General features: G+C 43.6%; 3 protein-coding genes and 1 pseudogene across 5 annotated transcripts; 3 read left to right on the top strand and 1 right to left on the bottom strand.

Annotated features, from left to right (window-relative positions):
- Nucleotides 1–1,238: 1,238 nt before the first annotated feature.
- Nucleotides 1,239–20,645, top strand: LOC137352691 (uncharacterized). 3 transcript variants are annotated; one of them, XM_068018409.1, is made up of 7 exons: nucleotides 1,239–1,864; nucleotides 9,237–9,593; nucleotides 11,158–11,466; nucleotides 14,990–15,040; nucleotides 15,731–15,850; nucleotides 18,162–18,181; nucleotides 20,272–20,645. In XM_068018409.1, the coding sequence occupies exons 1-7, from the start codon at nucleotides 1,816–1,818 to the stop codon at nucleotides 20,380–20,382; spliced, it is 1,017 nt and encodes a 338-aa protein (XP_067874510.1). In that variant the 5' UTR covers nucleotides 1,239–1,815; the 3' UTR covers nucleotides 20,383–20,645. The 3 variants fall into 3 exon arrangements, with proteins under 3 accessions (XP_067874510.1, XP_067874511.1, XP_067874509.1); XM_068018410.1 differs by lacking the exon at nucleotides 1,239–1,864 and adding an exon at nucleotides 5,894–6,901 and having other exon boundaries at nucleotides 18,165–18,181; XM_068018408.1 differs by lacking the exon at nucleotides 1,239–1,864 and adding an exon at nucleotides 5,911–6,901.
- A 2,669-nt stretch (nucleotides 20,646–23,314) lies between these two features.
- LOC137352838 (probable G-protein coupled receptor 139) lies at nucleotides 23,315–26,731 on the top strand (annotated as a pseudogene).
- Nucleotides 26,732–27,606: 875 nt separating this feature from the next.
- On the top strand, nucleotides 27,607–33,268 carry LOC137352837 (probable G-protein coupled receptor 139). Its single transcript, XM_068018692.1, has 2 exons — nucleotides 27,607–27,676; nucleotides 32,388–33,268. Exons 1-2 carry the CDS (start codon nucleotides 27,607–27,609, stop codon nucleotides 33,266–33,268), a joined length of 951 nt encoding a protein of 316 aa, XP_067874793.1.
- An 18,744-nt stretch (nucleotides 33,269–52,012) lies between these two features.
- On the bottom strand, nucleotides 52,013–62,963 carry LOC137352910 (nectin-1-like). Its single transcript, XM_068018757.1, has 4 exons — nucleotides 62,299–62,963; nucleotides 55,372–55,713; nucleotides 53,646–53,939; nucleotides 52,013–52,253 (listed from the first exon to the last, which is right to left on the bottom strand). Exons 1-4 carry the CDS (start codon nucleotides 62,345–62,347, stop codon nucleotides 52,213–52,215), a joined length of 726 nt encoding a protein of 241 aa, XP_067874858.1. The 5' UTR covers nucleotides 62,348–62,963; the 3' UTR covers nucleotides 52,013–52,212.
- Nucleotides 62,964–71,716: the final 8,753 nt, after the last annotated feature.

Genomic DNA, 71,716 nt, shown 5'->3' with positions numbered 1-71,716 from the left:
AGTGGAATGTGGATACAATTCACCATCCACTGCAATGTATTCAATATGTGGATACACCCTTTGAAAACCAATCAGTGTGGAAAGAGAATGACTAGGGCTATAAAATGGAGGGTTAAAACGTTTCTTTTATCAATTCTACCCATTGCTAGCGTTTATGTCTGAGACCATCGCCAACTACAAGTCTGGCAAATGCCATTAACCAGTTCCCCTCTCGATTTAAAAGACTTAAGGAACAGGAGAGACTTGAAACCATAAATGCACAGAAATGCTGACAACCGGGGACCACTTAGCATCTGCAAAGAGCCGCAGACTGGATTTCTCCTTTATGCCATGTAATTCTGATTAGAACAGATGAATGGAAGTTAGGCGTTTTGTCAAATTTGGAAAGAAAAATAGAGAGAGAGAGAGAGAGAGAGAGAGGCAAGGGAGAGAAAGTAACATATACGCCAGTCACAGAGAAGTGTCAGTTCCATGACTTCCATGCAAATGGCAAATAAGATAATCAGGGAGCTTGAGACACAGGAAAAGGATGTAGTCCAACTGTGGGACTGAAAGGACAAAGAGGAGTCCCCACACCCGGAAGTGTGAGAACATAAGGAGGACCAAACAGCTAATGGGGCAGAGATAATACTATCACGTTCATGTTCATAAAATGTTTAAGCACTAAGATTTTATAAGTTGCTATTCACGAAATCCCAAATGGATCCCAACCTTCTAATAAAATGTGAGAAAATTATACGATTCTTCCTAATTTATTGCTCCTCAATTTAAAAATGTGTTTGTATCTATACGAGCCTGCTTGTTAAAGTGTTTTGTCACAGTTGTGGGTGAGACTCGCTGGAATGCCCCTCCACCACAATGGAGGTGAGCTCATCTAAAATGAAAATGAACGAAATATATGAGAGCAGGTGTCCTCTTTCCCGCCAAGCACTAACTACTGAAATAACCCAGGTCTTTGCTTTCAGGAGACTGGGGTTTATTTCCTGCTTGCTGGGTAGAGCGCAGTTCAAAGCGACTGTTGGTGTAGTTACAGTTCGTGGTTAAAAAAGGAAGCAGATGTTCTGTTGAAATAACATGGAAAGACGTTGCAGACGCAAGCAGCTCAAGATAAATATCAGCTTTACCGAACAGAAATGAGGAAGTTCAATAGATCAGTCACAAGATGAAGCATGGGGGAAAAATTCTGTTATTTTATTAAAATACAAGTTCACTTCCAGAAGCAGCTCAGTGACTTTCAACGCCTGGGTGAAAGTATCAGCTGTGTTGACATGTTGGCATATTGTGGTTGGCCCAATCATCAGTGGTGTTTGGAAATGGCGCTTTGTAAATGGACCCGGCCCTGTAAACTGACCATAATAAACAGGGCGGCAGCCAATATCTTAACACCTTTAGCATTACGTGTTGAAGGATCAGCTCATGCTGTCGTTGGTGGGGACTGCAGCCCTGCAGTGTGCTGTCTGGAGTCACCAGCATTTGGGCAGATGTCTATGTTCTTCGGCGAGATGACCTTTGTTGTGCATGGCCCACCAGTTTAGATGCGTGCAGCAGTCTTGCTATAAATGTCAGTGTCTCAGCTCTGGTGTGAAACCGCATCCTGAGTAGAAATAAAACCGCAGGGCTGTTTGAAAAACAAACATTGCTCTTGATGGACTGAGCTCTTTTTTTCTCTGCTTCCTCTCTGAAATTTGCAACGGTGCTGGTAACACTTGTGGAACGGAGCAGAATTGAATCAACTTTGCAAGGAACTATTCTCCCTGAAGTGTCACTTTTGCCTGTTCCATTGGAGAATCGAAGACCAGTTTTCTCATTTTTAATATGACTTTATTGATGTGGATTTCTTCTGCATGCATTGCTCTTCTCTCTGGTACGTTTGCACATGATTTTCTGTGTGATGTATTTATTTTAGAAGATACTACTAACTTCTTACTTCAAGCTTGAAAATGTAAGGGGTGTCTCCTGGTTTCAACAGTCCAGAGGCCCCGGTACCCCCCAAACCGCCAGGATTATGGTAGTAAAATATATTAAATAGGTGGCGGTCCCTTGCACCATTCTGCACTGTCAAGACTCATTTGTGACCTGATATGTCCCAAATAGCGAGGCAGAAATGTTGACTGGCAGCGAGAATGACCAAACACCAAATAAAGAAATGTGATTGGCAGGTATTTCACCATTTCAAACAGCTACAAATGATAAAATCATACATCATACAGCACAGAAGGAGGCCATTCAGTCCATCTGCTCTTAGTCCCAGGGTCTTGCGCTTTCGGCTTAGAAATTCAACTTTCCAAGAATTTATCCAATTCCCTTTTGCAAGTTTCTGTTAAATCTGCTTCCAATCCGCCTTCAGGCAGCACACTCCAGATCACAACAACTCACTGTGTAAATAACATTCCCATCATCTCCCCCACTGGTTCTTTTACCAATTATCTTAAAGACGATTCCTTTGGTTAGTAACCTTCCTATCACTGGAAACAGTTTCGCCTTATTTATCAAATCCTTCATAATCCCGAACACCTGTATTAAATCTCCCCTTAAACGTCATTGTTTTCGAACGAGAACTAGTGATCCACTCTCCCCACGTTTAGAAATCCGCCCGTCCCTGGTACTAACTAGTAACTTTGCACTACACCCATTCCAAGTTCATGACAGTCATCCTAAAGTCTGGTCCCCAACATGGAAACAATACTGCAGCTGAGACCTAACCCATGATTTATAAATGTTTAGAATAAAGTGTTTGCTTTTGTACTAGATGCCTGTCTTGAGAATGCTCGGGATCCCTATGCTTATTAACAGCTGAATCAACTTGACCTGTCACCATCAAGGATTTGGCTGTGTACACCTCCAGCTCTCTGTCTTCCTGTACACGCTTTAAAATTATACCATTTTGATTATTATTGACTCACCTCATTCTTCCTTCAAAATTCAACATCTCATGCTTCCCTGCATTTAAATTAATTTTTCATATGTCTGCCCATTTGACCAGTGTCATCCTGAATCTGGTACCATCCTGTTCATTGTTTACTGCATATCCGAGCTCTGTGTTAACTGCAACTTTGAAATAATGCCCTTGTGCCCAGGCCCAGGTCATTAATATATACCAAAAAGAGCGGTTGTGCTGCTACCAGTGCCTCGTGGACGCCATTATATACTTCCCTCCACTCTCATAAACAGCCATTTTCAACTTATCAGTTGTTTTAGGAACTACACCACCTCTAACAAAACGCTCCTTATTTCCTGTTTGTCAATTCAATTTGTCAATATAATGTCAATTTGATAGGGCATCCAGTCAGATAGAGAGCAAAAATAAAGACAGACCTCTGGCTCAGACTCCTGCCAGACATATATCAGCAGAGCCCAATCTAATTTACCCTGGGTGACCGTATTTCAGAAGAAAAGACTGATATTCTTCCACTGACATGGGGCACGTTCTGGATCTTGTCAAGTAATTGTTTTGAAAATTGCCCTGAGTATATGTGAGATGAATACTTGTTTATACTATAAGGTCGCTAAGTTCTTCAGTCAAAATAGTTTCCACTGTTTGATTGATAAAATGTATAAACAAGCCCGGATTTGCATACCTGCCAAAGAAATAAATCATTTGTATATATTTAGCGTGCTTCACGTTCGCCTGATGTTCTATGCGGGGACAGCTGGCGTCGTGATAATGTTACTGGGCTAGTAATTCAGAGGCCCCAACTAATGCTCGGTGGGCCCGACTTCTAATCCCACCAGGCAGTTGGGTGAATTGAATTAAATAAATCGATAAATATGTTGATTGTGAAACTACAGGATTGTTGTAAAAACACACGTTGTTCACTAATGCCCTTTCGAGAAGGAAATCAACCGTTCAGGCCTCATGTCACTTCAAACCCACAGCAATGTGTTTGACTCTGGACTGCCCTCTGCAATGGCCTAGGAACCCATTCGGTTATGCCAAACTGCGACAGAAACGTTTTAAAAGAATAAAACTGGATGGAACACCCGGCATTGACCTGGAAATGATAACTGCACACCCCGTCCACTCGACCCTGCAAAGCTTTGCAAAGGGACTTGTGCCAAAATTGGGAGAGCTGTCCAGTCAAGCAACAGCCAGCAAAAGTTATAATTACAACCTCAGAGCCAACAGCTACAACACTGACATCCACCGAACAATGTGGAAAATTGCTCAGGTGAGTCCTGTCCACAAAAAGCAGGATAAATTCAATGAAGCCAATTACTTACTGCCCACCAGTTTACAAAGTGATGGAAGCTGTTGTCGACAGTACTATCAAGTGACACTTACTCAGCAATAACCTGCTCAGCGCTGCTCAAATTGGGTTCCGCAAGAGTCGCTCCACTTCTGATCTCATTACAGTTTCGGACAAAACATCATAAAAAGAGGTGAGGTAAGAGTTTATATCTTTATTGCCCTTTATATCAAAGCAGCAACTTTAACATTCACTCTCTCCACCACCGGCACACAGTTGCAGCAGTGTACACCAGGTACAAGATACACTGCAACAACTCGCCCAGGCTCTGTCGGCAGCACCTCACGACCTCTACCACCTGGAAAGACAAGGGCAGCAGATGCATGGGAACACCACAACCAGGAAGTTCCCCTCCAAGCCACACACCATCCTGATGTGGAACTCTATCGCCGTTGCTTCACCATTACTGGGTCAAAACCCGGAACTCCCTCCTTAACAGCATTACGGGTTTACCTACGCCATATGGACCGCAGCTTTTCACGAAGGCGGCTCACCACCGCCTTCTCAAAGGCATTTATAGATGGGTAACAAATGTTGGCCTTGCCAGCGACGCCCACATGCCACGAAAGTTTAAAAAACCACTTTTTGAAGTGCAGTTGCTGTTGTAATGCAGGAAACACAGCATCAATTTGTGCACAGCAACCGTCCACAAATGGCATGTGATAAGGTCCAGATGACCTGTTTTAATGACGTTCAGTGACAGATAAAATACAATGCTGAACTAGAAGAACTCGTCTGTTCTTCTTCGAAATCATGCCCATGGGATATTTTATGTCCATCTGTGAGGACAGATGGGGCCTCAGTTTAAACTTTCATCTGTAAGATAGCTCTCCGACAGTGCAGCACATCCTCAATCTTAAACTAAGGTTTTACTTTCATTAACTGAAGTCTCTGGAGTGAGACTTGAATCCACCAACTTCTGGCACAGATATAAGAGTATTACTCATTGCTCCAAGGGTGACATTACCCTGTGACCTTTGAACATCTTTGTGGAAGAGGTTGTGTCGCTAGAAGATGATGCCAAGAAAGTTGGATGAATTTCTCCATTCCATGAATTATGTAGTTCATATTTCAACCACAGTGCTCAGGTGGTAACATATTGGCATGGATAGATGATTAGTTAGTAGACAGGAAGCAGAGAGTAGGGATAAATGGGTCATTTTCTGGTTGGCCAGTTTTTAGTTGTGGAGTGCCACAAGGATCCGTGCTGGGGCCTCAACTGTTTAAAATCTATATCAATGACTTGGATCAAGGGACCGAATGTATGTAGCTAATGTTGCTGATGACACAAAGATAGGTAGGAAAATAAGCTGCCAAGAGGGCATAAAGAGTCTACAAAGGGACTTAGATAGGTTAAGTGAGTGCAAAGTTTGGCAGATGGAATACAATGTGGGAACATGTGAACTTGTCCACTTTGGCAGGAACGATAGAAAAGCAGCATATTATTTTAATGGAGAGGGACTACAGAACTGTACTTTACAGAGGGATTTGGGTGTCCTCGTATATGAATTACAACAAGCTAGTATGCAGGTCCAGCAAGTGATTCGGAAGGTAAATGGAATGTTAGCATTCATTCCAAGGGTGATGGAGTATAAAAGTAAGGAAGAATTGCTACAGCTGTACAGGGCGTTGGTTAGACCGCATCTGGAGTACTGTGTACAATTCTAGTCTCCTTACTTAAGAAAGGATATCACTGCATTAGAAGCAGTTCAGAGACGGTTCAGTCGACTGATTCCTGGGATGAAGCGGTGATCTTATGAAGAAAGGCTAAGCAGCTTGGTCCTTTACCCATTGTAATTTAGAAGAATGAGCGGTGATCTTATTGAAACATATGAGTTCCTGAGGGACATGACGGAGTGGATGTGAGAGGATGTTTCCCCTTGTGGGGGAGTCTAGAACTAGGGGATACAGTTTAAAATTAACGGTCTCCCATTTAAAACTTAAATGAGGATTTTTTTTTTCTCAGAGGATCGTTAATCTTTGCAATTCTCTTCCCCAGAGAGCAGTGAAGACTGAGTCATTGAATCCATTCAAGGCTGAATTAGATAGAGTTTTAATCGGCAAGGCAGTCAAGGGTTCTGGGGAGCAGACAGGAAAGTGGAGTTGAGGCCACAACCAGATCAGCCATGATCTTATCCAATGGTGGAGCAGGCTCTAGTGGCCGAATGGTCTACTCCTGTTCTTAATTCTTGTGTTCTTATGGTAGAGAACAAAGGCTCCAGCCGCAGGTTCTCGGATAAAACGGCCTTTTGAGTTTATTCTTCTTATTCCTGTTGAAGATTGTCATAGCCGAGGAATTATTCGGTGTGAATTTTTCCCACTCCACCTGATGTCAAAGCCAAGCGTTGGGAAGTAAATTTCGGCTCAGGTGGGAATGAAAAATGCGTGACATCGCATCGGGTGCCCCAGTTAAATTTCAGCCTTTGGATGTGGAAATTACTGCCTCTGGATTTTACCGAGTCACTGAGGAAATTCTAACCAATAATCACATGGTCAAGTCTGTTTAATTTCCCAGAAACGGAAACGAGAACAGCTACTTGTTTTGCTAACTGATACACTTGGCTATTTTTCTGCGTTTAGTCCACACTCAACAGCCAACAGTATGAAGTGTCTCATTCTCGGCGTTTTCGTTTTTCTCCGCGTTCTAAATTCAGGTACCCTTTATAACTAATTTGATAGTTATTTTGATTTATATGGTGGCACCCAATGGGGGTGAAATTCGATTTGAGTGGCTAATTTCTATTGAAATCAGAGGGTGCAATACTGGACTGGTGCCGAATACAATACCGCCCGTTTTGCCTCCCCGCCTTTGTCAAATTTCATCCCCATCATCTCTTTTCGGCCAGTTCTGTATATATCTCTGTCCTTATCGATGTAGATTCATCATGCCCTGTGTTTACATTCAGTTCAGTATTAAAATGTGTCATACGATGGATGGAATTCCTCTATTTGCTACTTCAAACTCAAATAAGAGTGAAAATGTGAGTTTGATAATACTGTGGGGCTGTGCAGATGGTGTCCTTTAATACACCGAGAGGCAAATACCTTTCACCACCCCACTTCACCCAGATTCCTCGATTGCTAGTTTTAGTTCATTAAGTACATTATCAATGAAAATGCTGCCAACTAATTTGAGGATGGATTGAATCAAAGGGAACTGGATAATTATTTGAAGAGAATAAATTTGCAGGGCTATGGAGAAAAGGCAGGGGAGTTAGACTAGATCAATTGTTCTTGCACAGAGCTGGCATGGACACAACGGGTTGAATGGCCTCCTTCTGTGCTGTAACCATTCTATGATTCTATTCCCCCTAGTAATGGTCATCAGTCCCCATCATGGATTTCATAAGCAGCACACTGGGCGAAGCGACTCAAGTCCAGGAGGCTTTGCAATATTTACTGAAAAAGAAACCGATTGTGTCAAGTTAGTGGAACGTCTGGGATTGCTTTAATTTCATTGTAAGTCTTAGGTCAATCAGAATTACACTTTAAGTTGGGAAATCAGATCTAAAAGGGACTTACCATTCAGACCAGCTAGAAAACCACACGGGTACGAGGGTGCTCACAAGCTTCACAGGCTTTATTGCGTTTTCCACAAATAAGCACAAAATCGTGATACTAAGCAAAGGGCAGTTGTCAATATTTGTATTCACGATTGAACACCGATCCTCACCCTCTGGTTAACTGTAGCATTTTGTGTCTTGATTGAAGTCTATCTTCTGTCTTATTCTGGATGATGATGCACACTTTTGGGGTCTTACAATTTCTTAATTTATGTACCTTTCCCAGCTTGGTTCTGTGCCATATTTAGTAAAACCTGTTTCTTTTCATCCGATTAGTCAGTCATTACTTAAATTCCCTTCCATGATGGTACGTTTAAGCCATGTTTAGGTCATTGTCACTCAGGGGCTGCAACTCCGTGTGTCCTTGCTGTGAATTCATCCACAGTGACGACTCCATGAGATTGATATGTGCTTGCCCAGTTTCACAGCGATTTCGCTGGACATATTTACAGTCTTTTCTGGTTGAAACGCTAACAGGATCCCTGGGGTAATCCACAGTCTAACGACGTTTAAATAAACGGTCTTTGCATTGTCCGAATTAACACTTCCCATTGCTTCTCCACATGTCATGAATTGTCCAGAACTTTAGCTGACATCATGCTTTGTGGTTGTGTTACATATGAAATACAATTTTAACGGTTATACTTTGGGATATGACAACAAGTTCTAACAGTCCAACAATAAAATCAGCTCAATCCTTACAGTAGTTTTACAGAAGTAAATGTCGAATTTGCTCTGGGAATTTGGATCTTTCCAGAAAAAGGGCAGCACTTTGCAGGCGGGTCTGCGCATTGATCCAAACATGTGGGAGTAAAAAAAAATCAAAGGCCTCCCCCTGGAAGGCAGAGTCGGTGTCAGGCTTACAGTGAAAAATTTGAAAGCAGGCAATTATCGTGTCAAGTTTAACCAGTCACGTTTACTCCTATTTGTTCGACATTTTTTCACTCACTAATTTAACTAAATTTTCAATTGTTTTCTAAGTTTTTAATAGTTTAATGATTCAGTTTCGTTATTGGAACAGAGCAATGTCACATCAATGGGCTGAACGCAGCTGCTATAACATTGGTTGCTGTTAAAGAAAATTGAGAGTTGCTGGCAGGCCAGGGGAGCTTTAGAATAGTCCAGTCAGGAGATAACAAATGCATGGATGAGTTTTTTAGTAGCTGTTAAGCTAAGGCTGGAGCACGGTCAGGCGATGTTGCTGTGGTGGACGTTAATAGACTTGTTGATGGTGATGATATTAGCTCGGAAGCTCGGCTTGGAGTTAAGTAGGGCGCCATGATTGTGAATGGTCTGATTCAGCCTGTGGCGGTGGCGGTGGGACAGAGATAGAGCCGTTCGTTTGGGAATGGATTTAAGGAGTAAAGCTGAATATTTATCCAGGCGTCTCCAGTCCTGTTTAGTAACACACTTTGTTCCTGCACAGCTGCCACTGAGGATGGAAGTGGAGTAGATAGTACAGAACTGGCTCTTTCCAACGGGTCAAGCCTGGTTTTACTGCCTTGTTCCGGCTCGCTTCCCCGTGGAATTAAAGAGATCCAGTGGACATTTGAACCTGCCTCGGGAAACAATAGGACTAGACTTTGCACAATCGATAATGGCAACGATCAGTGTAACTCCACGACATACTCGCATATAAAACTGGCAGAGCCAAAGGGTTTCACCATGAGGAATTATTCTCTTTACTTCAACGCGACAATGGAATATGCTGGACATTATAACTGTTTCTTGTATCCAGAAGACGTAAACCAGAGGATGGAAATTCGTCTGATAGTGATTATTGGTAAGTTACTGAACAATGTCATTGTCCAGTTATATCTCTGACACAAACTGTTCCATCATTTTTCCTATTTACGCCAACGTTCTGTTAAACTCCAATTTATTACATACCAGAAATTTGATCATTACTTTTGTGGAAAACAGTAGCATTAAAACAGTGCCACTGGCCAGAGTTATTACAGGCATCTAAAACCCTTTCTAAACCCTAAATGTAAACACTAAATTTTGTGGAAATACCTTTATAAAACTTTGTTTAGACCCCAACTGGAATATTGTGTCCAGTTCTTGTCACCACATCTCAGGAAGGATGTGAGGGCCTTTGAGAGAGTGAAGAGGAGATTTAACAGAATGATTCCAGGGATCAGGGATTTTCTGCAAGGTTAGGTTGAAAAAGTTGGCTTTGTTCCCCTTAGAACCAAGCAGATTGAAGGGCGATTTAATAAACGTGTACATGATGATGACAGTCTTAGATATGCTGGATAAGGAAGAACTGTCCCCATTAACTAATGGTACAAGGACTAGGGGACACAGATTGGATGTTATGGCAAAAGATGCACGGTGGATATGAGAAAGCACATTATTACACAACGGGTGGTAATGACCTGGAACCGGCTGCCCACAAGGGTGGTGGAAGTAGGGACAATCACTGATTTCAAGAGGAAGTTGGATGGTCACCTGAGAGAAATAGACTTGCAGGGCTACTGGGATCAAACTGGAGAATAGGACTGACAGCTGAGCTTCGTGGAGAGACTGCATGGACTGCATAGGCGAATGACCTACTTCCGTGCTCTAAATGACTCTGTACTTCCATGCGAAATATTTTTTTTTTATTTAGAGATACAGCACTGAAACAGGCCCTTCGGCCCACCGAGTCTGTGCCGACCAACAACCACCCATTTATACTAACCCTACACTAACCCCATATTCTCTACCACATCCCCACTATTCCCCTACCACCTACCTACACTAGGGGCAATTTACAATGGCCAATTTACCTATCAACCTGCAAGTCTTTTGGAGGTGGGAGGAAACCGGAGCACCCGGAGGAAACCCACGCAGACACAGGGAGAACTTGCAAACTCCACACAGGCAGTACCCAGAATCGAACCCGGGTCGCTGGAGCTGTGAGGCTCCGGTGCTAACCACTGCGCCACTGTGCCACCCACAGTGCATTTCTGGAACGTTCCACTCAGCACTTCTGCTCAAAACTCACTAGGGTAGAAATTGACTTCGAGGGGATTGCGTCTTGGGTGGCGAGCATGTCAGCAGGCCACAAATCACATACCATTGAAGAGATGCAAATGCTCTTTCAGGTCGTCAGCGATTTTGTTTCTCTCTCCAACCCAAAACACAGGCAATACCGCTGAACAGCGGGGCAGGGAGGGGTTACAGTGCATGAACGTGAATCATTCGAATGAGGTTGAGCATACATTTAATGTGGAGCTTTGGACCATAAGGTGTGGCAGGCCCAGCAGCTGCACCGGCCCCCTGTGCGTGAACAAATCTCCAGGCCGCAGTTTAATCCATGGAGCATTCTATCAGCTTAACTGTTTCTCCTCTTCCCACAGTGTCTGTGTCTCCGGCAGGTGCGATTCCCCTGGAGAGCTCCGTGTTCCTGACTTGTGAGATTTCTGACCTGTCTTATTTTAACAGTATTGATTGGAGCACTGACAACAACGTAATAACTGGGAAAGAGATTGAAATTCAGTGGAAATTGAACAAGCAGCTGATTCATCAAGACCAGCGGCGGAAGTTTGATTTCAGGAGTTTAAATATCAGCAATTTTCAACGAGGTGATGCCGGACGTTACACGTATACTGTCAGATACAAGAATGGAAAGTCATTTTGCTCTTATAACTCTCTCTTGGAGATATCAGGTAAGCCCGCATCTTAAACTTCCATTTGCGTGTGATGATTGATATCAATATGCTCTCAAAATCAAAGAATCATAGAAATGTTATAGCACAGGAGACCATTAGGCACACCGTGTCTGTGCCAGCTCTCAGCAAGAGCAACTCAACTAGTCCCATTTCCCCACTTTTTTTTGTTCCCATAGTCCTGCATTTTCTTTTCTCCTTTCATTGGATGTAGGCTTCGTTGGCTAGGCCAGCATTTATTGCGCATCCCTATTTTCCCTTGAGAAGGTGGGGATGAACTGCCTTCCTGAACCACTGCAGTCCATGTAGCGTAGGTACACCCACAGTCTATTAGGAAGAGAGTTCCAGGATTTTGACCCAGTAACGGAGAAGGAAGGGTGTTATCGTTCCAAGTCAGGATGGTGTGTGGCTTGGAAGGGAACTTGCAAGTGGTGGTGTTCGCACTAAAATCCTGCTCAGTTCAGGAAAATAAAACGAAACAAACCCGACAAAACCACATTGGACTCGAGCCCAACTCGGCCGGAGTCCTACCATTTTCTCCCCCGCCTGACCCGACCCGACCCGAGCCGGCCAGTGAAATATTCACTTTACCTACCTTTCGATTTTCACTTTTTCACTTTGTGCAAATAAGCAACAAAAACTGTAACTGGGCTTGACAGGTTGTTTGAAAAGATGAAGATTGGAGCCACGAAGTCAGTGATTGTTTGGTTATGAGTTAAACAGAAACCCATGGAATTGTGTCCAGACAGGCTGTGCTGTACTGTATGTTTATAGACTAGAGTCTAGACAGTGATCATTTTATATTTTTTCATATAAATGCTGTATTAGCTATAATAATTCATCACTCTTGACCTTCCTGCTCTCTGAATCTCAGCTGCTCACTGGATAAACTTGCAGAAAGTATTTCAACCTGTAAAGCATGAGGTTAGGTAATGTATAATGACATTTTCTGAGCCTTCTGGCAATTGCTGTGTTTATTTTAAGCAATACTGGGTACAGTGTGGCACAACCTGTCTGGGCACCAACTCTAAGGGCTTCTGTTTAACTCATGACCAAACAATCATGGCTCCAATCTTCATCTTTTGAAGCAACCTTTCAAGTCCAATTACAGTTTTTGTTGCTTATCTGCACAAACTGAAAAAGTGAAAAAAGGAAAGTAGGCAAAGTGAACATTCTGTTGGTCAGGTTGGGCGCGGGAAGAAAAATGAAAGAACTCGGGTTGCGTCAGGCTTGGGTCAGGAAGGGATCAGGAAAAAATGAAAGGACTCGGGTCGGGTCGGGTCGGGTCGGGCTTTGGTCGGATGCAGTTCTGTCGGGATCGGGTCGGGTTTCCTTTGTGGACACGAGCAGGCCTTTACTGCAAGTGCAGATCTGCAGTACTGTTTGATTAAAGACTTCTGCCTGTTGACCAGCATACACACCAGCAGCACCTCGCACGCATCTGCTTCCCTCCTCCTTCTGGGTGATAGAGGTCACAGGTTCAGAAGGTGCTGCCGAAGCTGGCTTGGTGAGTTGCTGCAGTGCATCTTGTGGATGGTTCACACTGCTGCCACTGTGCATCAGTGGTGGTAGAGGGAATGAATGTTGATGCTGGTAGATGGGGTGCTGATCAATTATCGCTTCAGATAATGATCCAATATCCTTTTGAAGGCAGGATCGAATCTGCCTCCAACGCACTCTGGTGCAGTGCATCCCATCTCCTAACCAGTCGTTGCATAAAACAGCCGATTGTTGCCGTTGTTTTTTTTGTCATTGGCCTTAAATCGGTGTCCTCTGGTTAATGACCATTCCACCAATGTGAACAGTTCCTCCTGATCTACTGTGTCCAGATCCCGCATGTTTCTGAACACTTCTATCAAATCTCCTCTCAACCTTCTCTCCTCTGTTGAGAACAGCCTCCGCTTCTCTATAAAACCCTCTCACCATGTATGACTAACCTTGTGCAGAGATGAAAATAATAATTTGCTCCTATCAAGTTTCTTTGGGGCTGATCTTTTTAAATAACATCTGACAAAGGTCAGTCTGGTAAAGTGGTCACCAAAATTGGTGAAAACCTTGAAGATAGGTTTCAAGGGCACGTTTTTAAAAAATAATTTTCTGTTGCCACCCACAAAAGTCATTTTGAGCAATCTGCTCTTACTGGTCCAGGCGTGGTAAACCCGAGGAAGTGCATTTGCAGTGAAAAATTTGATCTTTCTTACTGTGGTCAATAAATGGACGCGGGAGGAGGGATAGAGTATGCCCTGCGTGTTGTACAACTAGATGGTCAAAGCTTTGAAATCAACTTGTTTATCACAAAACGCCAAGGCGATTATAGATGAGAAAAATCATTCACTCCGTCTGACTTAAGCTATTGAATATGTTACAAAGCCCCACTACCTCCCATTTAGCATATTTAAATGAATCTCAATTTTTAAAAGTTTGCTCTGTCTTGCTGTAGTGACCATAGTGTTCACAGCACCAGCCTAGTTCTGTTTCCAGGCAAATGTGATCCACGAGTTGTTAGTTGTGGGAAGACCCTACAGGGATGTCGCCACTAAAGAGAAAGGGTCAAGGGTAGATGGATGGTCTTCGTCTTGCTCGAGATGGTCTTCTTGGGCTATGTGACGTGAAAGCTACGTTGCATTTGTCTGATCAAGTCCTGATGTTGTTCAGACTGTTGCAGGCAGACACGGATTGTTTCATTATTGGAGCTAAATACTGTAAAATCGACAGTGAAAACGCCCACTCCTGACTGAATTACAGAGTGAAAATAATTAATGAAGTGGCTGCAAATAGACCACGGAGATTGCTTTGAGAAATCCCCGTACTGATATCTCGGGCTGTGATGATTGACCTTTGACAGATTCCATCAACCTGCTGTGTGTCTGGTGGAATTCCAACCACTGGACCAATTCCTGTTGATTCCCATTGGGATTCTTTTTGCTGGATACATTTGTGCCATTCTCAGTCCAATGTTGCCTTGTTCTAAAGGGCAGGTCCTGTCACCAGTTTCAGCGTGCTCACCATAACCAGTCTGTAGGTAACATTGGTAACATCAGATCGTCTGTCCCACAGCTGTGAAATCCGTTTCCTCAGAGACATTGAAAACACCAACAGGAAGATAAATTGACATAAATTGCAACCCACAATGACCACAGCAGATTGCAGTAACTCATCCCATCAGACCCCACAATTGTCCACCTTTCTGTGGTATGAGCTATCTTGGAACCAGATAGTGAGATTCGGGTTCACTCTTTCAAAGCAAAATGGAATAATAACAAATAAATTCATCTTTCGATTCTTCAGATGTAGAATGCACAATTATGGCCTATCCACAGTCATCCAGAGAGTAATAGTAGTCAGCCACGCAGTTTATCACTGGAAGCTAATGTGGACAAAGTCCTCTCTAAATGACACGCTACAACTATGTTGCCGGTTATGCCACACAGATAGCTTCAATCAGTATAGTGCCAATTTTCATCACGGGTGCCTATTTTGCTGAAATTCCTTTCCTCCTCTTAATGTTTTGTTTTTCCTGCAGAACTTACACCGACGTACGTTATCACTGGGAATTCACCAACTGGAACATCAGGTGAATTCCATGTTTTCTCTTTGTTTTACTTTGCCTTGTGGCTAATTATACCTGGCAGCGAAAATCCTGATGGACTTTGCAGTCAACAGCAGGTGGCATTCACTGCTGGTGGGTGGGGAGGTGGGGGTGGGGATGGGGGGGGGAGATGCGGGGGGTGGGGGGCATTAACCGTGATAGATGGTGCAGAACGAGCAATATTGAATTCACTTAATTTTTGCAACCCGCCTAGAGTCCACTTTTAGTGACTTTAATAGTAAAGAAAATCAAGAGTTGTGCACAATGGGCAGCTAATTCCGTATATTCCGTTTTACGCTGTCGCCCACACTGAAAGTTATCTCCAACACGCCTTGAATAATTATATGACTGAGGCCAAATTCAGACTGACAACAGGCCGCTCTGTTTGGGTATGTGCCACTCGTCCAGAGCTAGATCTGGGCCCAGAAGTGGCGGAGACTAACTTCTACCCCAGTGACTTCTCATTTAATCGGTCACAGAGACATCGTCAATGTTCAATTTGAACGGAAAAAGCAGCACCAAAACCCGAACAAAACAATAAAGTTAACAGACATGAAGTGTGCTCACATACCTGTAAAAATGAACTAGTACACGCATTATATCTATTTAATGTGAGATAGGAACAGTTAATTGTAACTTCAGCATTACTTTATCACTGAGTGTGTATTTTCACAGTTCCACCTGAGAATATGAAGAGGAACATAGCCATCACAGGTGCGGTAGTTGGAGTGACAGTGCTTGCTCTTGCCATGGTTCTAATAGGTTTGCTGATCAAGAGTAAATACAAATTATCAGGTAAATGTTGCAAACCTCACATACAGATACAATAGCTGCATAACATTATCGATATTTTAACTCAGTGCTGGCACTCAAGCTTCTGGCTGTTCACACTTCGGGACTTCCCGTTCACTTGGATCAGACATTTAATATAAGGTGAAAAGTTTTCTCTTTCCTGTCAACCATTTGTTTCTCACTCATCCCCAGCTCTACACGGAGCTCAGACAATCCAGCTGCTAAATAAGTGTCTCAATTCAGAGGAGCGTCTCCTGTTAGTTAAGTGGATTTGCTGGACATTATGCCAGAATGATAGTTTCCATCATCCCGAGGTAAAGGTTGTTCTGTGCAAATCTTGTGAAATGGGCTCGTAGAGAATCGACCGACACTTTCACAGTCCGACGATTTTCTTTTTCCAGTCACTTCAATTTGTAAGGGGCTTGTAAATCTCTTCTGCACCCTCTCCAAGGCCTTAACATCCTTACCATAGTTGTGATCCCCAATGTTGGACACAATTCTCCAGCTGTGGCTTAACTAATGTTTTTTTTATAAAGGTTTATCAGAACATGCTTGGCTTGCTAGTCAAGTCTTCTACGCAAAAAGGCAAAACCGCATCTGCTTTTTTAACATTTTTTCTCAGCTTGACCTGCCACTTCAAAGATTTGTGTACATATACTCCCAGGTCTCCCTGTCCATGCACCTCCTATATAATTTTGCACATCTTGGCTCTCCTCATTCTTCCTACCAAAATGCATCTCTCACAGTTCTTTACCCTAAATTCCGTCTGCCATCTGACTGCCCATTCTATCTCCTCTCTCTTCGATATTTCAAATTTATTGTTAGTTTTTGCCAGAAGCCGAAGAGTTTATGGTGGGGTTCTGTATAATAAAGAAATTGAGTTCAGTTTATTTTTGAAAAGCACAAAAAAGACCAAAACAAGTAAACACATCATACATTGAATTTGAGATGAGTTAGCATGATGTTTATTCACATTGAGGATTCTGTTTCCTCTTTTCCCTGCTCCTCAGCTGGATGTTACGATGAGCAACATCGCGGCGGTCAGTTTGCTTTGGATGATACCATATTCGCCGCCCATTTTATGATCTGCATAGTTCGATATCACCATTTCAGACTACCACCCAATGTTAAAATTACTCACTTTTCCAGATCTCTGCACATCCTGTTGATCAAGAGGGAGACGAGACAATAACCACGATGATGTCCCATTCCCTATGTTTCACCCCTTTGGTTGAAGTGATTCAATGCTTTCCCCCGTTGACAAGGATGAGAACATGAACTCACACATTGATTACATCAACCACTGCGCTTGACTGTGATCTTACTTGCACCAGAGCGTAATCGGGCTCTTCTTTCTGAAACACAAAGAGATCTTTTTCATTGTATCTGCTGTCAATGTGGATGATGCTTCTCTGTCTTTCAATCCTTAAACATTTGGATTGCAGCCAACAAGAAACAGGGTTGTACTTGGCATTATAAAAGAGGAACAGCAATGTTTCAAGATTTATGTGACTGTCAGTCCCTTGGTGCAGTTATTTTATGTAAAACATTATAATATTATTCCAATATTTAAACAAATGAAATTGGACTGAAAGTTTTCAGGATATTGATAATATTACATAGAATTTACAACCCTAAAACAGGCCATTTGGACAAATGATCTATTCCACCTTACTACCTCTCTCTCTCTCAATAGCAGATCCCAATGTAACTCTTTCCCTCGTGTGCGTATCTAGATTCCCATTGAATACATCGATACCGTTCCCCTCAGCTACTCTCTGTGCTCGGGATTTCCACATGCTCAGCAGTCTATAGCTGAAGAAATTTCTCCTGCGTTCCCCATTGAATTTGTTGTTGACAACTTCATGTAGATGGCCTGCCTTTGCAAACTTCCTTACAGATGAAGCAGCTGTGAAAGCATTTTATAATATTGAAGAGATCAATTGGGTCACTTCTCAGCCTTCTCTATCCGAAGAAAAATATCTAATGCCGTTCTGTCTTTTCTGATCGGTTCATGCTCTCGGTTCTGGTATCATCATTTTCAATTCTTTTCTACATTCTCCAGTGCTTCCATGATTTTATATTTCAAATTGGAGACTATAACCGTGCACATTGCGATCTAACCAAGCTCCTAAACAAATTTTACATAGCATTTCTGCTTTTCAATTCCATTTCACCACAAATGAACCCAATGCCTTCTATGCAGAATATTGGTTTAGAGTTAGACAAGGTGCAATGTCTAAATTTGCTTTTGTTCTGTATCCTGTCACAGTATATTTCCAATACTTATTTCTTTCTTTTCCTTTTACGGCAGCAGATCAAAATTCGGCTCAGGTGAGTTTTATGTTTTTATGACCGATCTATCAATCGTGCAAGTGGGGGTGCAGCGAGAATGAAAGGCAATGAAAAGAATTGATCTTGGAAATAAGGCATATAGGGGAATGTTGGGTAGATCGAACCACCCATCCACCTCCTAAAACAAGGATTAACTCCACCAAGAATGTAAGACAGCACAAAATGGTTATGATTTTTAACTAAAGAAGTCATGATAATATCCCAGCAACCACTCGCCACTCAGAACACATAAAATTCGCAATACAAATTCTCAACCTGAATATGTTATACCAGCACAGCACATCAGTGCAAAAGGTAAGGCTGAAGCGTTTGAAATAACCTTCAGACAGAGGTACCAAGTGAATGATCTGTCTTGGTTTCTTTCTGGATATCAGTATGTTTCCGTTCGGCCAATTCAATTCACTCTAAGAGATATCAGGAAACCTCTGAGTGCATTGGATACAGCAAAGGCTAAGCACTGAGATAATATTCCAGCTGCAGTGTTGGAGACTCGAGCTCCAGAACAAACTATGTCTCTAGCCAAGCTGTCCCAATACTGTCATCTACCTGACAATAGGGAATATTATCAAGGTATGCCCTCTCCGCAAAAATCAGGACAAATCCAATCAGCCAATTACAGCCCCATTATTCTACTCTTGATCACCAGCACAACAAGGCAGCTTTTGAACCAGCGTGGCATCAAGGAACCCGAGTAAAATGGAAGTCTATGGGAATTGGGTGGGAAACTCTCCATTGGCTGGTGTCATGCCCAGCACAAAGGATGATGGTTCTAGTCGTTGTAAGCCAATTATCTTAGCACAGAGCATCGTTGCAAGAGTTCTTTGGCAGTGTCCGACCATCTTCAGCTGCTCTATCAGTTATCTTTCCTCCATCGTATGCTTCAGAGTGAGATGTTCACTGCTTACCACACAGTACTCAGTTCCATTCACAACTCCTCTGATAATGAAGCAGTCAGTGCCCACATACAGCAAGACATACACAACATTCATGCTTGGGCTGAGAAGTGGCAAGTAACATTAGTACCACGTAAGTTCCAGGCAATGACCAACTCCAATAGGAGAGAACTTAACCATTTCCTCTGGACATTCAGCAGCATTACCTCAGCATTGCTGAGTCCCCACTATCAAAATCCTGGGGTTACCATTGACCAGAAACCTAACTGGGTCAGCCACATAAATGCTGTGGCTACAAGAGCTGGTCAGAGGGTGGGGATTCTGTGGCAATTGACTCACATCCTGACTCCCCAAAGCCTGTCCACCTTCTAAAAGATACAAGTCAGGAATATGGTGGAATCCACTCCACTTTCCTGGCTGAATGCAGCTCCAACAACAGTCGAGAAGCTCAATACCATCCAGGACAAAGTGACCCACTTGATTGGCACCACTTCCACCACATTAAGCATTCACTCCCTCCACACTTGTGCACAATGGCAGCAGTAGTTAACATCTACAAGATGCACTACAGCAACTCATCAAGTCCCCTTAGACAACACCTTCATCCCACAGTGTTTACCAACTATAAGGGCAGCAGTTGCATGAACACCACCAACTACACGCTCCCGTCAAGTCGCCCACCATCTTGACTTGGAAATATAGCACCGTTCCTTCACTGTTGGCCAAATTCCTGGAACTCTGTCCCAACAGCACTGTGCATGTACCGATACCGCATGGCACAGTTCAAAAAGGTAGCTCACCACAAGCTGCTAAAGGGCAATTAGGGATGGAGGTGACGCTACATCCCATGTATGAATAAACATTAAACCTTTGGAAAGAGAATAGGATAAATATTTGAAGGCAAATTTGCAGCTGATACAGACACATTTGGCCGAATGACATCCGACTATTCTGTATTATTCCGTGATTCAATGATATTAAGTTGCTGTTTGGTTTCCAGAAAGATATGTCAGTACATCAGTGTCTTCGACATACTTTGATTGACTTGTTGATTTTCCATTTGCAATATGATAATAATTTAGCTAAAATGTTGAAACAAAAAATAAATCCCAGTAAACGAGAAAGTGTCGCCAAATTGATGAATATTTAATTCAATTTCCTGTTCCTTCGGTGCAGATTAATGAGGAAAGTTATGCAACAATTAATCTGGATGCACTGGGAAAAGCCGGGAAAAATGTTAAGCGATCAGAAGAAACTGTCCTCTACGCCGAGATTAAAACAAATTAGCCGAATGTTGCACTGGATTACTGTCTGACATTGCTTGCAGGCCTTTGGATCGGACATCTCTCAGAGTTGTGGCCAATTAGAATTAACTCTGTTTCATTGTAAAATAGGCGGAGTCATTGCTGATTGGGCGCTGAATTTTGCAAAGTGGGAACTTGTCTCTAAAGAAGCCGTTGCGATTTTGCTGCTGTCAGGGAGAAATCTCCATCTGCTTCCTCTGCTTTGTGTTGTTTATACTGTACAATAAACAGAAGGCTTCCTATGATCATGATTTGTAGTGAAATTGTAAAAATGTCCTCAAACCAATAGATTTGAAGTCTGCTACAATTAATCTTCTTTCCTGCAGAGTTCGCAAATGTAGGGAAACCAGCAATTTACTTCAGTTTCACTTTCCTCACTTTAATTCCTTTTCGCTTTTCCTTTCACCTGTAGGTTGCTGCACAGACTATTATATCAGGGCAGTCATCGCAATAACTAGGTGAAGGACAGTGTGGAAATAGCAAACGCTGCTTTCTATCTCAACTGGCGTCGTCTGGTAGCCTGCAAATGCAGACGGGATAATTAATGTTATGTTTCTACTGGTTTTCTGGCGCCCACAGTGTGGTTAATGGCCTTTAGATGAGCGGGCAAAGCGGCCGTCTGTTTCCTGAAAGACAACATCTCTAAAACTTTCGGGTAATAGAGTGAACATGAGAGAGGAGGTTCAGCTCAAGCGGAAAGGCTCAAAAAAGTATTTGTGTAGGTGTATTCTTAGTCGCAGAGCAGAGAAGGTAAAGGGGAGCATTAATGGAGGCATTTAAATGCTAAGGGCCTTTGTTATAATAAATAAGGAGAAATTGTTAAGACAGGCAGGAAAATCCAGTACCGGAGGAAACAGATTTCAGATAATTTTGCAGAGGACCAGAGGAGAGATGAGGGAATAAATAAGCAGCGACTTGTTATGAAATGGTATGTATGGTCTGAAAAGAATCAGATTCAATGGTAGCTTTCAAAAAGGAATTGGTTAGATATTTAAACAAGAAAATACTTGCAGGACTATGTGATAAGGCAAAGGAAATGGGACGAATTGAAATATCCTTTTCAAATGCATCATGGGCCGAATGGGCTCGCTCTGTGCTGTAAGTTTGTAAGGAGACATTTGTCTTTATAATGTAGCAATGTTAGCTTTTAGCTTTTGTTGGTTATATCGGGAAGTATAGTCCTTAAATTGTAACATCTTAAATGACTAGAGGTCACAGACACAGAACATGCAGATTTAGTCCCTTTGTTCTTCATACGAAAAGAGGCCTGTAATCTAAACTCCTGCCTGAGAAAGACTGTAGATCTATCCAATTATGGAAGACAGTCAGGTTAGTGAGTTACACATCTATGGAACCAAAAATAGCACACTTAAATTAGTGTTGAATAATAACTATGCAATGTGGCTAAGAAGCATAGAAATCCGCACCAGGAAGGAGAGAGGAAAAGTTTCTTCAGAATTCGAATAGTGCCCATTTTGCATATCGAACTGGGAACTGTAATGTGTTTGAATTCCTCGGCTAAAACTCGCAATGTTTTCTCGTAACTATTGCTTGTAAGTGTATGTGGAATTATATTAATGGATAATAAAACCGTGATACCAGATTCAATGCTGCAATCCCAATTAATTTGAGAAGTAAATTATGAGTAAACACAGCCAATCCACAGTCTGCACTCTAAACGCGTGCAATATGCCCGTGTCTCATAATGTAAGGGTCGGAGCCTGATTTGTATGATTGCGAGGAGCTTATTGAGGAATAGAAAGAGTTCGGCAATGAGAACTCTGAGTATGGTCGAGATCGACAATGGGATTTCATTGAGTGAAGCGGAGAGTTGAACAACGTGAGTGCATTGAGTGATTCACAGTGTTGGACAACGGGAGCCCATTGAATGATGCAGAGATATGGAAAATACGAGTTCAAAGAGTGATGTATCATGTTGGATTAGGCTTAATGGACCGAATGGCCTACTCTTACTTCTAATTCGTATGTTCATATGTAGTGCTGAACACTGGGATCTGACCAGGATTACAATGAGGCAGACCACGGTTTGAATGACCACATCATGAGTGGCCAGATGGTGACTGATCACAGGGGAATGGCCATAAAGAGACTGTGCATAGAGACTGATCACAGTGGGGGTTGGTGGGTGTGAGCTGGTGGTCTGGGGGAGGGGGGAAGGGGAAAGGGGGGTGGGGGAGAGGGGGAAACTGGTCACTCTGAGAGAGACGCACTGCAGAATCACTGGCAGAAGAGGATGACTGACCAGGGTATTTATCTGTTACATGGGATATTGTTTCTTGGTGCGTTCTGAGGGTTCAGCTCAGAGAAACAATTCCAGATAGTATTCCAGATTGAAGTTGTGCCCAATATTATTCCCCAACCAACATCAGGAAAACAGGTGAATTCGTCGTCATCACTTTGCTGTGGGAACTTGTGTGGAAATTGGATGCAGTGTTTCGTACATTACAACTATTTTTCCGTGATGATTATTTAAAATATTGCATCGTCTGTAAACCCCGTCCTGAGGGCATGATAAGTTCTTCTGTAAAGCAAGCCGTTGCTTTCCTGTATCTCTTGCACCGAGAGCGTATCCTGGAAGTCAGCTTGCGTTAACAAGGAACAGAGAATGAAATATGAAATAAATATAGCCCCTTTCCGAATAGAACTCAGCCAAGCAGTGTTAGTGCAAAGTGTATTTGTGGTTTTTACACGTTGTGAACTGAATTTAAGATCACCCTCTGGATCCTAGTCTGGCTGCTGCGTTGGCTGCAGCTAGTACGAGATCCCTGAGCTCTCTGCCTCACTGGGGGATTCTCCTGGGTATCTTGTAAAAGCTGCTTCAAACTCCCTACCTCTGTGTTTCAGTGTATGCAGCTGTCTCCAGCTCCAGTACACGTCACTGTCTCTCTCCGAGGATGGGAGGTTTGGCATTCTTACTGGTACAGAGCATGTTGTAACATTCTCCAGCAGTGATCGGTGTGGCTGGTATGTGAGTAGGAGATAGTCACTAAATGAGTGAATTTCTCTTTAAACATTAGTTGCCTGGGAATGTGTTGGCGTGTGTGTATGTCTGGGTGTGACAGTGCACGTGTGTGTGAGCTTGTGTGCCTGTAAGTCTGACTATTTGTGTGGACATGCTATTGTTTGGGCGAGTAAATGTATATGTCCAGTTGTGGTCATGAATGTAGGCTAGTGAGTGTGAGTGCGTGCTTTAGTGTCGATGTGTGTATTAATGTGTCTGGGAATTATGTGTGCTTCTGTGTCTTTTTGCTTTGTTTGTGTTCCTGCCTTTGTTTTACGTATACGTTCATGGGATGTGGGCATCGTTGGCTAGGCCAGAATTTACTGCCCATCCCTAATTGCCCATGTGTGTGAGGGGAGGGGCAGTCTCTGTCTGCGGACAAACAGATGGAACTGTTGAAGGAGAAGAAAATACAGGAATTACACAAGCTGACTAAGTTCACTGCATTGAAAGCAATAGAAGCTCCAATATTAATTGAAATAATAGGTGAGTAGGATCTTGTTGAGCGAGGTGGAGAGTTAGGCACTGTGAACTCATTGATGGAGGGGGAGAATTTTGGCTATAAAAACAGAAAGTATTGGGAATACCAAGCAGGCCAACAACATCTGTCGAGAGAGATAGATAGAATTAATGTTTTCAGCAGATGATCTTTCATCAGAACTAGGAAATGTTAGCGAGCTGATAGGTTTTAAGCAAGTATTGAGGGAGGAACATGGAGAGGAGGAAGAACAAAAGGGAAGGTCTCTGAGGGTGAAGACCAGAGAGCACTGGTCAATGGGAGGACACTTGAATGAGGGGGGAGACGATGGCAACTCATTACGTGGAGTAGAAAGTTGGTTAATGGGAGATCATTGGCTGATGGAGTGTGTTGGTTAATGGGTGCTCATTGAACAGTGAGTTAAGATGACAATTCGAGCTCATTGATGAAGAGACAATTGAACAATGCGAACGCTGTGAGAAATAAAAAGAATTGTCCAATGAAAGCTCATTGAGTAATGGAGAGTGTTGAGCAATGGGAACTCTCTGAAGGAGACAGTTGAACAATGGGAACTTATTGACTGATGGGTGAGTTCGCCAATGAGTTCATTGAATGGGAGAGTTAAGAAATGTAAGTTATTTTAGTCATGGAGATGGAGATAATAATACGAACTCATTGAGTGACTAGTCGATAAGTAGACAGTAGAAATTTAATGTGAGATAGAGTGTTAAACAAATGGGAAATTATTGAGTGACGGAGAGTGTTGGAAAACTGGACCTCAATGAGGGATAGAAAGCGTTCGTCCATGAGAGCTCTGAGTAAGGGAGAGATCGACAAAGGAATTTCATTGGGTGATGCAGAGAGTTGGGCAACATGAGTTCATTGCGTGATCTACAGCGTTCGACAATAGGAGCCTATTGAATGACGCAGAGATTTGGAAAATGAGAACTCAGTGATGTATCATGTTGGATAATATGAACTCAATAAGTCAGGGAGGTTATTGACCCAAGGCAGCTTATTGAGCGATGAAGATAGTTGGAAAATAACTTCTCATTAAGCGACAGAGTTGGAAAATTGGAAGTGAGTGAGTGGGAGGAGGTTGGACAGTGGGAGCTCATTGAGTGAGTGTTGGGCAATGTACAATGGAGAGGATGCGACAATACTAAAGGGCACGTTGAGCGACTGACTGTGTGATGGACACTGGGTGTTCATTCAGTGAAGGAGAGAATTTTAAAAAAAAGAGAGCTCGTTGAGTAAAGTAGGGAATTAGTTAATAGGAGATCATTGAGTGATAGAGAAAGTCTGATAATGGACCCCACTGATCAAAGGGTGAGTTTTACAATACAAGCTCATACATTGATGGCGTGATTTGGGCAATGGCAGTTCACTGGTGATTGTCAGAACTGGTTAATGGATGCACATTGAGTGAGAGAGTTGGGAATGGTAAACTATTTAGGTGATGTGGAGCGAGTTGAACAATGGGAGCATGTTGAATAAGTGATCGAGATTCTAGACAATAGGAGTCCATTGAGTGATGTAGAATGTTGGTCAATGGGAGATCAATGACTGATGCAGAGTATTGAACAACTGGAACTCATTGCTTGTTGGTGACAGTTGCACAGTGGAAGCTCATTCAGTGACCCAGACAGTTAAACAATGGGAAATCGTTGAGTGACTGGGTGAACTTTTGATAATGGGGGCTCATTGATTAAGGGGTAGAGTTAGACCACTGGAGCTCAGTTAGTGATGCAGAGAGTTGGACAATAGGAACTCAGTGAGTAACTGGAGAAGAATGGATAATGTAAACTCATTGAGTGAGTGGAGAGATGATCAATGGTATCGCATGTGGCTTTTCCTCGCCAGCATCCATGGATTCCGGTGCCTCTTCTCTTACTCTTTCTAAGTTTGGTGCCATCCTATTCCACATGATGTGACTGTAATTAGTAACCATCATCTCTCTCTCCTTCTCTGGCAGCTAACATAATGACCATAGTGATTCTGTCCTGAGGGAGCTGCGGCCTGTCCAGATGTCCAGGTCGGTACCTGGTGGTCATCATCTTCTGTGTGATATTGAAATACCTGGGAATTCACTACTTCCCTTTCTTATTCCATAACCATTACTATGTGTGTTACCTCAACATCATTATGAATGCCGCGTTGGTGGATTGCTCGGTCTGGCTCACTGAGACCTTCACCCTCGATCGCCTTATGGCTATTTGTTGCCAGAGGCTGAAAGCGAGATACTGCACGGAGAGAACGGAAGCACGACTAATAATGACAGTCTGCATGGTAAGCCACTTGAGAAATATCCCACGCTATTTCACCTATGAACCCATTCACACACGTGGTCCTTACCGTGGGTGCAGACTTCGCAATGTGTGTACAAAATCACTTTGGGCCGCATACATGTGGTCTGGCACAGTCTTATCCCCTCTCATTCCCTATATTTGTTACTTGCTGCTCAATGCTCTGACCGTCAGGCACATTCTCATGGCTAGTCGGGTCTGCAAGGCATTCCGAGGTCAAGGGAATGATGGGAAGCAAGTTTCCCTGGAGATGGAGAACCGGAGAAGGTCCATCATCCTGCTCTTCACCATATCGGGCAGCTTTGTCGTGCTGTGGATTATCAGAGTGGTGGACTTCGTGTTTCAGGAAATATTGCTGGACATGAGTCCGAATGTAATAGTCACACAGGTCGGGGGCATGTTGATGTATCTGAACTCCTGCACCAACACCTGCATTTATGCTCTCCCCCAGGCTAAATTCTGGGGGGAGATGAAGAGTGTTGTAGGACATCCCATTTATCTGTTACTGAAGTTCAGCAGAGACTGAAAGCTGACTTGGTTAACTCATCGGCTCCACTCCAGGCACTGCCCAGGTGTCTGGGGTTGGGGTCAGAGCAGTCATAAACAGCCTGGATGCAGCCAAACTCATTCCACTTAAATACTGTGTTTATTATTAAAAAACAGTTGTGGAAAAGTGAGTCGGTATATGAAAGGGGAATGTCGAGTTATCAGAGAGGGGAGGAGAGCAGGTAAAGCTGGGATATTCAGAGCGAATCTTTACTGGAGCAATTCTACTCCCTTTAATTCTTGTTAATGTCTTATTACCATCTGCATCATCCAACACTTCCATCTTTACAAATGAAAGTATTTCTTTGTTTTTCCAAATTGTGGTGCCAAGAATAGTGCAGAATACCACAAGCCAAAACAATATTTTGTATGAGGTCAGCATAACTATCTTATCTTTGAATTCAATGCGCTTCTTTACAAAGCCAAACATCCCATACACATTCTGAACAGCCTGATCACATTGCCCTGCTACCTTCAAGCGTTTGTTAATATTCATCCCAAGTCCCACAGCTCTTTCACTGCCCTCAATACAGTACCAGTTAGATCCTTACCCTCCCTGGATATCACTGGGTGACGTTGTGCCATTACAGTGTGTGTGTGTTTGTATTTTTGGTTAAAATAACAACTCTGCAATCTGCGTGTCAGTGCTCCCCCTGGGGCAGGATAGTCAAGGCCACTTGCCTAGTCTGTTTGATGCATTAATTTCAGCTGGTACTAGATTCCCTGAGCTCAGTTTCTCACTGGGGGATTCTCCTGGGCATATATTAGGGGCTGCTTCGCCCGTTCTTCTGTCTCCGTGTTTCAGTAGGTGCAGCTGTCTCCACGTCTAACACATGTCACTGACTCACTACGAGGATGGGAGGTATGGGATTACTACTGGTGCAGGACATGTTCTACCATTGTCTGGCAGTCATCGGTGTGGCCGGTATGTGATAGTCAACAAATGAGCAAATTCCTCTTCAATCTGGCTGTCTGGGAATATATGGGCCTATGTGTGTGTCGGGGCATGTGGGTGCGTGCGTTTGTATACAAGAGTGTATTTATGTGTGTCTGTGTATGCATGGCTATGTGTGTGCATGCTAGTGTGTCTGTGTGTGTCTATGTGTCATCGTGTTTGTATCTATGTGTGTGCTTTTGTGCATGTCTGTGTGTGTTTAAACATGAGAGCTCATTGATTGATGTAGGAAGTTGGATAATAGGAGCTCGATGATGGAACGAGTTGGACAATGGAAACTCAATGATTGATGGAGAGAACTGGACAATGGTAGCTCAATGATAGAGAGAGTTGGACAATGGAAACTCAATGATTGATGGAGAGAACTGGACAATGGTCGCTCAATGATAGAGAGAGTTGGACAATGGAAACTCAATGATTGATGAAGAGAACTGGACAATGGTAGCTCAATGATCGAGAGAGTTGGACAATGGGAGTTCAATGATTGATGGAGAAAACTGGACAATGGTAGCTCAATGATAGAGAGAGTTGGACAATGGAAACTCAATGATTGATGGAGAGAGCTGGACAATAGAAACCCAACGAGTGGCTGAAAGCGTTCCAAAATTTCAGCACACTGAGTGAAGGGGAGCGTTGGGCAAAAGGGAGTTCATTGACTGACTGAGAGATATGGAGAATTAAGAGACAGTTGGACAACGAAAGCTCACTGAGTGACGGAGACATTTTATGAATGATTGCTGAATATGCACCCCGTGTCCCTCAACTTTTGCACCCCCTCAAAATAGTACAATTTAGGTTGTATTGCTTCTCCACTCTCTGAATATTACTCGGTAACGTTGTACTATTACAGTTTGTGTTGTATTGTTAAACACTGTAATTTTTTTGTAAGCTCACCATTTGGATCAGGATACATTAATGTCCCTTGCTTAGTCTGCCTGCTTCACTGCCTGCAATTAGTACCAGGTCCCTGAGCTTTCTGTCTCACTGCAGGATTCTCCAGGGTATATATTAGAGGCAGCTTTGAAAGCTCTGCCTTGGTGTTTAAATGTCTGCAGCAGTCTCCATTTCTATTACACGTCACAGACTGTCTCTGAAGGTGGGAGGTTCGACATTCTTACTGGTGCAGGACTTGTTCTACCGTTCCCTGGCAGTCAAGTGAACGAATTCCTCTCTAAATCTCTGAAGAAATGGCTGTCTGGGAATGTGTGAGTGACAGTGTGTATTAAGACATATGTGTGGGTGTGTGAGTGTATGCGTGGGTGTTTGACTTTGCATTTGTATATGTATATAAGAATGTGAATATGTGTTTGTGCGTGTATGATTGTATGTGTGCATGCAAGTGTGTACGTGTGCCACACCGTGTTTGAGAACAATCGGAGCTCATTGCTTGATGGAGAGAGTTGGACAATGGGAGCTCATTGAGTGATGGCGCGATTTAGATAGAGGAAGCCTATTGAAGGATTGGACAGTTGCTAACCTTGTTTGTGACTGAACGCGTCTTTATATTTCTTTGTTTTTCTATGCGTTGCAGCGAGTTGGAAAATGGGAACACATTGAGTGATAGAACGAATTAAACAGTGGAAGTTATGACATTGATGGTGAGAGTTGGACAACAGGAGGTGACTGAGGCATTGGCAGAGAGTTGGACAATGGCAACATATGGAGGCACTGGTGGAGAGTTGGACATTGGGAGGTCATTGAGGACTGGTGGAGAGATGGACAATGGGAGGACATTGATGGGGTGTGTTGGACAATGGGAGCTCAATGAGTGCATTTCTTTGTGCCTTTACGTGTATTTCTGCATGGCATTGTCTACATTGTATGATGAAAACTCATTGGTTAATAGAGAGAGTTGGAGAATCCGAGCTCATTGATCGAGTGATATTTGGGCAATGTGATTTCACTGATTGGAGAGTGTTGGACTACTACAGCTAACTGAGTTATGGTGACGTTGCCTCATGGAATAGCACAGAGTTCTGTCTAAATAGTAGCCGATTGAATGATGCAGAGATTGGGACAATGGGAATTTATTTAGTGATGGACAGAAAGTTGGAACAGGGGTTTTGATTGATGATGAGAGTTCGAAAATGGGAGGTCACTGAGTGACTAAGGGAGCTCATTACAGGAGTTAAATAGAAGGGTAATGGGAGGGAATATGTCCTGATATTTGCGTTTTTTCTGTATATTTGTGTGCGTTTCGGTGTATTATGTGTGTGTTTATCTTTATTTCATTTTCTGTCGTTGTGTCTGTGTGTTTATCTTTATTTCATTTTGTGTCGTTGTGTGTGTGTCTGTGCTCAGCAGTGAGAGCTCATTGTGGGATGTTGAGAGATGGTCAATGGGAGCTGATGATGGAGAGTTGGACAATGGGAATTCAGTGAGTGACTTTGTGCATGTCTGCCTGGGTGTTTATGTGCCTGTGTGTGTTAGACACTGAAAGATCACGCTTTGTTGCAGAGTTGGAAATTCAGTGCTCATTGAGTTAGGGAGAGAGTTGTACAACGGGAGCTCATTGAGTGAAGGAGAGAGTTGGAAAATTTGGAAGATGCAGTATAATGCGGGAAAAAATGAACTTGTCCACTTTGATAGGAAGAATAGAAAAGCAGTATATTATTTAAATGGCGAGAGATTGCAGAACTCTGAGATACAGAGGAATCAGAGTGTATCAGAGCACATAAACCGGAAAATGTTACTATGGAGGTACATCAATGATTAGGAAAGCAAATGGAATGTTCTCATTTATTGCAGGGGAAATTGAATACAAAAGTAGGGAAGTTATGCTACAGTTGTACAGGGCATTGGTGAGACCACATCTGGAGTACTGTGTACGTTTTGGTCACCCTACTTAAGAAAGGGTATAATTGCCTTAGTAACTGTTCAGAAATGGTTCACTCGACTGATTCCTAGGATGAGAGGGTTATGTTGTGAGAAAACGTTGAATAGGTTGGGCTTGTATCCATTGGAGTTTAGAAGAATGAGAGGTGATCGTATTGAAACAAAGGATCTTGAGCGGACTTGACAGGGTGGGTTCAGAGAGGATGTTCCCCCTTATGAGAGACAGTAGAGCCAAGGAACACAGATTATAAATAAGGGATCTCTCATTTAAGATGGAGATGAAGATATTGTGCTTTCTCTCAGAGGGTCGTTCAGAATTCTCTTCCCCACAGAGTATTGGAGACAAGGTCATTGAATATTTTAAGGCCTATTTAGATAGATTCTAGACAGACAAAGGAGTTAAAGGCTATGGGAATAGACAAGAAAGTAGAGTTGAGGCCACACTCAGATCAGCCATGATCTAATCAAGGGGCTAAATGGTCTACCCCTGCTCCTAATTCATGTGTCTGCTTGTATGTAACAAACTCGCTCGCTAAAGATCAAGTACAGGCAGCTACTTGCTGAGCAATGTGGGGTGTATACTTCCCTTGTCGGATCTGGACGGCACAACGCATTTCCTCTTCTTCCAGTCTTCAATCTTCTGCTTCTGTCTTCTCTCTTCGTTTCTTGTTCTTTCTCTTGCCGTACTGAACCTGGTCGTAGGGTCCGTTCTTGTGCTGGCTCTTCTCCAGTTGACTCCCTTAAAGTTCCCAATTAGAATTGTTCCAATACATTCCACCACACAACCATACAGTTCTTCTCCAATCATATATGAGTAAATGTGAGCAACATTCCGCAGTGCAAAAACACAATGACACTCTTCTATAATAGTTTGCAACTCTTGCAATTTCCATTGTTTCACCTTACTCATCATCCTGTTTTTACCGTCGCGTTACATTTCTGGTTCACCTGTCTTCCTTCACAATTGTGCCTTTCTATACATACACTTTTCATACGAGGAAACACCTTCCATGGGAATCCTTTATTCTTCAGTCTCTTTTGGTTTTGTGGTTTCACTGCCTGGCCTGTCAGTCACTCATAGTGACAGTTATCAGCATAATTTAGCAGTATAAGCAATAGCAGCTGTTTATGCAGTTCAAATGAACCATGGATTGCCAGCACCTTCATGAAAATCACCAAAGTGTCTGCACACAGTGGGTGTTGTAATAGTTTTGTGTCCACACATGCGGTTTATATTCTTAAAAAAGGTCCCTCAGTCAGGTGCACTTCTAAAATCATGCAGTTCAGATATTGATGAAAAAGAATCAATTGTAAGCTAATTAATTATGGTAGCCTTACAGATAAACATAAAAGGAGCTCATTGAGTGATCAGCAGAACTGGACAAATGGGAGTGCTTTAAGTCTACGGTGAGCCTTGAATAACATGAGTTATCAGTGAAATAGAATTTGTACATTTTATGCTGATATCTAATAGCTGCCTATTATTATTAGACAGTCCTTCTCTCATTTCTGTTCTCCAGCCTGTCTCGAACGAAACTTATAAAGTAGCTCTCTTCTGCCAAATTTCCACATTCTCTCTTTGCTCACTCTAATGAAACCAGGTTTTATTGGCTCCTACTTTAATTTCTTTGATGTTAGGAGATCTTAACCGCTGTACTTGTCATCTCCCTGTTATTCTCCCCTCCTCTATAATCTACATGCTTCTAAACCCAGAGATTGGCATCTGCTAGTCCTCATCCCCTGGATTCCCACACCTCCTCTCCTCCTCTTTCAAAGTTGGTGCCGTCCTATAACACATGATGTGGGTATAATTAGTAACCGTCGTCTCTCTCTCTTTCTCTGGCAGCTAACATAATGACCATAGTGATTCTGTCCCGAGGGAGCTGCGGTCTGTCCAGATGTACAGGTCGGTACCTGGTGTCCATGGCAGTGACAGACTTGCTGGTCATCATCTTCTGTGTGCTATTGAAATACCTGGGAACCCTCTACTTCCCCTTCTCGTTCCTCAACTATTATCACGTCTGCAGCCTGAACAGCATCATGAATGCTGCGGTGGTGGATAGTTCTGTCTGGCTCACTGTGGCCTTCACATTCGATCGCTTTATGGCTATTTGTTGCCAGAGGTTGAAAGCGAGATACTGCACAGAGAGAAGAGCAGTGGGGGTGATAACGACCGTGTGCACGGTGAGCTACTTGCGAAATATCCCACGCTACTTCACCTATGAGCCTGATCACACACGCGGTCCATTCCCGGTCTGTAGGCTTCGCAATCTGTGTACCAAAACACCCTGGGCAGTGTATCTGTGGTTTGGCACAATCTTAACCCCTCTCATTCCCTATGCGTGCATCTTGCTGCTCAATGCTCTGACCGTCAGGCACATTCTCATGGCCAGTCAGGTCCGTAAAGCATTCCGAGGTCCACGTAATGATGGGAGGCAAGTTGACCTGGAGATGCAGAACCGGAGAAGGTCCATCATCCTGCTCTTCGCCATATCGGGCAACTTCATTGTGCTGTGGATGACGAAAGTCGTGATCTTTGTGTTTCAGGAGATGCTGTTGGACATGAGCCCCATGATCATAGTCATTCACGTTGGGGACATGTTGATGTATCTGAGCTCCTGCACCAACACCTGCATTTATGCTCTCACCCAGGCTAAGTTCAGGGAGGAGATGAGGCGAGTTGTGACACATCCCATTCACCTGTTACTGAAGTTCATCAAAGACTGAAAATGGACACAGAGCTGGTTAACTCATTGGCCTCACCACACACTGCCCACAGGGAGTAGAGGTGGGAGTGGGGCGGGGGTCTGCTAGACATTGGTAACCAGCCAGGATTCCGCCAGTTAGGACGTCGACACTGTACTAAAACAGTCACTTGTGCAAAAGTGAGTGGGCATGTGAAAGGGGAAGGTCCAGTTAACGTGGACGGGGGTGGGAGGTGCGGGGAGAGCAGATGAAGCTGCAATGTTCAGGGCTAACTATCACTGAGGGAGTTCCAGACCCCATTTAGTCTTTCGAATGTCTTCTTGCCAAAGGCTGGATGGCCTCCGCCTGTCCCTGTCCCAACCAATGCCTGTCTGTGTGTATGTCTGTGTGTGTGTGTAAACGTGTGTGTGTGTGGTCCATCTGGTCTCTATGCAGGGGGGCTTGATTTTCTGATGTCGAGGGGGTGGGAGAACAGGCGAAACACATTTCTGCAGGAAGGGCTGTGCCTGGGGCTGGGATCATCCTGTGCGTGAACGTTCAGCATGCTAGTTAGCCTCTATTGGACCTTGATTTATGTCCAACCCTGCATGTGTCTGGAGATCAGTTGAAGGTGATGGGGCTGGGAGGCATTTTATAGAGTTCCAGCTGTTTATCTGGACAAGAAGTGAAGTGAATCAAAGACCGTTGTGAGATGGACCCACGACAGGAAAGTCATGTACACAAGGTGCAGGAGAGTGCGGCCGGGTTTATCTATGGTGGATGGTGCAGGAGGTTGACAGAGTATGAAATGCACAAGGGGTTGTTCACTGGTATGGAAGTTACCCGGAGGCTGGGGGGGGCGGGCAGTTTTGTGGGAGCAGTTCAAGGGGGATATTATACAGGATGGGAATTAGTATTGAGGGAGCTTTTAAAGGTAAGGGAGAGCATTTAGGAAGGGGGTGGTTACAGTGGGGGTCGGGGAGAATTATAGGGCTGTATTCGCAGAGAGAATTAGTTCATGTTTAAAATGGGAGGGGGTGGGGGGCGGTTTCTCCAGGTTTCAAATGGGAGGGGGTGCTTTTTCAGATAAAGGGCGGTTCAAATGGAGAAGGATATTAGATGGGACCTCTGCTAAGGGAGAGGGGTCATTTCATTGAGGGCTTGTCTACTGTGGGGCATTTAAACGAGGGTCTTTTCGGGGGGTTAATTAGATGGGAGTCTATCCACGGGTGGAGTAAGTAGATGGGCGTCTGCTCACAGAGGTGCTTAGATGAGGGTCTGTTCACTGAGGGTATTTAGATGAGGTTTGTCCACAGTAGGTAATTAGAAAACAGTGTGTTGAAGGGCGCACTTAGATGTGGGTCCGTTTATGGGGTGGGGAGCAATTAAATGAAGGTATGTTCACAGGACTGGTAATTAGATCATGGGCTGTTCACAGGTGGGGGGGGTTAATAGATGTGAGGGGGGAGTTGTTCACAACGAGTATCTGGATGGTGATCTGTTCACAGGGGCATTTAAATGGGGATCTGTTCACAGGGGTATTTAGATGGGGAGGTCTGTTCATAGGGGTATAATTAGCTGAGGATCTGTTCACAGGGGTATTTAAATGGGGAGGTCTGTCCACAGGGGTCTTTAAATGGGGAGGTCTGTTCACAGGGGTATTTAATGGGGAGGTCTGTTCACTGGGCTATTTAAAGGGAGATCTGTTCACAGGGGTATTTAAATGGGGAGGTCTGTTCACAGGGGTATTTAGATGGGGAGGTCTGTTCACAGGGGTATTTAAATGGGGAGGTCTGTTCACACGGGTATTTAGATGAGGATCTGTTCACAGGGGTGTTCAGTTGGGGAGGTCTGTTCACAGGGGTATTTAAATGGGGAGGTCTGTTCACAGGGGTATATAGATGGGGATCTGTTCACAGGGGTGTTTAGATGGGGAGGTCTGTTCACAGGGGTATTTAGATGGGGAGGTCTGTTCACAGGGGTATTTAAATGGGGAGGTCTGTTCACAGGGGTATTTAGATGGGGATCTGTTCACAGGGGTGTTTAGACGGGGAGCTCTGTTCACTGGTATATTTAGATGGGGATGTCTGTTCACTGGCGTATTTAGATGGGGAGGTCTGTTCATTGGGATATTTAGATGGGGATCTGTTTACAGGGGTATTTAGATGGGTAAGTCTGTTCACAGGGGTATTTAGAGGGGGAGGTCTGTTCACAGGGTTATTTAGATGGGGAGGTCTCTTCACAGGGGTACTTAGATGGGGAGGTCTGTTCACAGGGGTGTTTGGATGGGGAGGTCTGCTCACAGGGTTATTTAGATGGGGAGGTCTGTTCACAGGGGTACTTAGATGGGGAGGTCTGTTCACATGGGCGTTTGGATGGGGAGGTCTGTTCACAGGGGTATTTAAATGGGGAGGTCTGTTCACAGGGGTGTTTAGATGGGGAGGTCTGTTCACAGGGGTATTTAGATGGGGAGGTCTGTTCACAAGGGGTATTTAGATGGGGAGGTCTGTTCACTGGAGTATTTAGATGGGGAGGTCTGTTCACAGGGGTATTTAGATGGGGCGGTCTGTTCACAGGGGTATTTAGATGGGGAGGTCTGTTCACTGGGGTATTTAGATGGGGAGGTCTGTTCACAGGGGTATTTAGATGGGGTGGTCTGTTCACAAGGGTATTTAGATGGGGTGGTCTGTTCACTGGGGTATTTGGAGGGGGAGGTCTGTTCACAGGGGTATTTAGATGGGGAGATCTGTTCACAGGGGTATTTAGATGGGGCGGTCTGTTCACAGGGGTATTTAGATGGGGAGGTCTGTTCACTGGGGTATTTAGATGGGGAGGTCTGTTCACAGGGGTATTTAGATGGGGTGGTCTGTTCACAAGGGTATTTAGATGGGGTGGTCTGTTCACTGGGGTATTTGGAGGGGGAGGTCTGTTCACAGGGGTATTTAGATGGGGAGATCTGTTCACAGGGGTATTTAGATGGGGAGGTCTGTTCACAGGGGTATTTAGATGGGGTGGTCTGTTCACAAGGGTATTTAGATGGGGTGGTCTGTTCACTGGGGTATTTGGAGGGGGAGGTCTGTTCACAGGGGTATTTAGATGGGGAGATCTGTTCACAGGGGTATTTAGATGGGGAGGTCTGTTCACTGGGAATAACTAGATGAGCGGCTGTACAGAGGTGGTAATTAAATGGGGGTCTACTCACTCAGAGTAATTATACGAGGTTGCATTCACTGTTTCTCCAGGTTTAAAATGAGTGTCGGTTATCTAGGGCATTTTAAGAATCAACCACATTGCTGTGGGTCTGGAGTCACATGTCGGCCAGACCAGGTGAGGACGGCAGATTTCCTTCCCTAAAGGACATTAGTGAACCAGATTTTTTTTTAAACAATCGACAAAGTTTTCATGGTCACTATTAAACTAGCTTTTATTTTAATTTGCAGAACAATTTAATTCAAATGTCACCAACTGCCATGTGGGATTCGAACGCATGTCCCTAGAGCAGTAGCCTGGATCTCTGAGTTACTAGCCCCGTGACGTTGGCACTAGCCACCGTCTCTCCTTAAAATGCTGGGCAAGGGGTGAATTAGCTGGGGGTGAATTTATGGGGGAGGGGAATTAGCAGAGGCGAAATTTGCAGGGGGTGGGGGCGGCCAAAATTCGGGGCGGGGAAGGGTCCTAAAATAATTGAAAAGAAAAAGCAGAGAAGGAGAGAGACAAAGAAAGTGAAAGAAAGCCAGAGAAAAAGAGAAAAGAAAAAAAAGCCAGAGAGAGAAAGAGGCAAAGAGGAATTCAGGGAGAGAGAGAAACAGCTGAAGAGAAAGGGACAGAGAGACAGAGAGAGACGAAGAGAAGGTCAGAGAAAGAGGGAAGGAGCATAAGAAATAGTGAGAGTGAAAGAAAGCCGGAGAAAGGTAGAGATAAAAATCCAGAGACAGAGAGAAACGGAGAAGGAAAGCAAAAGAGGGAAAACTCATAGAGAAAGGAAGAAAGAGAGAGAGCCAAAGAGAAAGGCAGAGAAAGAGAGAAGGATCCAAATAAATAGAGAAATAGAATGCAAGATAGTAGGTGAGAGATGAAGAAAACCAAAGAGAGAGAGAGAAAAGAAAGCCAGAGAGAGAGAGAGAGACTGAGAGATTGAGGGGAAAAGGAAAAGAGAAAGTCCCCCAAAAACACAGTTCATCCAACCATCTCTCAGCTTCCTCCACCTGCACACTTCCTCCCAGGTATGGGACAATACAAGGTGAGTCTCTGTGTAAACAGGGAATGGGGGAGTGGAGGGATACTCCAGCCATGTCCCAAATGGTTCATTCCAGGACGTTGTTTCTAATTCTCTTCCTCCTCCCCTCAAAAACCTCATTAACAACTGAGAGCAGAAAGCTACAATTTTAAACCTGGAGGGGACTGTTTGCTGCAGCCTGAGGAACAGCCCATTTTTATTAGGATTATCAATTCCACTGTGTGACAGTCCCTGAAACTGTAGCCAGGTAATGATGCAGTCTAGAGAACTTTTACAACTGGTGACATTTCACACCACAATTCTGACCCATATTGACAGTTATATCTATAAATGATTGTTTGTACTTTATTTGATGCTGATGTATGTAAGCATTAGCCCGTAATCGTTCAAATAGTTTTCCGAATGTTTACCAGTTTCACGTCGCAAGGGATCACAAAGCTGGAAAACGGCCATTTGACACACATTGTATGAAAGGTCTTTTACTATTCACCTCCACTTTACAGAAAGTTCAGCAATAACTACCTCAAAATTCCGGCAAAGAGTTTTTGCTGCTGCAATAAAATGTCACTTGTTTCACGTTCCATCTTGTTTGTTCTTTCCTCTGTTTTCCTGTGGGATGCAGAGGGAGTTTGTCAGTTCTTCATCACTGTCCAAATTCAGGAGCTACCAGATACTCAACAGCTGCCCTGGTGAAGGAAATTGCATTCAAAGTGTTTCACTCAGTTTGGATAAATGAGGAGAGACTCTTTCCAGTGGCAGAGGGGTCAGGAACCAAACAGCACAGATTGAAGGTGATTGACAACATCTGAACTGGAGGCAACATGAGGAGAGAAACAAATAGACATTGAGTTGTTCTGATCTGGAATGCACTGTTTGAAATGGTAAGGAAAGCAGATTGAATATTAACCCTGTCTCGACATCTCCATCTGCTGGTGGCCATGTGTCACTACATTCACTTACTGCCCCTGCTCACCATCCCCATCAACTGGTGGCCCTGTGCCACTACATTCAGTTACTGCCCCTGCTCACCATCTCTATCTGCTGGTGGCCCTGTGCCACTACATTCAGTTACTGCCCCCGCTCACCATCTCTATCTGCTGGGGGCCCTGTGCCACTACATTCAGTAACTGCCTCGCTCATCATTTCCATCTGCTGGTGCCCCTGTCTCACTGAACTCCGTTGCAGTCCCCTCTCACCATCTCCATCTGCTGGTGTCCCTGTCTCACTGAACTCCGTTGCAGTCCCCTCTCAACATCTCCATCTGCTGGTATCCCTGTCTCACTGAATTCCGTTACAGTCCCCTCTCAACATTTCCATCTGCTGGTGTCCCTGTCTCACTGAACTCAGTTACAGTCCCCTCTCAATATCTCCATCTGCTGGTGTCCCTGTCTCATTGCACTCAGTTACTCCCCCCTCTCACCATCTCCATCTGCTGGTGTCCCTGTCTCACTGCACTCAGTTACTCCCCCCTCTCACCATCTCCATCTGCTGGTGTCCCTGTCTCATTGCACTCAGTTACTCCCCCCTCTCACCATCCGCATCTTCTGGTGTCCCTGTCTCACAGCACTCAGTTACTCCCTCCTCTCACCATCTCCATCCCCTGGTGTCCCTGTGGCACTGAGCACTGTTGCAGTCCTATCTCAACATCTCCATCTGCTGGTGGACCTGTCTCACTGCACTCAGTTACTCCCCCCTCTCACCATCTCCATCTGCTGGTGTCCCTGTCTCACGCCATTCAGTTACTCCCCCTTCTCACCATCTCCATCTGCTGGTGTCCCTGTCTCACTGCACTTAGTTACTCCCCCCTCTCACCATCTCCATCTGCTGGTGTCCCTGTCTCACTGCACTCTTTTACTCCCCCTGCCTCTCACCATCGCCATCTGCTGGTGTCCCTGTGTCACTGAACTGTGTTGCAGTCCTATCTCAACATCTCCATCTGCTGGTGGCCCTGTCTCACTGCACTCAGTTACTCCCCCCTCTCAACATCTCCATCTGCTGGTGTCCCTGTCCCACTGCACTCAGTTACTCCCCACTCTCACCATCCAGATCTCCTGGTGTCCCTGTATCACTGAACTCTGTGGCAGTCCTATCTCAACATCTCCATCTGCTGGTGGCCCTGTCTCACTGCACTCAGTTACTCCCCCCTCTCAACATCTCCATCTGCTGGCGTCCCTGTCTCATGCCACTCAGTTACTCCCCCTTCTCACCATCTCCATGTGCTGCTGTCCCTGTCTCACTGCACTCAGTTACTCCCCCCTCTCACCATCTCCATCTGCTGGTGTCCCTGTGTCACTGAACTCTGTTGCAGTTCTATCTCAACATCGCCATCTGCTGGTGTCCCTGTCTCACTGCACTCTTTTACTCCCCCTGCCTCTCACCATCGCCATCTGCTGGTGTCCCTGTGTCACTGAACTGTGTTGCAGTCCTATCTCAACATCTCCATCTGCTGGTGGCCCTGTCTCACTGCACTCAGTTACTCCCCCCTCTCAGCATCTCCATCTGCTGGTGTCCCTGTCCCACTGCACTCAGTTACTCCCCACTCTCACCATCCAGATCTCCTGGTGTCCCTGTATCACTGAACTCTGTGGCAGTCCTATCTCAACATCTCCATCTGCTGGTGGCCCTGTCTCACTGCACTCAGTTACTCCCCCCTCTCAACATCTCCATCTGCTGGTGGCCCTGTCTCACTGCACTCAGTTACTCCCCCTCTCACCATCTACTCTTAGGCGTTAGTGCAAATCGGACAGTATTGGAACGAGCACGCATTATACACCCCATGTGTTAGTCAATGACATTGACTGCAAAGTTCAATCTCAGACGCAATGGACGGCGGATTTAATTCTGCTCGTTTGTTCGTTTAAACCAAGACAAATTTACAACGTTTGTTCTTCACATGATTGTGCTATGGACACTGCTGCAAATGGTGTCAGGTACAGAAGCACCTATTCGAGGTACTTTGTTGATTACGTGGTCAAGTAGGTCCTTCCCTTATGTTGCTTTGCTCAGCAATTATCCACAACCCAGTCTAGGAGCCAGGCAGATCTGTCCTTCCGGCCTGGGTCAACTCTGTCAGTGGTGATACTGCCCAAACACTCTAGGTGATGGATAATGAACACAGAATACATGCTGTACCTTTGCTAACATTATTGCTTCTACCAAGTGGTGATCAACATGGAGGAGTTCTGAGTCATCAGATCATGACATGCAGTCGGGTGTAATCAGAAGGAGGTTATCTTGACAGTTTTTGAACACTGGGTTTTAGACCTGATGGAGACCAGAGTCAAAGTTGGAGATATACAGGACCAATCCCTCAGGATGGTTTGCTAGCCGGCCCCTAACTCTGTTGAATTTTGCCAGCATTCTATCAGCTTCATGGCCGGTTTTACACATAGCTCAGGAGGGTTTCAAACTAAGTCACGCAATGCATAGTGAGATTTGAATATTTTTTTCCTGGTCTATTAGCCCAGTTATATGAATGTTTATCGAATACCAAAGTCACGACGCTATTGTTCCGTAGCGCCCATATCCCCGATCTATATCCACATCATCCTATCACCATATTCCCCGTCTGTCTCCTCGCCACCACCTCCCCTGCCCGTCTCCCCGCCGCCACCTCCCCTGCCCATCTCCCAGCCGCCACCTCCCCTTCCCGTCTCCCAGCTGCCACCTCCCCTGCCCGTCTCCCCGCCGCCACTTCTCCTGCCCGTCTCTCTACCACCACCTCCCCTGCCCGTCTCTCTACCACCACCTCCTCTGCCTGTCTCCCCACCACCCCCTCCCCTGCCTGTCTCTCTACCAAAACCTCCCCTGCCCGTCTCTCTACCACCACCTCCCCTGCCTGTCTCTCTACCACCACCTCCCCTGCCCATCTCTCTACCGCCACCTCCCCTGCCGTCTCTCTACCACCACCTCCTCTGCCCGTCTCTCTACCACCACCTCCCCTGCCTGTCTCTCTACCGCCACCTCCTCTGCCCGTCTCTCTACCGCCACCTCCCCTGTCCGTCTCTCTACAGCCACCTCCCCTGCCCGTCTCTCTACCCCCACCTCCCCTGCCCGTCTCTCTACCGCCACCTCCCCTGCCCATCTCTCCACCACCAGCTCCCCTGCCTGTCTCTCTACCGCCACCTCCCCTGCCCATCTCTCTACCGCCACCTCCCCTGCCCTTCTCTCTACCGCCACCTCCCCTGCCCGTCTCTCTACCGCCACCTCCCCTGTCCGTCTCTAGTGGTGATCAACCATTTAGTTCAGCAGGCACCGTGGTTCTAATACATTTTCCCCAGTTATTACATTATAGTGAGACTGAGCCTGGGGGCTGGGATTCCGAGACGGGAGGGAGGGTGGGTGGTGATGGGGAGAGTTTGGGGGGGTGGTAATGGGTGTACAGGGAGGGGTAATGGATAGGGTAGAGGAATGGGTGGGGAATGGGAAGGGAGCATTGGGGAGGGGTTAATGGGTGGGGGAGGGGAGGGTGAAGAGGGAGCAGGGATGGCCGACACGTGTGATTCTCTTTTTCACTCAGTGTCTGGTTCCTACCGGGTGTGTCAGTTGAGGAGGCTCCTGCAAGCGAACGGGGTTGGGGATTGACCGGACCGGCCGAATGGCTATACCTGGAGTGCTGTGTGAACCTCTGGGTGACGGACCACATCAAGGTATTGGAAATCCAGAGGAATACTCACACACGTATTTGTATGCCACAGAAGCAGGCCACTCGGCCCATCCGACCTGTGTCAGCATTTAACCTTGACACACGAGCAACTTGTTCCACTTACACTTACCCTCCTTGGCCGCTTATCCTTTTAGTCCCTGTTCCTTCATTCACTCATCCAATTTATATCAATCACTGAAAGCAGAATCAATAGGAACTTTCAAAAGACAATTGGACATGTACTTGAAGAGGATTCATTTACAGGATCATGGGGAAAAAGCTAGGCTGAGCGGGACTAATCTGGACATGTCACAATGCTGCCTGATTGTGTTAGCTGTGGCTCAGTTGGTAGCACTCCCGCCATTGAGCTCGGGTTCAAATCCCACTCCAGAGCTGGAGCTCCAAAATCGAGGCTAACGCTCCAGTGCAGAAGTGAGGGAGTGCTGCAGTGGCGGAGGGTCAGTACTGAGAGTTCTGCACTGTCGGAGGGTCAGTACTGAGGAGGCACTGTACTGTCAGAGGGCCAGTGCCAAGGGAGTGCTGCAATGCCGGAGGGTCAGTACTGAGGGAGTGCTGCAATGTCAAGGGTCCATACTGAGGGAGTGCTGCACTGTCAGAGAATCAGTACTGAGGGAGTGTGGCACTGTTGGAGGGCCAGTGCCAAGGGAGTGCTGCAATGTCGGAGGGTCAGTACTGAGGGAGTGCTACACTTTCGGAGGGTCAGTACTGAGGGAGTGCTACACTGTCGGAGCCACCGTCTTTCAGATAATATGTAAAACTGAGGACACGTCTACTTGCTCAGCTGGATGTAAAAGATCCCTTTTAACCTTTTTGAAGAAGAGCAAAGAGTTGTCCCTGGTGCCCGGGTTAATAGTTGTCCGTCAATCAACATCACAAAAACAGGTTATCTGGTCAATATCACAATGCCCTTTGTGGGATCTTGCTTTGCATGTACTGGCTGCTATGTTTCCGACAACAATAGCTACACATCAAAACGTACTTCATTGGCTCCAAAGCACTTTTTAGACGTCTGGTGGTTGTGATGATAAGGGACTTGATCTTATGAATAAACGGAGCTCACCGTGACATGACCACTAGAAGCAGTTACACGATTGAAATGGTGGGGGAGAAACTGCAGACTGCCAGCTTTCAGGTGCAGCTCATTGCTGTGTACACAGTGCCAAATTGGTCCCTGTGCCTATTTGGTTGTGTTCGTTCATGGGATGTGAGGATCCCTGGCAAGGCCAGCATTTATTGTCCATCCCTGAAATTAGCATGCCAGCTCTCATTGATAATTCATTGGTTACTAACACTTTAAGGGCGGTAATATTGGGAGGCCCTCTGGCACAGACAGAAATCGTGTGCCTCTTAAAGGGGACACTGCTGGGCACTGACAGATGCCACATGCTTCTTAAAGGGAACACTGTTGGCACAGGTAATGGCTGCAGAGACCTGAACAATGCCAGGAACCGCTGCTGCTGATAGAGCCCTCAGCTCATCAGACACTGCTCTGTTTGCCCTGCTGGAAATGTCCCACAGGATGAGTGAGATGCTTTTCACACCCAACTCAGCAGGAGAAATGATCAGTTTACAGGGTGTAATACTGACGTGAACCACACCAGTTTAACTGTGGAGCAATTACAGCTTCACTTAAGCTTCTGGGATGGTGCCACAAGCAGATGTTCATCCCTTTATTTGTAGAAATCTTCCTGTTAAACCCCAGAAACGGGACCTAACTAGTTTTCATATGCACGGTCGGCAGAAAGAGCCTGAGCAATGTCTCCATTAAGGTATCACTAACTTCCGATGGGCTATTAATAGGGCACATGCATTTCTTAAGGTTTCATCAGGTAGTTACACTATAGAAATATTATAGTATAGGAATAGAATGATAAGACAGATGCATGTATGGCTGGAAAGATGGTGCGGGGGGGGGGGTGGGTGGGGGCTTTAGTTTATTGGGCAATTGGGACCAGCTCTGGGGGAGATGGGACCTGCACTTGAACCGAGCTGGGACTGAGTTCCTTGAGGCACGTTTTGCTAGTGCTGTTAGGAAGGGTTTAAACTAGTTTGGCAGGGAGATGGGGACCTGAGGGTAGACTCAGTTGGGACAAAATCAGAAATGAAAATGGAAGACAGAAAATTAGTGGGTGAGTCTGGAAGACAGAGGGAACAAAGGTTGGAAAATAAAGAGTTTGGCAGAGCTCAAAGGTATCTACTTCAATGCAAGGGGTATAGCAAACAAAGCAGATCATTTAAGAGAACAGAGAGGCACGTGGCAGCATGATATTACAGCTATTACAGAAACGTGGCTAAACGAGGACAGGAATGGCGGCTCAACATTTCTGGTTACAGGATTTTCAGTCTTGATAGGGGGATAAGAAAGGAGGGGGAGTGGCAATTTTGGTCAAAGAAACACAGACCGATATGAGGATGGTGATGTGTTGGAAGGTTCATCAAATGAGGCCATATGGGTCAACCTAAGGAACAAAAAAAGGGGAACTCACACTGCTGGGTGTGTACTATAGACCTCCAAAAACAGTCAGAGGGAGAATGAAGAGGAGAAATGTAGACAAACCTCTGAAAAGTGCATAAACAATCGGTCAGTAATTGGAGGGTTTTCACTACCTCGGTATTAACTTGGATAGTTTCAGTGTGAAAAGAATTGAGGAAGCGGAATTCTTGAGGTGCATTCAGGAAAACTTTCTTGCCCAGTATGTAGCAAGTCCAACAAGAGAGGGTGCAGTTTTAGATTTAGTTTTAGGAAATGAAGCTGGGCAGGTGGAAGTGGGAGAGCATTTTGGTGGTAGTGATCATAATTCAGTCAGTTTTAACATAATTATGGAAAAGGACAGAGATAGAACAGGAGTTAGAGTTCTCAATTGGGGCAAAGCCAAGTTTACTAAGCAGAGGAGTGATTCAGCGAAAGTGGAGTGGGAACAGCTACGTGAAGGTACATCAGTGTCTGAGCAGTGAGAGGTTTTCAATGGAGAGATTCAAGGGGTTCAGAGTCAACATGTTCCCATAAAGAAAACGGGTGAGATGGCAAACTCTAGAGCCCTATTGATGTCAAGGGGCTCACAGGGCAAGATAAGGCAGAAAGGGAAAGCTTTTGTCTGACACCGGGAACTCAATACTACAGGAAGCCGAGAGAAATATAGAAACTGCATTGGTGAAATCAAAAAGGAAATGAGGAAAGCAAAGAGGGAGCATGAAAGAATATTAGCAACCAAAATCACGGTGAACCCAAAAATGTTTTATCAATACATTAAGAGTAACAGGATAACAAAGGAGAGTGTAGGGTTCATAAAAGACCCAAAAGGTAACCAATGTGCCGGGGCAGAAGATGTTTACTTGGCTCTTAATGAATACTTTGCGTCCGTCTTCATTAAAGAGGAGGAGGGTGCAGATATTGTAGTCAAGGAAGAGGGGTGTGAAGTATTGGTTGTAATAAGCATCGGGGGAGAGGAAATATTTTGAAAGTGGGTAAATCGCCAGGGACAGATGAAATGTACCGCATGCTGTTAGAAGAAGCCAGAGAGAAAATAGCAGAAGGTCCGTCCATCATTTTTCACATCTCGTTGGATGCAGGTTTGGTGCCGGAGGACTGGAGAACTGCTAACGTTGTACCTTTGATCAAAAATGGGGCGAGGGATACACCGAATAATTACAGGTTAAACTGTCACATAGAAGAGCACGGATTGATCAAGGATAGTCATCATGGATTTGTTAAGGGAAGAACTTGACTGACTAACTTGATTGAATTTTTGAAGAAGTAACAAAGAAGACTGACGAGGGCAGTGAAGTTGATGTGGTCTACATGGATTTTAGCAAGGCTTTTGACAGGTCGATAATTTGGTTAAGAATGTATATGGAATCCTTTCCTTTATTAGCCAAGGTATAGAATGTCAAAGCAGGGAGGTTATTCTGGAACTGCATAAGTCATTGGTCAGGCCACAACTTGATTGCTGTGTGCAGTTCTGGTTACCTCATTACAGAAAGGATGTAATTGCACTAGAGAGGGGACAGAGGAGACTTACGAGGATGTTGCTGGGACTGGAAAAATACAGCTATGGGGAAAGATTGGATGGGCTGAGGTTGTTCTCCGTGGAACAGAGAAGTCGAGGGGCGATTTGATTGAAATGCACAAAATAGTGAGGAAACAGGATAGAGCGGATGTGAAGGGCCTATTAACCTTAGCAGTGAGGTCAGTGACTAGGCAGCACAGATTAAAAGTGATTGGTAGAAAGATTAGAGGGGAGATGAGGAAATATCTATTCACATGGGAGTCTGGAACTCATTGCCTGAAAGGATAGTTGAGGCAGAAACACTCAACTTATTTAAAAGGTGTCTGGATACGCACCTCAAGTGCGATAACCTTCAGGGCTACGGACCAAATGCTGGAAGGTGGGATGAGGCTGGGTGGCTCGTTTTACGGCTGGCACAGACATGATTGGCCAAGTGGCCTCTTTCTGTACTGTAAATATTTTATGATTCTATGATCCTATGATCTCCACCTGCTGCTGTCCCTCTCTCACTGCAATTACACAAAAATAAATCGCAGTGACAACATTGATCCTGGGAACCAGACATTTGGTATTTGATACTCGTTGCTGAAAATGTTAATGCAGCTGCCAGCATCATTATTACATTCACAAAATAAAACTGGCTTCTTGACATCGAACAACTGCATTTCAGCAAAGGTATCGGACACCTATCAAAACAGGACCAGGTAATATTGCTTGCCCCTTTGGTGTGTGATCTATTATCAGACTCACCAGACTACAAGTAACAGCCAAAGAAAACGTTGTTGTATTCAGCTTAACTGGAACATATATTATATATACACGTATATATATAAAACAGTTACTGCACCAATCAATCTAAACATATCTCACTCTGTCAGTTGATACCAACAAATCCCTGGTCATGTGTGACACGACATCACTTCCTCCGGTGACCTTCACTTACAGCTTTTTAATGTGGTCTGCTCTTAAGGTCATCTCACAACAGACCAAAGCAAAAGCGTTCTTTTATTTTCAATAAGCGTCTTTTGGATAAAAAAAGTTATTTAGCTGAAATTCCTCTTGCGCTGTAGCCAATTCAACGGGAAGTAGTAATGGGAAGAGTGTTGACTGCTGTGCCTTCACTAGCAACTGTTTTTGGAGACCCCTTCCCCCCCTCCCCCCACCTTAGCAATGTGAGAATATAAAGAGCGCTCTAGAATTTGTGAAAATCCATCATTTATTTTACATTTTGTTCAGCAGCTTCATATAGCAAGCAGCAAAACCAATGCCTGAGGTTTAGATTGCAATATGGGAGCGGATGCAAGGCACAGCTTTTATTTATTGAGATCACATTAACCCACATGTAGTGGGCATATTCTTGCTCATGTGCTTGTCCCTGGGACTATATTATTGTGACCTGACAATAGCTGGAGTTGAGGACAAACACCAAGTGAATTCGGACTGATTTCTTGTCCGTGGTTTGCGAGGTCATGAGGCGATTCGCTCAGACTCGCCCTATTTCCCTGTATTTTTCGCAGGCGATCCAGTAGCCAGAGGCACAGGATTCGGAATGAACAAGGCGAGTTGATATTAGATATTTCGCATGCTCCAGTATTACAATGAAAACGTATGGTACATTTGACCTTACTGCGCAAGTGTTGCACACCATTTTCAAGTCTATTCCATTTGAGGAAATGAAGCAAAATTAATTCGGGTTGTACTTGACATCTGTGTATACCATACTCTCCTCTTCCCTTTGGGCAGAACGTGCTTCGCCGGTACACTAAAATCGAGCAACGCATAAACAATCCTTTGTTCTTCATGTGGGGGGAGATAGTATGATTTCAAACTTCCATTTCAGACTAGTAAGGGCAGACGTCAGTTGAAATAATAGGGGGAAAATGTCAGAAACCCACAGGACATCGGTCAACTGCTTGAAATTGACAAATAACCGGCTAGAATTTCATCTTGGCGCCAGTTCAAAACGGGCGCAATCTCCCGTGAGCGCCCGATATTCCGTTCATTGGACAGATGCACAGTCCATGTAATTGGTTTGTTATGGACTGAATTTTCTGAAAGTCGCGTGTCTTGTCAGAAAACCGCTGTCAGTGACTTTCAATCCATTGACATAAATGGACTCAGTTTTCCAACAAGCCTTTCGTTGAGAAAGTCCCGACCTTTGGTTTCCGACTGGAGGGGCTGAAATTTAATAACTCAGCGACCTGCTCGGCGGCCAACGTGAAATGTGCACGGCACATGTGGGAGAGGTGCGCTGTGGAGCCGCCGCGATATTTCCCCAGAGGCTCATTAACATGGAGCGGGAGGAGCACCCACCCTGGATGACGCCCAGGGAGTGGGCGCACCAACCCCGGCAAGGCCTCCGGCCCCACGACACAAGAGCCAGCGCTATTTTAAAGGGCTTCAATCCCTTTAGTTGCATTTCAATTTTTAAAATGGCATGTTTGCAAATAAATCAAAATAAAATGTTATGCACACTTCCAAACCCCTTCCCCCCCATTAATAATCCATTTATTATTTGTCCTATCACCCCAAAAAATATTAATTTTCACTCACCACCTTCCCCCCACCCCCCGCCCTCCAGAACATTTAATCCATTAACCATCAACCCCTTCCCAGCAGCCACTCAAACAACTGTGGTCGTTTTTGTCTCTCTCCACCCACTTCGCCTTGAAACATTAACTCCTCACCCCCTCCCCATCATAGTCCGCCTCGGAGCTCCCAGCGGAGATCCGAAGGTGCGGGACTTCAGGCCACCAACGGCAATATCGGTGTGGGAAGACCGTCGGGTTTATTCATTGATTTAAATTCATTTAAATATCTAAATGAAGTTCGGCCACTGAGTAGCTGGGGCGGCGGGAAAGGGGGTTGGCGGGTTGCTCGAGGCTTCGCCACTGCCAGTAAAATGGGACGGGACCTTCCCGGCATCGAGGACCCTAGTGGGCCTCTCGCGGAAGTATTTTCCGCCCTCCCCCTCTCCCCCCACCCCACTCCCTGCCAGACCACCGACATCAGAGAGTTGGCAAAATTCATCCCGAGATCTAACTGTAGGAACCCAAGGGCGAACAAGAGAAATGGGAAATCATACTACCTTTCCTATCAGAATCAATCAATTCATATTTTCCCTCAGCACAAAGCTTGAGCAACATAATAAATCATTTCTCATCCCTTATAATTAAAAAAAGTCACGTTCTAACCCGAGAAGGTGCATCTGTATGAAATGTTATGCTTAAACGGGGTATATTTTGGACGTCTGCACTTGTGTGTGAAGCATTGCCTGTATTAAACCACTGAGGAAATACTGTTTGGGCTCATGATAAGCCTGTAGCAGAAAATTCTGCTATTCCTTCCATTGAATTGAGGCTAAAGAAAATCTTTTTCTGTGAAATTGGAAGAATAGCATGCCTTAAAGTGATTTATCTATAATTGTTCGACCGATACAGTCAAAATATTTGCATTTCATATGGTTGTGCTTTGTGTCGATACTTGTGTCGAGGTTTACTTAACAACTGTTGATTTTTTGTGAAGGAATACCATTCATTCCCTGTCAAAGTCACCAAGGCTTCACAAACCTGCGGATATACAGTGTAAACATTCACCTCAGGCATGCTGCAAGCTAGGGGTATCGGATTGACCAGGCACTACACACCCTGCCTCATAATTAATTCCATTGAAACAAAGGGAACACTTGCATTTATGTAGCGCCTTTCATGATCACTGAACATCTCAAAGTGCTTTACAGTACTTTATTTTAATGTGTAGCCACTGTTATAAAGCTGGACAGGCGGCAGCCAGCGTGTACACAGCAAGAACATAAGAACATAAGAACTAGGAGCAGGCGTAGGGAATTCAGCCCCCCGAGCCTGCTCCGCCATTCAATATGATCATGGCTGATCTCACCTCGGCCTCAACTCCACTTTCCTGCCCGTTCTGCATAACCCTTCAACCCATTTCTGATTAAAAATCTGTCTATCTCCTCCTTAAATTTACCCAATGTCCCGGCATCTACCGCACTGTGGGTTAGTGAATTGCACAGATTCAAGACCCTCTGAGGGAACTAATTTCTCCTCAACTCTGCTTTAAAGCTGCTCTCCCTGGCCCTGATAATTAGGCCAGCTAGATCAGCATGATATAATCCATGTGATTCGATTGCCTTGTCTGAAGGGATGCAGGCAAATCCTTACAGTGTGCTTTAAAAATGGCCCAGTGACCGAGTACTCGCTAGGCCCAAGCAACTCTGTAATGTAAGATATGTGAGCAGAAAGATCTGCCTTCTACTCCCATTTGGCAAAATATAGGGCCTTCGGAAAAAGGCCTTCACATTGTTACATACTAAATTATTCAGGCTGACCAAGAGTTACAGCAACAAATGAAGCAACTGCATCCAGACCAATTGAAGTGTAAATATGGAGAAATAGTAGATGAAGGAAATGAAGGTAGCCTACCGTTCCAGTCTGAGACTCGTTCACCATTGGAATTTATATGGCACCTTTCGTGATCTCCAGACGTTCCAAGGTGAATGCATTAACCAAATGAACCAATTTTTTGACTAATCCTTCATCAAATGCCGTCACATGTGCTTTAATTCACAAGATGGAATGAATCTGGCGCTTTCACTGCAGTTCATTAACATGTATCTGCATTGCTGCCTTCTTTTATTATTATCTCCACTTCACCCTTTCCTGTCCCAACGGAATTGGTCGCTTCACAGGTCCAGTTTTCATTCATGAGACTGTTCACTTTCTTTATGTATATATTTGCATTTTCAGTCTGTTGTCCTTCTACTAATCTTGGAAACAGGGAATTGCATAGGAAGATAATATTAGTAAATCCACATTTTGGAAATGTCCCAGTGACTATCTAAAGGACGGTAGTTTTAATTTTGGCCTTTATGGAGTTAGCCATCCATTATAGGCTCCTGCGGATTGCACCTTCCACTGACTGCATTGGTAAGGATTATCAGGCGTGCTGTATAATGGGGGACCAGTTCTGTATTGATCGTTTCAAACAATCACCCCATACCACCCCACCTACTCCCCATCGCCACCCGCCCCCCACCACAAATAAGTGTTAAAATTATCCTGGCTGTTTGGTCCAAACTCTGTGTGCTACCTGTAAGGAAATGCTAGAACAGTTTTAACCTAATCATAGGGCAGCAAACTGGCGGGCTCAGATCCCACTCTATTTTACTCTCCATAGTTTTGAATAGTGATCACTCAGACAGGGTGTAAAACCTGTGTTCAACCCAAACACTTTCGTTTCCTGCCGAGCCAGATAAATTAAAATTACCCCCAATGTCTCGTTCAAAAAAAAGTGCATGCATGATTATCTTACACACACGAAATCTTCCTTCATTCATTCGTGCTATGTTGAGTAGCAGAGAAGATTCATTCATAACACAGTTTCCCTTGACTTGAAAGGCTCGCTTTGCTTAACATGTCCTTAATTGGCAACGGTCAAGGGAAATCTATCCCCAACATACAGCTGGTTATTTAGGTTTAGTTGTATTTTGTAGACCACACATTTCGCTGCGGTGAAAATGACTGTTCAGGTTTTTGCCATTTCATTTTTTCAGAAATCCAAACAGTGGGCCATAAAAATCTTAATTCAATTGACATTGCGATATCTTAATGCACCAGTGTATTTCGATATTAATTTAACAAATGACCTCTCTCTGATCTGTCAATCTATATATCCATCAGTATATTTGTTCACATGTCACAGTTTCTCAATGTGGGTTTCCTAAAGATCATTGGAATATGCATCCAGTGCCGGTCAGTGAAGATTCATCTCAATTTCGCAGTGTTTCCAGGACATATTCACAAACATTGCCCTTAACAACTGTGATATGTAAACAATAACAGTTTTGATAGCTCTTTTTTCAGTTAAACAATCATATCACAAAGGGGATGAAATTATACAATTATCTGAGCCATCCATTATCTGTACCCTTTTTGGAAATGTATACAATGAAATCCTTAATAAATCCAACACTTATTTAACCTTGCCAAGAGTAAATTGTTGCTGGTGGATTGGCATTCGCGTCGCTTTCGAGAGAAACATCGCTTGTATTTTCATTTCAATTCCCATCATACCCTTTTATAGTCACTTCCGGTGGATCTATGGAAGAAATGGTTGGGCTCATGTAGTCAGTGCATCCAACATATCAGATAATCCAGTTTAAATCAACTTAAATTTAAAGCAAATGAACACAATGGCAGTTATCAGATACCAACTATGGGCCACCCACATACTGAAAACATCGTTTATCTTTAACGTTGGATGGGCCTTACATGTATACATCAAAGAAAATAACAAAGAAATATGCGACAGTTCTATTTGTACCAAGGATTCTGCTGGATATTCTGTGAACTGAAGTCAGCAATGGGGTCATGTAACTTCTATGAGAATAATTAACAAACACTAAGCGAATGGAGAACCATTCACTAAAGTCCTGAGATATTTCTATAACTGTGTTAATGGCTTTAATATTTTTTAACTTCATATCAGTAGCCCTGGGTGGCTGTAATAGAGTGCCCATTGGGTAATTAAGCCATGGGAACCAGGAAAATGCCAGTTGATTCCTGGTTTGCATACACTGAGTCTTTTTTTTTAACGATCTCAGCACTATAGGAACATTACAATTGACATTAACTCTCCCAGATAATGGACAGTCACGTCTACCATCAGGTTGCTGTTCCTGATCACTATCCGGTCACCCTGCATGTGGAATGAGAACAGCATCCTGTTTTCCTGTTTTGCTGCCCCTTTCTTGCAAACACTCAGTGGAAGGCTGTTACCTTAAGGGAGCAGTAACACATTATTTGCATGACGTTAACACCTCTGTTCAAATAATAGGTGAAAGTAATACCGAGATAAGAGGTTTTCCAGAACTACGATTGTGCAGATTTCACCCTATCACTGTGAAGCCACACACACGCCTATTGAGGTGGTGCCTCAACAAAGACCATATGGTGACAAGACGTGCATCAGGCTGTCATACAAACTTGGGAAATTGTCAGCTTATTGTTACCCGCTGCGCAATTTGCCATATCCAGTGACTTCACTCGAAAGCAACATTGGACAGGACGCACAATGGGCGGCTCATGCGTCCATATTGCAAGATAACAATAGCTTGCATTTATATAGCAACTTTCACATGCCAAGCCGGGTTATCGTTCAAAGTGAAAATGACCCAGTGTTACCATACACAAGTCATTTAATCGTCACATTGTAAAAATAATGCAAGCTTCATTGAATCTGGACCCCTGAAGAATATATTGATTTCGGGCTTATTACATGTATTCAGTTGGAGTTTACAAATAGAGGGCTGGCAATGAAAAACAGTCTCAGTAAATCGCCGAGAACTAATGTAATCATAGATATCTAGAACATGTCAACTCACTCAATGAGCTAATTTCGATGCTTGTCCTGTTTGGCTACCTTGTTGTTCAACTATATTATGCTTAGAATTGGATCACATTATTATTTGTGTTTGTCTTCTGCACTTACAGAGGATTGATAATTGCACAGTGAGATTCTCTGTGGTGCTTAATGCTGAGAGGGATATAACACACGCCAGTTTACGACCATTGTCAGAGCTACTAGGTGCCATTTTGTATTGGCTGGGAACAGTGATTGTTCCATTGTCGTTTTCCATCTGGACTGATGTATAGTTGCCAGGCAGATTAGAAATCCATGTGATGTTGGCTGCTGCATTCCCATTACCTGAGGTACAAATAGCCACTGGCATCAACAAAGCACCAGTATTTGTGGGAATGGGTATCGCTCTGTTTGGGGGATTTGCTTGAGAGGAAGACAAATAATTTTTAAAAATCAGTCACTTTTTCAACTATGTTAACGACGTTTAATTAAACTAAAACATTAATCCATTGGTCCAACCGCATAATGGATAACATTATAGAAAGACAGCGAAGATGGAAGTAAGAAATAATGCGGAAAAGGAAGGAAAATGGGATGAAGGCAATAGGGAAGCAAGGAATGAGCAGGAATAATATGATGAAAGTGATTTGTTTTCAAATCAAAAACGTTTTTGCTTTTAGTAAGATGCACCTCGAACTTATGCACTGCAGATAGTGCAAGAAGTCAAATCTCTTCACAAGATGGGCGTGTCGATGGGCTTGAAGGGAAAGGACCAAACATCGGAGAAATCGGTTCGAAGCAGTTTGTAACGGTGATTAGAAATGTAGCTGCGAATTGAAAGCTGAGTTAGCTGAAGATTCTGCCACCTGAGATGGACTTTGTCGAGATATTCAGTAGTAATAAACGAAAGAGCAGCTATACTATACAACTGTGACTGAGAAATCCCATAATTGAAACTGGCTGTTTTGATAACCCGTTTAGAAAGAGCCATGAGGAGCTGCACCGTTAGTGTTGGCCTGAGCCACTTAGTAGGAGGTGTAACCTGGGCCTAGTGTTTGGCTGAAGAAGGAGCTTTGGGCCTTACTGGAGGTAAGAGATGACACTGTTGGCCAGGAAGGGAAATTCAATTTATTTGATCTGCAGGTTACACTCGGACACAGTGGAGTAAAACTGTGAAAAGATGTTGCCACCAAGGCGAGCGATTGAGGACAGATAGTGGATGGGGAATAAAGTGACCAAGTGTACCCAAGATCTATAATAGGTTGAACAATACAAGGAGGAATACCACATCTGTGTGATAGAGTATATGAGTAATTTGAGACACAGCATGGGATAAGTGTACCATGATCGGGATGAACAGCTGGTTTTGGACATATGGTTCCGCACATCGCTACAACACTGAGGGGTTTCCTCACCTTATGCTGGGTCTGATGTAGACCAATTGATAGAGATTGATTGCTATGATTAGTCAACAACGCAATAAACATTGTAACATTTTACACAATAGAGGACGAGCACACAATACCAATACAGGGGAACCTAATGATGATGGAGGGTTTATATGATACACCTTAGTTCCAATGAATATATGTTTATCTTGAAACTGCAAAGCAAATAATAATGGATAATCCAATTAATAACTATCCACTGTGTGTTTCAAATAAAAGTTAGGATGTGCCTACAATAAATAATTGAAAATATGCATCAATTGTTTTTGATGGCAAATGGCAATTTCAGAGGAAATGATTTCGTACGCGGGTGCACAATACCAAGATTCATCACAACTCCTTCTGAACTTAGATATTGCATTGCAGAGAAATCTTCACATGAGCTCTGCTCCATGGATAATGCATACCTAGAATCCTTAAATGAACTCTTTTAGCGATTATTCCCTGAGGGTATAATGTGAGATGGCATGAGTAATTTCCCTCATCCTGTATATCCAAAGCCTTTATTATGATTAATGCATCCTGCAGAGAATGATTTCTGAAAACTATGCGGCTGTAATAGTTTTCATTTGTGAACTTTATCCCAAACCGAGGGTTATATGCCATCAATGGCGTCTCCTCAGTAGATTTTTCCCAGGACAGTTGCACCAACTTTGTGTTGTTGTTTGGTATCTGACACGGAAGCAGCACCTCATTCCCAACAATAGCAGTGAGGGACTCATTAACTGCGACACTTCTACTGGCCGGAACTGCAAGAACAACAAGCGTCGTAGACATAAAAAACAAGAAATGCTGGAAATAATCAGCAGGTCTGGCAGCATCTGTGGAGAGAGAAACAGAGTTAACCTTTCAGGTCATGGACCCGTCTTCAGATGATTAGGCCACAAAAAGGAAGTTGAAATATTTCCAATCCAAATCAAAGGCACCTAGTATTAATAGCACATAAAGTCCTGAGCAGACATATGTAACTACCATGGAAGTGCAGATGCACTTTCGCGATTACCTGCCCATTGTGCACAAGGCACTGCCCTGGGTAAAAGCTGGCCACTGGCTTAAATAGCGCGGTACTGTATTGGGCGCCCATTATACTCTCTGCCCGATATTCTGCTCCATTGACGTCAACAGAACGGAATACCATTTGGCACACATATGAAATTGTCGATGCAACACCGTAGACTTAGCCCGAGGGACTGAGATGGCGTTGCACTCATGTATGCCAGCACCCTGGATAATTCTAGATTTGTAACCAATGGAAATCGATACACTTTGGTTGAATCAGGGGATAAAGGCGGATTGATGGAGATAAACTACAGATCAACTATGATCTAAATAAATGCCGGAAGAGGCGAGAAGGGATGAATTGCCTCCTCCTATTCCTGTGTTCCTCCGTTGCCAAAGAAAGAACCCACTTTTCGTTGGGTGAATTTGTTTTCAATTTTTTGTTTGTGAACTAAGTTCTACTGTTTCAAAATGCTTATCTGTCTTTGTAGGATAAACATTCTAATTTTACTTTACTCGAGTTTTTCTTAGCTGGCTCCGATGACTTTTTGTCATGGCCCTTTCGTATCTCTTAGATTTTAGGTTGCATTTTATTTCTATTAAGTTGTAACCAAAGTAACGCTCTATTTTTCATTAGCTTTGGTCTGTACCAAAGAACAAGCTGAAACAAACGGCTTACATAATTGCCAACAAGTGAAAGTCCAGCACAATGGACCAACTATAAATCAAACAACAAAATGATGCAAATAAAGAGGACTCTGGAGAGACGATGAGCAAATAGTTGAAAGGGGCACCAACACTAACAGTACTCGTTTTAATAAATATATGAAGAAACTAATGGGGGGAAACAGAACCATTAAAATCATTGACAGGATAAACTCTACTGGACAATACAGAAATTTCAGACTAGTTAAGTGCCTACTTTGTAACGTTTTTTCACAATAGAGGAAGAATACTCCATACTTCTTCAGGAGAACCTAAAATCTCAGTTCAGGGGACAAACGAAGAACTGGAATGGACTTGCTGGGCCAAATTTTCTCCTTCTGCATGGTAACAATTCTGTGATTCTGTGCTGTACATGACTGTGTGACTCTAACTTCGTGGGCTTAATATACCTTTAAAATGGAACAGGGGCAAATAAAGGGTCGTTAGGTTGGGAAACCTCGAGGGCTGATAGGACCAACCATTAGATATTAATTAAAAGAGGCGGGGAAATTGAAAATATGCTTGTAATCATTTTATGAAGTCCTTCAATTTTAGCCCGGCACCCCCTGGATAATTTCATGTGTAATTCCATTTTGAAGACAGCAAGAAGCAAGATGCCAGAAAACTCCGGATCTGTCAGGTTAATTTCAATTGTTGGGAAGTTACTGGAATTTATCATTAGGGACGGAGTGGATGAGCATCTGAACAAGTACAGGCTGATAATGAGAGTCGGTATGGATGGATGCCCATGCCTGACTAAGATTTTATTTTGAAACGGTCACTAACAAAAAGGTCAGGGGAATGTCTGTAAACGTTATCTCTATCTACTTCCAAAACAGATTAAATAAGGTTCTGCACAAGAGTGTTTGGGATATTTAGCAAGAATGAGAGCTCATGGAATTGGAGATAACCTTCGGGCGTGGGTTCATAATTGGTTGGGATATTCCAAACAGACAGTAGGGATAAAGGGGAAGTACTCTGATTGGGTGATATGACAAGAGGCGTTCCCGGGGATCCGGACTGGGGTCTCAGCTTTTTAGCATATACAACAAAGAGTTGAATAAAGGAATAGAGAAGAGGTGTCGCTCCCCGTTTGCAGGTGACAATAAGTTAGTTGGATCATCAGAACGTGTAGATTGAAGCAAAAAGATTCCAATGCGGTAAAGCCTGTTTAAGGAAGCTGCCAAAACCGAAACAGACGGAGTGCTTTGTGGGGAAGTGTGAGATAATCCACACTGCATTCAAGAAAAACAGAAATAGCGAGAGACTGGAAACCGTGGAGGAGCTGAGGGAATTGGGTCTCCAACTACATAAATCACTAGAAACAGATGCGAATGTTTAAAATGCAATCAAAAAGGCCAATGAAATGTTGCGCTTTTATCTGAAGAACGATGGAATGCCAAAGGGGCAAAAGATATGCTTTAGTCAGATTGCAGAATTCCATTCTATTCTGGACACCACACGTCACGAAGGAAACACTGGCCTTGGAGGGGTTGGGGGGAAGTGCAAGCATAGATTTATTGAAGTGCCACCGGTGCTTCAAGGGTTGAATTACGAGGGCATGATGCGTAAATCTGCCTTGTACTCCATTGAATGCAAAAGGCGAACCAGTGGTCCAACGGGGATGTTTCAGGACATATTGGAATTCGGTGGTCCAGATGCAGGCAAATCTATTTTCTGTGCTGTGGGAATCTGCAATATCAGGGCACTGTCTTAAAATTAGAACTTGGCCATTCAGGATTGAGATCCCGAATCGCCTGTTCAGCCAAAGTATGTTGTGTTAGTCCCTAACTTAAAAGGAAACCAGCAACTTCAGGGTTCAGGGGAGACAGAACTGGATAGAACCAGATAAATCAGACTCAGAGCTGTCCAAGCTCAGATAACAAGATTGCAGTGTGCAGGCGGAGTGAAGGTAGTGGAAGCTGAATCCAAGAGCTGGTCATATACGAGTGGCTGCAGCTGTTTCAGTTACTACAGGTAACTCTGTTGGATCCATGCCATCAAGACTGCCCTGAGCAGAGCTGAGGAGGTTCTGGAGTAGTGCGCTGTTTTTGGTGAAGATCATACCCGAGTAGTTTGAGTTGAAGGGGAACTGCTGTCGGATGAGATTCAGTGGCTGAATCTTGAAAGGCAGAAGCTGCAGATCTTCTTGAGGAAGCTCAGAGCTTTGAAGAACTTTGTGGCTGTAACTGGTGCATAAATGCAGAGTGGACTACCCACTAAATCCATGAGATCGACCTTTGTTGTGTCGAATAGTTAGGTGTAATTTGTAATTATATATATAAACTGTGATTTGTCTGTTAATTCCTCATTGATTTTTTTGATTTTGGTTTGTTTGTTAAAATAAATGTTATTGAATTGAATCTTGTCGCTTGTTTTTTTTTCTATTGATAACTCCGATAAATTCTGCTCTTTTGTGCTGTTAATCGCCACGGGATCATAACAATATGGATAGATAGATTGAGTGATTGATCGGGAAATGGCACACGTACAGACACATGAGATAGACTGAAAAACAACATTGTGAAGTGCGCTCCTTAAGCAAAGTAGATTAATTCGTGCTGAAAACATTTCTAGTGGTTTTCGTGGATTGAATAGCTGCCAATCACATTTCTGAGGTGATCCAACACTTTAGCTGCTAATCAAATACAACCCCCTCATTCGCAACATCTATCAGTCGCGAGTAAGAATTGACAGCATGGAATGATGTTGGGAATTGCCATCTATTTAAAGTAAATATTTTCTGATTGCATATTCACAGCGTGTTCCGAGGGACTGACTCCGGATTGCTCAAGATCAGAGATGCTCCTTAAACTGACATACAGGAAGAATGGAAGCAGGGACATTTGCATGCAGCACCTCAAATACAATAGGGTATTTGGAACATGGGACGATATTGGTTCAGAAGCCGAATGCAGACAGCGGTGGTGAACCGTAGCTTTTCAGTGTGGCGGGAATTGTACAAAGGGGTCGCCCAGGGGTTCATTAGAATCACTGCTCCTTTTGAAATATGTTAATGACCTGGACGTAGATGCAGAGGCATATTTTCAAAGTTTGCAGCTGACACAAAACTCGGACAAGGAATAAATAGTGATCAGGATAGCAGCAGACTTCAAGTTGAAATTGGCACATGGGTGAAATGGGCAGAAACATGGCTGGTACAATTTAGTGCAGAGAGGTGTTCGATGTTTAATTGTCAAAGGCAGAAGGAGGAGAGGAGATACAAACTATATGGTGCAATTTTGAATGACCCGGAGGTTCTCATAAACAGACCTTGTAAGGTGGCTCGAAAAGCTGAGAAGGCTGACTTAAAAGCATACGGGATCATTTGCTTTATGAGTGGAAATATACGGTGTACAAAAGCCAACAACGTGCACTGCAATTTCATAATTCACTGGTTCAGACTGGGCACCAAATTTTGGGAAGGATGCTGAGGAGATTTACGAGGGTAATACAAGGGTTAAGTAACTTCAGTTCATGTGGAAAGACCAGAGAAGCTGGGGTTGTTCGACTTCCAGCAGAGAAATTTAAGTGGAAACTGAATAGCATTTTATAAAACTGAAGGTTTTTATCAGAGTAGATCGGGAGAAGCTGTTTGCAGTGGAGGGGTGTTCGATAATGAAAGGAGACAGATTTAACCCATAATTGGCAAAAGAACCAGTAAGTGAGGTGTGGAGAATCCCTTTCATGCAGTGTCTTGTTAAGGTCCGTAATGCACTACCTGAAGGGTGGCGAAAGTAGCCTCAATCTGAACTAAATGGATATATCCTTGAAAAGGAAAACATTACTTGACCAGGGTGAAAGTGAATTGAAAACTTTGTCTAAGATCTAGTACAGGCACAATGCGCTGAATGGCCTACTAATGTGCTATATGATGCTAATATTTTATGATAGATAGAGATAGATAGATAGATAGATAGATAGATAGATAGATAGATAGATAGATAGATAGATAGATAGTTGAATGAACGGGCTGTGCTATTAAATAATGTATCTTAAGTAAGGAAGATTAATTCGGGCTGAAAACATTTCGGGTTGTTTCAAATTATGACCACGCTTCTCGACTTGGGATTGGGCACTTTAGCTGCCGGTCAATAACTCTGCCTCGTTACTGGCAACATCTATCAGTCACCGTGGACAGGACAGAATGATGCTGAGAACTGCCATCCATCGAAAGCATGTATATTCACATTATTTTGTAAGGGACCCGAATCTGAACTGCTCAGTATATGAGATGCCCCTTACATTGACAAAAATGAAATAAGGAACGCTTTTTTAGAGGTGGTGTGATTCCTAAAATAACTGATCAGTTGAAAAGCATTGTTTATTAGAGTGGAGGGTTGTATATAATGGTCTCAGTGAGGCACTGGCATGAGCACCACTGCTCGTTTTGGTATATATTAATTACCCGGACATGGGCACAAGAGCATTATTTCCAGGTTTGCAGTTAACACAGAGCTCGGATATGCAGTAGACAGTGAACAGGATGGTACCAGACTCAGGATGACACTGGTCAAATGGGCAGACATATGACAAACTAATTTAAATGCAGGGAAGCATGAGATGTTGAATTTGGAAGGAAGAATGAGGTGAGTCAATAATAATCAGAATGGTATAATTTTAAAGCATATACAGAAGGAGAGCTGGAGGTGTACACAGACAAGTCCTTTATGGTGACAGGTCAAGTTGATTAAGCTGTTAATAAGCATAGGGATGCCGAGCTTTATAAAGACAGACATCTCGTACAAAAACAAACACTTTATTCTGAAACTTTATAAATCACTGGTTAGGTCTCAGCTGCAGTATTGTTTCCAGGTTTGGGACCAGACTTTAGGATGACTATCACAAACCTGGAGCGGGTGTAGTGAAAATTTGCTAGTTAGCACCAGGGCCGGGCGGATTTCTATTATGTTGCGAGAGTGGAGAAACTATTATAGTTATCGTTCGAAAACAACGAAGTTTAAGGGGAGATTTAATACAGATGTTCAAGATTATGAAGGATTTGGTAAGTAAGGATAAATTGTTTCCAGTGGCATGAGGGTCAGTAACCAGAGGACACACATTTAAGATAATTGGCAATAGATCCAGCGGGGGAGATGATGGGAATGTTATTTACACAGTGAGTTGTTGTGATCTGGAATGTGCTGCTTGAAGGGGGATTGGAAGCAGATTTAACAGAAACTTGCAAAAGGGAATTGGATAAATTCTTGGAAAGTTGAACTTCTAAGGCGAAGCAGCAGGACCCTGGGACTAAGAGCCGATGGACTGAATGGCCTCCTTCTGTGCTGGATTATGTATGATTTTATCATTTGTAGCTGTTTGAAATGGTGAAATACCTGCCAATCACATTTCTCTGTTTGATGTCTGGACATTTTCGCTGCCAGTCAACATTTCTGCCTCGCTATTGGGGACATATTAAGTCAGAAATGATTCTTCACAGTACAGAAAGTTGCAAGGTACCGCCACTTATTTAATATATTTTACTACCATAATCCTGGCGGTTTGGGGGAACCGCGCCCGCTGGACTGTTGAACACAGGAGACGCCCCTTACATTTTCAAGCTTGAAGTAAGAAGTTAGAAATATCCTCTAAAATAAATGCATCACACAGAAAATCATGTGCAAACTTACCAGAGAGAAGAGCAATGCATGCAGAAGAAATCCATGCCACTAGAGTCATGTTAAAAATGAGAAAACCGGTATTCGATTCTCCAATGGAAGAGGTGCAAATGACACTTCAGAGAGAATAGTTCCTTGCAAAGTTAATTCAATTCTGCTCCATTTCTCGAATGTTACCAGCCCCGTTGCACATTTTAGAAAGGAAGCAAAGGAATATGTACCACAACACATTTTAAGCAATGCTTTTTTCCCCCTAACATCCCTGCGTTTTTATTTCTACTCAGAGTGCGGTTTCACACCAGAGCTGAGACACTGACATTTGCAGTAAGACTGCTGCACTCATCTAAACTGGTGGGCCATGCACAACAAAGGTCATCTCGCCGAAGAACATAGACATCTGCCCAAATACTGGTGGCTCCAGCGAGCAAACTATATGGCTGCAGGCCCCAGCAACGACAGCATGAGCCGATCCTTCAACACGCAATGCTAAAGGTGTTAAGATATTGGCTGCCGCCCTGCTTATTATAGTCAGTTTACAGGGCCGGGTCCATCTAAAAAGCGCCATTTCCAAACTCCACTGAAGATTGGGCCAACCACAATATGCAAACATCTCAACACAGCTGATACATTCCCCCAGGCATTGGATGCCCTTGAACTGTTTCTGGGAGTGAACAACTTGTATTTGAATAAAATGGCAGAATTATTTTCTGGTGTTTCATCTTGTAGCTGACCTATTGAACTTCCTCATTTCTGTCCGGTAAAGCTGTTATTTATCTTGAGTTGCTTGTGTCAGCAACGTCTTTCCTTGTTATTGCAACAGAACATCTGCTTCCTTTTTAACCACGAACTGTAACTAGACCAACAGTGGCTTTGAACTGTGATTCGACCCAGCAAGCAGAACATAAACCCCAGAATACCGAAAGCAAAGAGCTGGATTATTTCATCATTTAGTGCTTGGTGGGAAAGAAGCCATCTGCTCTCATATAATTTGTTCATTTTCTTTTTAGCTGGGCTCATCTTCATTGTTTGGCAGACAGTGAGTCATTTTATAGGGGTGGGCATTACAGCGAGTCTCACCCACAACTGTGATAAAACATTTCAACAATCGGGCATGCATGTTGTCTCATATAGATGCAAACACATTTTTAAATTGAGGAGCAATACATTAGGAAGAATCGTTGGATTTTCTCACGTTTTATTAAAAGGTTGGATCCGTTTGGGATTTTGTGAATAGCAGCTTATAAAATCTTAGTGATTAAACATTTTATGAACATTAATGTGATGGTGCTACCTCTGCTCCATTAGCTGCTTGTTCCTACTTTCGTTCTCACACTTTCAATCCTACAGTTGGCCGACACCTTTTCCTGTGTCTCAATCTCCCTGATAATATTACATGCTATTTGCATGGAAGTCATGGAACCGACCCTTTTCCGTGATTGGTGTATCTGTTACTTCATCTCTCCTGCCTTTCTCGCGCTCTCTATTTTTCTTTCCACATTTTGTAAATTGCCCAACTTCCATTCATCTCTTTTGATGATAATTACCCACTAGAAAGTTGAAATCCAATCTGCGGCCCTTTGCAGATGTGAAGTCCGTTCTGGTTCCAGCATTTCTGTGCATTTACGTGCATGTGGAATGAGAACAGGACCCTTTTTTGCTGTTATGCTGCTTCTTTCTTGCAAACACTCAGTGGAAGGCTGGTATCTTAAACGAACTTAACACATTCTGTCCAACAACTTAACGCCTCTGTTTATATAGTGAGAAAAGTAATATCGAGATAAGAGGTGTTCCTGAACTAGAAATGTGCAGATTTCACCCGAGCATTGTCAAGCCACGTACTCGCCGATTGAGGTGGTGGCTCAACAAAGAAGCTATGGAGACTTAACATGCTTTAGCAGTCGTGCAAACTTGGCAAATCGTCAACTTATTGCTACCCCGCAGTGAAATATGCCACATCCAGTGACTTCAATAGAAAGCAAAATTAGGCAGGACGGACCATGTGCGTCCATTTTGCAAGGCAACAACAGCTTACATTTATATAGCAACTTTCACATCCCAAGCAGGGTTACCGGTCAAAGTTAAAATGACCCAGAATTACTCTAAACAAGTCATTTAATCTTCACATTATTAAAAGCATTCAAGCGTGCAACCTGACCCTCGAAGAATATATTGATTTAGTGATTATTAAATTTATTCAGTTGGAGTTTGCACGCAGAGGGATGGCAATCAAACCCAGTCACATTAAACCGCCCAGAAACACTGTAATCATAGATATCTATGAAATGTCAACTCGCTCAGTGAGCTAATTGCAGTGCTTGACCTCTTTGGCTGCATTGTTGTTCAATTATATTACGCTTACAATTGGATCACATTATTATTTGTCTTTGTATGCTGCATTGACTGAGGATTGATAATTCTACCGTGAGATTGTGCTGTTTAATGTTGCGTGGGATAAAACACATGCTACCTTTAGACCATTATCGGAGCCAAGCGGTGCCATTTTGTGCTGGCTGGTAACAGTGATTGTTCCATTGTAGTTTTTCATTTGGACTGACGTATAGTTACCAGTCAGATTAGAAATCCACGTGATGTTGGCTGCTGGGTTCTCATTGACTGACGTACAAATAGTCACTGGCACCTCTGAAACACCAGATTCTGCAGGAACCGGTGTCGCTCTGTTTTAAGGAATTGTTTGGGGGGAGTAAAATCAAGAAATTAATTCAGTGTCTTTTACAACTATGTCAATGGCGTTTAATTAAGCAAAAACATGAATCTATTGGCCCAACCGCATAGTGGATAACATTACAGAAAGAGAGTGAGGATGGAAGTAAGAAATATTGGGGAAAAGGAAGGAAAATGGGATGGCGACAATGGGGGAAAAGGAGTGAGCAAGAATAATATAAAGAAAGTGACTTGTTTTCAATTCAGAAACGTGTTTTCTCTCAGTAAGAAACACTTAGCACTTAGGCACATTCGATTATGCAAGAATTCAAGGCTCTTCACAAGATGGGCGTGGCGATGGGTGTTCAGGGAAAGTAGCAAACAGTAAATAAGTTGTTTTGGAGAAGTTGCAAAGGTGATCAGAAATGTAGGAACGAATGGAAATCTGAGTTAGCTGAATATTGTGCCACCAGTGATGAATTTCGTGGAGATGGGCAGCAGTAAGAAACAGACTGAGAAATTCCATAATTGAAACTACCTGATTTGATCACCCATTCAGCAAGAGCCATGAGGAGCTGCACCGTTAGTGTTGGCCTGAGCCACTCAGGTGTAACCTGGGTCTCGTGTGAGGCTGAAGAAGGAGCTTTGGGTCTTGCTGGCGGTGCGAGTTGACACTTTGGGCCAGGATGGGAAAATCAATGTATATGACCTGCAGGTTACACTCAGACACAATGGAGTGAAACTGTGACAAGATGGTGCCACGAAGGCGAGCGATTGAGGACAGATAGGGAATAAAGTGACCGACTGTGCCGAAGAGCTATAATAGGTTGAATAATATCAGGAGGAATACTGTATCTGTGATCGAGTATATGAGTAATTTGAGGCACAGCACGAGATAAGTGTACCAGGATCAGGATAAACAGCTGGTTTGGAACAGAGTTCCCCACACTTTTACAGCACAGAGGAGTTTCCTCACCTCATGCCTGGGTCGGATGTAGGTTAATTGAGAGAGATCGTTTGCTCTGATTTAGTCAACAACTCTAAATACATTGAGCAAGTTTTACAATAGAGAAAGAGCATAGCAACTTATACAGGGGAACCTAATGATGACGGAGGGCAAAAATGATGCACCTTAGATCCTATGAATAATTGTTTATCCTGAAAACGCAAAGCAAATAATAATGAAATATTTGATTATTGACTATGTGTTGTGTGTTAAAAGTAGAAGTTAGAATGTGACAAGAATAAATAATTGAAAATATTCAACAATTGTTTTTGATGGCAAATGTCAAATGTAGGGGAAATATATTCGTACATGGGTACACAATACAAGATTCACCCGACTCCCTGTCCACATAGATATTACATTACCACAGAAAAATCCTCACATGAGCACTCCCCACGGATAATACATACCCAGAATCGTTAAACTTATTTTTTTAGTTTGACTACCCTGCGGAAATAATGCGAGATGGCATGAGTAATTTCCCTCATCCTGGATATCCAAAGCCTTTATTATGATTGATGTGTCCTGCAGAGAATAGTTTCTGAAAACTATCCGTCTGGAAAACCCTTCATTTGTGAAATTTATCCCGAATAGACGGTTGCATACCATCAACGACATCTCTTCAGTAGACTTTTCCCAGGCCAGTTGTACCAAATTTGTGTTGTTGTTTGGTAACTGATGCGGAAGCAGCACCTCATTCCCAACAGTCGCAGTGAGGGAGTCACGAACTGTGGCACCTTTACTGACCGGAACTGCATGAACAAAAATAGTTGTTGACGATGAGGACACATAAAGGAAGCTGAAATATTTCCAATCCAAATCAAAGGTGCATAGTTTTAATAAAAAACTAAAGTCCTAAACAGATGCACCTAAGTAGCATGGAAGTGCAGCTGCACTTTCCCGATAACCTGCCCACAGTGCACAAGGCTCCGCCCGGGGTAAAAGCTGGTCACTGGCATAAAATGCGCAGCACCGTATCGAGCGCCCGTTATGCTCTCCGCACGACATTCTGCTCGATATTCAACAGAACAGAATACCAACTGAAGCACATATGACCTGGTCGATGCAATAGCCCGATGGACAGAAATGGCTTTGTGTACAAGCATCTTGGATAATTCATCAAGTGTCGTAACCAATGGAGTTTGATAGATTTTGGTTGAGTCAGGGGATAAAGGGGCATAGATGGAGTTAAACTACAGAACACGATGATCTAATTGAATGGAGGAAGACTAGTGGGGCTGAATGGCCTCCTCCTATCCCTGTATTCCTTCCGTTGCCAAAGAAAGAATCCATTTTTCCTTGGGTGATTTTGATTTCAATGATTTTTTTTGGCTAATTGCTACTGTTTCAACATGCTAATCTGTCTGTTATAATAAACATTACAGTTTTACTTAAGTCCAGTATTTCTCATCTTACTCTGATGACTTTTTGTATCTGTTCCTTCGTATCTGTTAGGTTTTATGCTACATTTTTATTTTTATTATGTTGTCATTATGGTAACACTCTATTTCTCATTACCTTTGGTCTCTGCCAAAGAACAAGTTGAAACAAAAGGCTTACACAAATGCCAACAAGTGGAAATCCAGCAGACTGGACCAACTTTCAATCAAACAGAATGATGCAAATAAAGAGGGCTCTTGAGAGACTATGAGCAAATAGTTGAAAGGGGCACCAACAGTAACAATACTCGTTTTGATAATCATACGAACAGACTAGTGGGGGGAAACAGAACCATTAAATAAATTGACAGGATCAACTCGATTGCACAATATGCAAATGCCAGTCTTGTTAAATGCGTACATTGTATCCTTTTCATAATAGAGGAAGATCACACAAATCTTCTCCAGGGGAATCTAAAAATTAAGCTAAGGGGACGAACGGAGAACTGGAATGGACTTGATGGGCCAAATGGCGTCTTTCTTTGCTGTAAATGTCTCTAACTTAGCGGGCTTAATATACTTTTAAAATGGTAAAGGAGCAAATAACGGGTCGTCAGGTACAGAAGCCTCGAGGGCCCGATTGGTTTAACTATAAGATATTAATTAAAAGAGGTGGGGAAAATGAAAATATGTTTGTAATAATTTTATGGAGTTCTTCAGTTTCGCGAATTCTGCCCCATGCCCCCAAGACAATTTCACATGTAATTCTATTTTGAACACAGCAAGAAGCAAGGGCGGCACAGTGGCGCAGTGGTTAGCACCGCAGCCTCACAGCTCCAGGGACCCGGGTTCGATTCCGGGTACTGCCTGTGTGGAGTTTGCAAGTTCTCCCTGTGTCTGCGTGGGTTTTCTCCGGGTGCTCCGGTTTCCTCCCCCAAGCCAAAAGACTCGCAGGTTGATAGGTAAATTGGCCATTATAAATTGTCACTAGTATAGGTAGGTGGTAGAGAAATATAGGGACAGGTGGGGATGTGGTAGGAATATGGGATTAGTGTAGGATTAGTATAAATGGGTGGTTGATGTTCAGCACAGACTTGGTGGGCCGAAGGGCCTGTTTCAGTGCTGTATCTAAAATCTAAAAACTCCGGATCTGTCAGGTTAATTTCAGTTGTAGGGAAGCTACTGGAATTTATTATCAGGGAAAGAGTGGATGAGCATCTGAACAAGTACAGGCTGATAATGAGAGTCGGTATGGATTTTTGAAGTGCTGGCCATGTCTGACTATAAGATTTTATTTTGAAACGGTCACTACCAAAAAGGGTCAGGGGAATGTCTATGAATATTATCTGTAGGTACTACCAAAACACATTTGATAATGTTCTGCCCAAGAGACTATTAGATTATTAGCATGAATGAGAGGTCATGGAATTGGAGATAACCTTAGGACGTGGTTTCATAATTGGTTGGGATATGCTAAACAGACAGTAGGGAGATATGACAAATGGCATTCCCGGGTATCCGGATTGGGGTCTCACCTTTTCAGCATTTACAGCAATGACTTGAATGAAGGTACAGAGAAAGTTGTCTCTTCCTGTTTGCAATCGACACTAAGTTAAAAGGATCATTAGAACGTGTTGATTGAAGCAGAAAGTTCCAATGCGGTAAAGCCAGTTTACGGAAGCTGCTAAAACTGCGACACATGGAGTGTTTGTGCGGAAGTGTGAGATAATCCACACTGGATTCAAGAAAGACAAAAATGGTGAGAGCCTAGAAACCGTGGAAGAGCTGAGGAATTTGGGTCTCCAACTACATAAATCGCTAAAATATAATGTGCATATTTAAAGTGTAATTAAAAAGACCTTTATCTGAAGAAACTTGGAAAACAAAAGGGTAGAAAGTTATGCTTTAGTTAGATTGGCGAATATCATTCTATTCTGGACACCACAGCTCACTAAGGAAACGCTGGTATTGATGGGGGTGGCGGGGAGAGGGGTAGACGTGCAAGCAGAGATTTATTTAAGTGCCACCGGTGCTTCAAGGGTTAAATTATGAGGGCATAATGTGCAAATCTGCTTTGTGCTCCATTGAATGCAAAAGGCGGACCAGTGACGAATGGAGATGTTTAAAGCGATAATGGAATTCGATGGGGCAGATACAGGCAAAGCTATTTTCTGTGCTGATGGAATCCGCAGTATCAGGACACTGTCTTAAAATTAGAGCTCGGCTGTTCAGGGTTGATATCCGGTATCACTATTTCAGGCTAACTAAAAATGAAACTAAAACCTTCAGCGTTCAGGCGAGACTGAACTGGTTGGAACCACGTGAAACAGATTCAGAGCCTTCCAAGCTCAGCGGACATGATTTCAGTGTGCAGCGGAATGAAGTGAGTGGAAGCTGAATCCAGGAATGGTCATAGACGAGTGGCTGCAGCTGTTTCAGTTACTTCAGGTAACATTGGTGGATCCACACCATCAAAACTGTCCTGAGCAGAGCTGAGGAGGTTCTGGAATAATGCGCTGTTTTTGGTGAAGACCAGTACCCGTGGAGCTTGGGTTGATGGGGAACTGCTTTCGGATGAGAAGCAGTGGCTGAATCTTGAAAGACAGAAGCTTCAGATCCACCTGAGGAAGCGCAGAGCTTTGAAGAACTTTGTGGATGTAGCTGGTTCCAAAATGCTGAGTGGACTGCCGAGTAAATCCATGAAATTTACCTTTGTTGTGTCGAATATATAAGGTCTAATTTGTGATTATACATATAGACGGTGATTTGTCTGTTAATTCATGTTTAATTTATTTTGACTTTGGTTTGTTTGTTAAAGTTATTGAGTTTAATTTTGTCGGCTTGTTTTTTTGTATTAAGTTTGTCCAATACATTCTGTTCTTTTGTGATTTTACACGGACACAGACAGACAGATTTAAAAACATTGTACACTGCGCTCCTTAAACAAAGAAGATTAATTCGTGCTGAAAGAAATTCTCGTGTTCTATTTTATGGACTAAATAGCGGTCAATCACAGTTCTGTGGTTATTCAGCTGCTAGCAACTGTTAATAGCTGCTAATCAACACTCGCCTCGCCATTCGCGACATATATCTATCACAAGTAAGTCTTGATAGCATGGAATGATGTTGGAAACCGCCAAATATTTAAAATAAATATTTTCCTATTTTATATTCGCAGCGTTTTGCGAGGGACTGACTCCGGATTGCTCAAGATCGGAGATGCCCCTTAAATTGACAAACAGGAAGTAAGGAATCAGAGAAATTTCCATAACGCGCCTCAAATACAGTTGGATATTTGGAGCATGGGGGCGATATTAGTTAAGAAGCCTAAAATCGATAGTGGGGGTGAACCATTTCCTTTCAGAATGGCGGGAACTGTGCAGTGATGTCTCCCAGGTGTTCATTATGATCACTGCTCCTTTTGATATATGCTAATGACCTAGACTTGCTTGAAGAGGCATATTTTCAAAGTTTGCAGCAGAGACATAACTCGGGCAAGTAGTAAGCAATGATGAGGATTGCATCAGGCTTCAAGTTGAAATTGCCACACGGGTGAAGTGGACAGACACACGGCAGATACAATTTAGTGCAGAGAGGTGTGTGATGTTGAATTGTCAAAGGCAGAAGGAGGAGAGGAGATACAAGCTAAATCGCACAATTTTGAAGGGATGGCACGAACAGGGAGACCCGGAGGCTCCCATGCACAGATCTTGAAAGGTGGCAGGAGATGTTGAGAAGTTTCGTTTAAAAGCATAGGAGATCCTATGCATTCTCAGTTTAAATATACGGTGCACAAAAGCCAACAAGCTGTGCTACAATTTCATAATTCATTGCTTGAGCCTGGGTTTAGTATTCTGTTCAGTTCTGGGCACCAAATTTTGAAAAGGATGTCAAGGCCTTGGAGAGGGTGTGGAGGGGATTTACTGGGGTAATACCAGGGATTAGCAACTTAGTTAATGCGGAGAGACCAGAGAAGCTGGGCTTCTTCGCCTTACAGCAGAGAAGGTTAAGGGAAGATTGAATAGCAGTGTGAAAATGCTGAAGGCTTTTAACAGAGTAGATTGGGAAGCATTGTTTTCAGTGGCAGGATGCTTGGGAACGAGAGGAGACACACTTAAGAGAATTGGCAATAGAATCAGTCGGGGAGATGTGGAGAATTCCTTTCATATAGCAACATGTTAAGGTCGGCAATGCACCACCTGGAGGGTGGTGAAAGTAGACTGAATCCGAAATAAATGGATATATATACTTGAAATTGAAAACACTACTTCGGCATGGTGAAAGAGAATTGAAAGCTCTATCAATGAGCTAGTACAGGTACACTACGTGGAATGGCCTACAATTGTGCGATATGATTCCAAGATTTTATGATAGGTAGATAGAT

This window comes from Heterodontus francisci, chromosome 39, assembly GCF_036365525.1.
Source record: "Heterodontus francisci isolate sHetFra1 chromosome 39, sHetFra1.hap1, whole genome shotgun sequence".
NCBI classification, from domain to species: Eukaryota; Metazoa; Chordata; class Chondrichthyes; order Heterodontiformes; family Heterodontidae; genus Heterodontus; species Heterodontus francisci.
This window is presented reverse-complemented; position numbering and strand designations above follow the sequence as displayed.

Excerpts from the sequence above, each read along its gene's own strand:
- LOC137352691 (XM_068018408.1), top strand. The coding sequence starts at position 6,850 with ATGAAGTGTCTCATTCTCGGCGTTTTCGTTTTTCTCCGCGTTCTAAAT. Across the intron at positions 15,041-15,730 it reads TTCACCAACTGGAACATCAG|TTCCACCTGAGAATATGAAG; the intron begins GTGAATTCCATG and ends GTATTTTCACAG. Across the intron at positions 18,182-20,271 it reads CAGATCAAAATTCGGCTCAG|ATTAATGAGGAAAGTTATGC; the intron begins GTGAGTTTTATG and ends CCTTCGGTGCAG.
- LOC137352837 (XM_068018692.1), top strand. The coding sequence starts at position 27,607 with ATGGGAGGTATGGGATTACTACTGGTGCAGGACATGTTCTACCATTGT. Across the intron at positions 27,677-32,387 it reads GGCAGTCATCGGTGTGGCCG|CTAACATAATGACCATAGTG; the intron begins GTATGTGATAGT and ends TTTCTCTGGCAG.
- LOC137352910 (XM_068018757.1), bottom strand. The coding sequence starts at position 62,347 with ATGACTCTAGTGGCATGGATTTCTTCTGCATGCATTGCTCTTCTCTCT. Across the intron at positions 55,714-62,298 it reads ATGCATTGCTCTTCTCTCTG|TTCCGGCCAGTAGAAGTGTC; the intron begins GTAAGTTTGCAC and ends TTGTTCTTGCAG. Across the intron at positions 52,254-53,645 it reads TGTGCAATTATCAATCCTCT|ATCCACCGGAAGTGACTATA; the intron begins GTAAGTGCAGAA and ends TTTCTTCCATAG.